The sequence below is a fragment of the Thermobia domestica genome, chromosome 1, assembly GCF_964235325.1.
Source record: "Thermobia domestica chromosome 1, izTheDome1.hap1.1, whole genome shotgun sequence".
Lineage (NCBI taxonomy): Eukaryota > Metazoa > Arthropoda > Insecta > Zygentoma > Lepismatidae > Thermobia > Thermobia domestica.
In genome coordinates this window covers 359,098,689-359,170,777 of record NC_137454.1, presented here as the reverse complement: position 1 = coordinate 359,170,777, position 72,089 = coordinate 359,098,689, and positions in this window count along the sequence as shown.

Here is a 72,089-nt window from a genome sequence, read left to right as displayed (position 1 = left end):
AGCAGATCTCCACTCTTGAAAGATACTTGGAATGTAATACGTAACGAGACCATCTGTTGTCGCTGTACGTCGGCAATCTTACTGTATAATTGCTACACGTCTGGTCTTAGAAAAAAAAAGATGCCACTATAACTTTATCCACGCTCTGTGCTCGTTTAACTTTCGAAGGTAGAGTTTCATTTTGAAAGCAACAAATTGTCAGCTCATTTGCACAGAAAATATTTTCTCCAATTCCAAAATAAATACTGTCAATTAATATCACCTGCTAAGCCAGTAGTTACAAACAAATTCCGATTAGAAACTACTGTCCACAAGATTATATGTCAGCTAACAATTACTTCACACTTTTTCTCACAAGAAATTCATACACAGAAATGATTGGTTAGTTCTGTCTATATTTTCAGTATTTAATAATTACAATCTTACATGGTCTTATCCGGTTACTTTTGTATTTAATATGTACTCAGTAACGGAAGTAAGGAACTTTTATGAACATACGACTTGCCCTTAAGAAGAAAATTATTACACAAGTATTTTACTGTACACATTCATATAAATATATCCATCAGCGATATTTAAAAAAAAACATTTAGAGAAGTTATTTCCCCCTCAGCATTCTTCAAAATTGCAAACAGTAAGTTCTGTATTTCGATATTAGCCTATATTTACTTTTATTACCAATGAACGGTATTCACTGTTTACTGCATACAATTAACGAAAGACCTGTAAGTAGTCTAAATTTAAGTAAGGGGAAGAATTTGGCTAAGTGGTAGAGCGTATATCTCTGGTGTGTGAGATCCTTAGTTCAATTCCCAGCCCAGAAAGTTTGTGGTGGACAACATCATGTTCATAGATTTCTCGCGGTACTACCAAATTATTATTTCACCAAATCTTCTATCATCATTCACTTGCCTTACTTATCCATCTCCTTTAGCCTAACAGGAATAAACGTGGGACGTTGACTGTGATATTTTATTTCGTTTTATATAAATTTGTGTAATCTCTCTGCAACGGACACCTGTCATTTATGGACAAATACGAGGGTAAATTGAAAATATTAGCAATTTTTACATAACTCTTCTTACATTGTTCGTACAGACTGCTGTCCTCGTTTATTTTATTGTTATGTTGTTTTGTCCATGCTATGATCGTTTGATTCTAATTCTTCCATTTGTGTTCCTTTTGATCTAGATATACCGTGACCGCTCCATTTTAGAAATTTGTATCAAAGAGGAACAATGAGCAGCGATCTGTTTTTTGTGGTCGGAAGGCGTACCAGGGATCCATCAAAGGCATTCGGTACAATACGGGAACAGTGTCTTACCATAAGAGGGTGTTTAACAGAACCATATCACATGCACGCTCAATGTTGTGATAATTTGTGGCCATAGATGGTCGTCCGGTTCCTTTCCTTTTGCATAACACTTGATGGACCATTTTTAATTTTTCAATCCATTCGTACACACTCCTTTGCGGCCAGACACTGTTCCCGTATTGTGCCGAATGTCTGGATCACTGCTCGTTGTTTCCATATGGTGCGAACTTCTATTGGAACTCTTATGTCCAGTGGTATTTTGTTTTATTTAACCTCGTAATTTTGTTCCATCACTAACTATTATTCCTAGGTTTTAAACTATTAACATCGGCCACTACGGACTTATAACTCACGAACAATCTGCTACATCATACCGTATTACCCCTTCGTTCCATTAAGAGAAGCAGCAATTGAAATTACTCTATTAGGATATAGCAACTATACTAGATTCAGACTTTTCTGATACTGGCAGGTGACCTGCCCAAGTGATTGGGGAATAATTAATGAAAATTGCCAAAGAACATTCCTCTCTGATAAGCATTGAGTGAACAAAACACTAAAGTTTATCAAAAAGCTTTCTGTATTGCAGAAGCTGATCCAGGGTGTGCGCAATCTGCGCGATCGCCCCCTCAGGAGAGAGAACTTTCTTATTTTATATATAAATAAAATCCATCCCAGAGTTTGGAGCTCTTAAAACTAGCTCTAAATAGCAGTATTACAATCCATTGCTCCCCTTAGAAGTCTGTCCTCTATCTGCATCGTGCAGAAGCGTATAATCCAGAAGTTGTGTAGGCCTATTGCGTTCATGGTAACGAAAACACAATAATTATAACTATGATAAATTACTTTAGACTGCAAATCGCCATTCAGAGACTTTATGAAGTTCACCTTAGTGCAATAGTTTTATAGAAACTAAATATAGGCTATTGATAATACTTTAATACAGTGTTGTTTTTTCTAATAATAGAGGTGCCAGAATGCTGAACCCTAGGTTTACAATGCTCAAAAAGTAGTTAGTATATATTTCCGGCTAATAATAATAAAAATAATAAAAATAGCAATAAATAATGAGCACAATTAACTCCAGTTGTTCAGACTTAAAACGCTACACTTTTGTGTAGAACTGCATTTTTATACGAGATAATATAAGCACGTACCTAATATTTTATTTCGAAAGGGCCAAATGTATTTGGGAAAGAGTTTCACATTCAATTTAAGAATAAATTATATTAAAATTTGTAAAGTTGCCCCTTGAATTAAACTTAATTTGTACAAAAATCAGGATTTCGGGGTGGATGTCTGAACTCCCAAATCCCACCCCATGCGTATGTCCCTATTGAAATATATACGTTATATAGCCTATTCGAGACAACAATAAAAATTACGAGCAAAAAACATTATATATTTTAAAACATTACTCATAGGATAAGAAATGCACTCACAACTTCCTTGGCAATTTTAAAAATGCTACTAAATTTTTGTCGCATCTAGAGATAACTAATCGACGTTTTTCTACATACTACGCACTTATATGTACGCTTAAGAATCAATTAAAATGTTCATAATTCGGAAATAGTCACAACTTTGTTCTCTGCCCCACTACCCAACAAATCTCATGACCAACTGAATTAAAGATTACTTATTTCCTGAAAACCCATCCCATGACGCTTTAGTGTCCAGGAAACCGAAATTGCTTGCAAAATATTCAGTTTCACATTATCTTTTGAGCCGCAGTGGTCGGCACCTCAATCGTTTCTCGCTGTAATTCAGCACAAACTCGAGAGCGCAACGAAGTACTTTGTTCTCAGTGTGAAAAAACACTATGATTTTACACAAAGCTTCGTTCACTAAAATGCTTTTCTCAATGTGTCCGCAAGTAACAAAAATAAGTAAGCGTCATATTGACACAAGTTTTTGCCAATTCAATTACTTTTCCTGTAGCATACAAAGAAACAATAGCACAATAGTTTCGATTACATCTGTGTCGTCCTTCGGTATGCTACTTTTCCCGTAAAAAGTCCAATCTTAAATTGTAAAATTGGTTGGAGAAATGGGTAGTTCGGGCTGCACCCGTCGCCAAACCAAACGACTCGTAGCGGGTTTGTATAGATAACTGAATTGAAATGTTCAGGTATTTGTGCATCTTGAATGCACATTTCCATTTCGTGTATAATTGTTTGTGTGTGAGAGTGAGGGGGAGAGAAAGAGAAGTCCTTTTGCTCAAAGTTCCCTTTTGCCTTATTGCTTTATTTAACTCAAAAATTCAACCCACAATTTTCGATGTCTAATAGCCATTTAATTTTAGCGACAGACACAATTTGCTGGGATTAGCATGTGCGACGTTAGTGTTTTCAGAATAAAAGTCTGGTCGGTTGAGATCCTTTATGGTTTATATGACTGTGCGAAAAAGGAACGATAAAATGGAAGAGCAAGAACGAACCAGCGAGCGAAAGACAGAAAGGGCCATACATTTTTAGTCACAGAATATTATTAACTGGCTTCAAGAAGAAACAAAGTTCCACAGATCTTTCTCGAGAAAGAATAGAGGGGGAAAATGTAGATTCAGATTTTCTATAAATCTATATATCTACTATTTATATTTTTGATTTTTTTTTTGGTCAACCCATTTCTCAGACAGAAAATAAATACTACATCCTCATTAAATATGTGTCGGTAGGGCGTACCGTTGATTACTACCAGAAAAAATCACTGGTTTTATACAAGCTAGATTAAGAGGTGATTATTATATTTGAAGCAGAATCAAATATTAATTATTATTGTTAAATAACTTAAAATAAAATATTGACCTTTAAAAATTAACTATTAAACTTATGCATTCTGTTCCTTTCTAAAGTAATAAATGCTAAAATTGGGTTCAATTCTGTGACTGTTATTACAGCCTGTAATTATAAATGTAAATATGATTTCATACACTGACAAAGAACCTTATCATAACTGCGAAATATCGTACATTGATACGGAAACCTTATGTATACTACAGAAATAGTACGTGGGATACGTAATCCATATGCTACATACGAAATGCTCTTAGATGTCACATCATGCCGTTGCACAATGTCTGACATCTAAGAATCTTCCCCATACTGTATGCATGTTCTTATGTTGAATACGTCAGCTATATATTACATACATCTTTCAGTATGGGAGATGGTGATCATCTATACACAGTTATTTCGATTGTACGAAAAATATGTTTATTCGATACAATTAAACGAGGAGTACTATAGAACATAATTTTCAAAATATACTTTTGCTCTAATTATGTCCACAAACTACAGTATTAGCACATATAACCTGCGTTTTTACGTACGTCATGTAGTTTTCCTCATTGTGAAATTCAGAAATGAAGAATAACGTTCAGCTTTGTATTTATTCACTAGTCGGTTCAAATGTTCCGTTTATTCTGTCTCCTGTATTATAAGACACTCGAAAGAGTTTATCACAGTAACAAAATTTCCCCGGCATTTGCTTCAACTAACAAGTCAGAAGTCGCGTTTTGAGTGAATAAAATGTTTCACATCTGTTGCTTATAACACTAAAAGGTATCCTATATTGGTTCCTGATTTATACATATCACATAACGAAGATGATTCCGCAAAACCACGAACATTGAATGGAAAATCACACACGGAAATAAAAAATACTTTTACAAAAATATTAAAGTTGAGATTTTTTGGTTTAGGAAAAAAGGATGGGGAATGCTTTTGATATTTCAACATATATAGTAACTACAAAAATATAGATGGAACTGTCATGGTAGTGAAAAGATTGAACTAATCGTTAACGATGAAAGCTCCTGTACAAATGAAAAACTTAAGTTAAACAGGTGGGAAAAGATCATTACTGTGAAACGATATTTGTGATTTTCAACAATTAAGATCAGATGTTTGTGGACCAGAAACAGAATTTCACAATTCGATAATAATCTTGAAAACATTAATTTTCAGGAACAATAAAATATATATTTGAATTTTACAGTTATTTAGTATTTGTACTTCTTATAATACTTCATAAACTATTGTAGATAATCAATACACTTCTCCTTGACTCATTTTCTAGATGTGTAGTAATAACCTTTGCATGTTTCCAATAGGAAATTAGCATTTACACGCAAATTGGAAGGTTGTGGTATTGAGGTTTATAAACTCATTTATTAAAAAAGAAAGTAAGAACTAACGATTGCAAAACGCATATATAGAGATTGCTTCAAAACAAAACCGAAAAAATTTGGGAGGTGATTCATGACACATTAGGAGGATGTGTCACGACCATTAGGGAGACCTAGGCGCAGATGGGAGGACAATGTTAAGATGGATCTCTCCGAGATAGGAATACAAAATAGGAACTGGATCCAATTAGGTAGTCAGTGGAGAGCTTTTGTGAACGCGGCATTGTACCTCCGGGTTCCACAGGCCATAGAGTTAGTTAGGTAGTTAGTTAGTTCATGACACATAAAGAAGACGAAAATTATAGACCAATCTGGGTTCAAACATCCCTCTTTCACGAGTAATAAGTTGCTGCAAACATGAAAAATGAAATTTAGATGTCCATATCTCATAAAAAATAGGACCTATCGTAGTCGGGTCAAGATTTCACCTAGGAAATAATTTTTGCAGTATCCAAAAATACATGTTTGAGAATCCTAAGGCACTCTCGCAACAATTTCTGTAGAGACAGTTTGCCAACGGGCATATAATTTGAAGTACTCATTAACTACCACTATAAAAATTATTGCGGAAGTACCGCAGATTTCTGAAACTTGGATAATTGGATACAACACATTCTAGTTACTAAATAAAGTCTTGATCTGACTATAGTAGCTTCCATGTTTTATGTGGTATGGACATTTTCGTCTTATGCTTTGGTGTCAGGAGTCACGTTCCGAAAGTTGTCGGAGTTGTTTGTCTATATATATAAATTATTATATATATTGCGTCAAAAGTATCTTCTAAAAGAATCGGTTGCAGTATTAGCTACGTAGTATGCTTCTCATTAGGAAAAAATAACTATATATTGGCTATATAAGAGATATAGACAACATGCCAGTGGGTACCGCTATAATAGGTGACCTTCAGTAACACACCTGAATTTTCACAGGTTATGTTGAAATTGACGCTTTCGTAGATTACGAATGTAGTCGGTAGATTCCATCACTCGTTGCTATCATACATCACCAACCTCAGATGACCAAAATCTTACAATCTTCGATAAGTTGTGTTCCTGCGTTTCTTTATTGAGCGAAATCCATTGCATCAGGACTTCAGTTTTAGTATATTCTGTTATAGTACGCTAAGTATAACAATGCCCCATCACCGATATATTATTTCCGAAATGCATGGTTACTTAGATATTGGATTGTTAATTGTCGGAAAAATTTAGTCCTTGATTATTTCCATCCGAAACTTTTGTTAACGTTTTATTGTACGATCAGCTTTAAGGTGTTTTCCTAAATTAACGAAGTGCTGTTGCTTTCATTTTCTTTGCCATCAAGACGTTTTTACTCATACAGTTGGTGTGGTCAAATTAGGTAGCTAAAAGTCCCTTGGGAGCTCCTAAAATAAGAGGCATTGAGGCTTGTAGCTTCGTCATTTATTTTTCTTGGTTTCCATTTCGATGGTAGTAAATTTCCGAACAGAACACTTTAATGAAGACGGTTGTAACTTTATTGGGCGTAACTGTATCTTAACGTAATACCTGTCATCCTGTTTTGAACTTCGTATGAGGAGTGAACCAAAAGAACGATCAATTAGAGTTAAATTTCTTCATACTCATATAACATATCTGAACGAAATTTTCTCTCTTTAAATCTTCTGATTTTTCCTTTTATTTTAAGAGTTAACACAGGTAAAAAAACTATTAAAACGTTCATCATGGAGTCGTTCCTGGATGTGCTTGACTGATTCCGGTTTTCTGACATTTCACTCTGCCTAGCGAACAAAAGCCGAGGGAAATACATTCGAAGTGTTTTGAACTGATGTTTAGACTCTAAGTTACGTTTCACGAAACAAAAGAACGGTATATGTCCCACCACGGACACTGTCTTGATGAAAAGTGATCAGTAATTTTTACTAATACACAGTTAAGTTGTAGTTATCGATATGTATACACGACTCCAAAAGTGCATTACCACTTGCTTTCCTCCTTTTCCTGCAATAGCAGGCAACCCAGAAAGCTCGGCGGTCAGGTTGGTTGCGAATTCGAAAGGGGTTGGACCAAACCTGAATTTTGTAACAAATATATTAGTGTGACAAACTCCAAATAAGAGAAAAAAACAAATTGTTAAGAATGACAATTTTATTATCGTGACGGAGTTGGATGACATCAAAAGTGACAAAATGATCTTACTTATGCAGTTCAAACAAAATGAATGACAACATACAGATATCAGAGGAAAGCATTTCACTTTCCCTAAAAAAATAATCTCATAAAAACGAAAAATTTTTATAATGTAAAGTTCTAATATAAAACCCACACAAGAAATTTAAAAAGTTTACACCCGAGAGGCAAGAACAACTGAGCCGCAGTGAATGAAATTGTGCACAGATTTTTAAAACATAAAACAAGGGACACGGGTTTCGTATTTTCTTAAAAAAAACGGTTGGAGGGGCACACACACCCCCAAACACTTGATCACAAAATATCAATAGTGCTAGTACCAGTACGTCAGATGTCTGTAAAGGACAGGAAGAATTGGAACGAAACTTTACGTGTGGGCAACACGCAAAAATAAACAATACGGGCATTTTCATTTTCCAGGAGAAAACGATTTTCGGGGCAAAAACCCCACCTAAAATTTTAAAGTTGAAGCCCGATAAGCAAAAAGAAGTAAACCGAAGTGAATGAAATTGTTCACAGATATTGCAGACGCAAAATAAGGATACGGGTTCCATATTTTCCTGGAAAAAACGATTAGGGTGGGGCACCGACCCCTCCAAACCATTGATCACGAAATATCAAAAGTGCTAGTAACACTATGTCAGATGTGTGTAAAGGACATAAAGGATTGCAAGAAAACTTTTTGTATGGATAATAGCGCAGAAAAAAGGGAATACGGTTTGTTTTCTATTCTGAGGAAAATGGGTTTCAGGGGCAAAAGAACGCGCTCCAAAATTTCAAAATTTGACGCCCGAAAGGTAAGAAGAAGTGAACCAGAGTGAATGAAATTTTGTACAGGTATTGTAGTCACAAAATGAGGGACTACGGGTTTCGTGTTTTCCTGGAAAAGACGGTTCGGTCGGGCTCGGACTCCTCCAAACCTTAGATCACGAAATATCAAAAGTGCTAGTAACAGTATGTCAGATGTGTGTAAAGAACATGACGAATTGCAATGAAACTATGTGCATGGACAATGTGCAAAAATGAAGGTATCCTTTTTATTTATTTTCTGCGTAAAAACGGTTTAAGGGGGCAAAAGTCCCACCTAAAGTTTTGAAATTTGAGGCCCGAAAGGCAAAAAGAAGTGAGCCGAAGTGAATGAAATTGTACACAGACATTGTAGAGATAAAATTAGGGAATACGGGTTTCGTTTTTTCCTGTAAATGGGGTTGGGTGGGGCAGGGTACCCAACAAACTTTTGATCACGAAATATCAAAAGTGCTAGTAACAGTATGTCAGATGTGTGTAAAGGACATAACGAATTGGAACGAAGCTATGCGCATGGACGATTTGCAAAAAACGAAGGTATACGTTTTTTTTTAATTTTCTGCGGAAAAACAGTTTAAGGGGGCAAAAGCCCCCACCGAAATTTTTGAAATTTGAGGCCCGAAAGGCAAAAAGAAGTGAGCCGAAGTGAATGAAATTGTACACAGATATTTTATATATAAAATTAGGGAATACGGGTTTCGTATTTTCCTTTAAAAAAGGGTTAGGTGGGGCAGGGTACCCTCCGAACACTTGATCACGAAATATCAATAGTACTAGTAACAGTACGTCAGATAAGTGTAAAGGACAGGGATAATTGCAACGAAACTTTACGTGTGTGCAACATGCAAAAAGTAAACCAATACGGTCATTTTTATTTTCTAGGAGAAAACGGTTTTACGGGGCAAAAGCCCCCACCGACAATTTTGAAATTTGTGGCCCGAAAGGCAAAAAGAAGTTAGCCAAAGTAAATTAAATTGTACAAAGATATTGTAGACATAAAATTAGGGAATACGGGTTTCGTATTTTCCTTGAAAAGGTGGTTGGGTGGGGCAGGGTACCAACCAAACATTTGATCACGAAATATCAAAAGTGCTAGTAACAGTATGTGAGATGTGTGTAAAGGACATGACGAACTGCAACGAAACTATACGCATGGACGATGTGCAAAAAAAGGAAGGTATATTTATTTTATTCGGAAAAACAGTTTAAGGGGGCATAAGAACCCACCCGAAAATTTTGAAACTTGACTCCCGAAAGGTAAGAAGAAGTGAACCGAAATGAATATAATGTGGCACAGATATTGTAAACATAATATGAGGATATACGGTTATCGTATTGTCTGGAAAAGACGGTTAGGTGGAGCACGGACCCCTCCAAACCGTTGTTCACGGAATGTCAAAAGTGCCAGTGACAGTATGTCAGATGTAGTTAAAGGACAGGAAGAATTTGAACGAAACTTTTTGCATGGACAATACGCAAAAAATAAACAAATACGTTTTTTTCTGCGGAAAAACGGTTTTCAGGGGCAAAAGCCCCCATCCAAAATTTCTAATATTGACGCACGAAAATCAAAATGGGTATACCGAAGTGAATGAAATTGTGCACAGATATTGTACACATGAAATAAGGGAATACGGGTATCATATTTTCATGAAAAAAATGGTTGAATGTCGAACGGACACCTACAAATCTTTGATCACGGAATATCAAAAGAGATAGTAACAGTATGTCAGATGTGTATAAAGGATATGAAGAATTGAAACTAAGCCTTGTGTATGGACAATACGCAAAAAATAAACGAATAATGTTTTTCATTTTCTGCGAAGAAACGGTTTTAGGGGAAAGTTGACGATCGAAAGGCATAAGGAAGTGAGCCGAAGTGAACGAAATTGTAGGCAGACATTGTAGATATAAAATGAGGGAATATGGGTTTCGTATTTTCCTTGAAAAAAGGGTTAGGTGGGGCACCGACCCCTCCGAACATTTGATCACGAAATATCAAAAGTGGTAATAACAGTATTTTAGAAGTGTGTAAGACATGAAGAATTGCAAACAAACTTTGTGTATGGACAATACGAATAAATAAAGGAATAACATTTGTTTTATTTTCTGCGGAAAATGGATTTCAGAGGCAAAAAATAGACTCCAAAATTTTGAAAGTTGACGCCCGAAAGGTAAGAAGTGAACCAAAATGAATGAAATTTTGTGCAGACATATTAGACACAAAATGAGGGAATACGGGTTTCATATTTGCTTGGAAAAGACGGTTAGGTGGGGCACGCATCCCTCCAAATCTTTGATCACGAAAGATCAAAGTGTCAGTAACAGTATGTCAGATGTGTGTAAGAGAGATGAAGAATTGCATCGCAACTTTGTTTATGAACAATAGACAAAAAAATAAATAAACAATTTTTTTATTTTAGAGGGGCCAACGGGTTTTGGGGGGCAAGAGCCCCCGTCCAACATTTTGGAATTTGACCCAAAAAGGCAAGAAGAAGTAAACCGAAGTGAATAAAATGTGCACAAATATTGTAGAGGGAAGATGAGGGATTACGCGTTTCGTATTTTCCTGAAAAAAAAAACTGTTGAGTGGAACGATTTTTTGAGTTTCGTGAGGAGTGAACCGAAGGGAATGAAATTGTATATAGATATTGGATATGTAAAATAAGGCCTTTCGTGTTTTACAAGTGTCGTGTATTCATCCGATTTTTTGAAATTTGGCATATCAACTACAAGCACAAACAGTATAACGTATTTTGTAGTATTTCAGGAGGAATGTTTAACCCTTACAATGTTTTTGCGCATAAAAAACGTGGCAATTTATTTCCAGTTAGCTGTTGATCTGCTAAATTTAAAGCAAAACGAATTGAGACACCTGAGAAAGAAGAAAGCCCTTATTTTACATTGGATCTATATAATATCTACACACAATTTCATTTGCTTCAGTCCTCTCCTTCCAGTGCTATTACGGTAATATTTACTTTGTTGTCGGAGGGGCCTAGGACAAAGCACTGTTCTTCCTCAAATATTAAAACACGTTTCATTTATTGTTTTGCAATTTGTCAATATACAAAGTTTCGTTGCGAGATTCCGACGTATGCTTATTTGCACTTTCGATATTTCGTAATCAACGGGTTACAAGGTCCGTTCCTCACTCAACCTTATTTTTTCAGGAAAATACGAAACCAAATTATCTCATTTTATGTCTACACTATCTGCCCGCAATATCATTCAATTCGGTTCATTCCTTCTTGCCTTTTGGACCTCAAATTTCAAAATTTTGGGTGGGTATTTTGCCCCCTAAAACCGTTTCTCCACAGAAAATAAAAAACCGTATTTCCTTTATTTTTTGCGTATTGTCCCTACACAATGTGTCATTTCAATTCTTCATGTCCTTCAAGCACTTCTGGCATACTATTATTAGCACTTTTGATATTTCACGATCATAGTTTTGGAGCGGTCTGGGTCCCACCTAAACGGTTTTTTTAGGATAATAAGAAACCCGTATTCCCACCGGTGGTGACGAAAAAACATTCGCCTGTAGAGGGATAATTTGCTGAGATTTTTTTTAATTTGGCCAATCAGGACACCTTTGATTGTATATATTCGACGATAACAGCTTTGAATCAGATAAAATGCACTCGCCATGTAATATTATTACAAAATGACGCGTGTCTGTTTGTTTTATTTCATAGTTCTCCCATATTAACTTTCTATTGATCAGCGACAATTTCCATTTAATAGGACTGAATACCGCCGGAATTTTTAAAATGATCCCCCTAGATTCATACGGGAAACTATTTCACTTTTTGAGCCGAAACGAGACTGAATTTCAAGGTTATGATTGCATTGATTCAAATCATTAGTTGCTCCTTTTTCGCAACTACATCAGGGTGACCGAGAAGTCCTTCCCTGTTTACAGAAATTGATAACTTAGGCTAGAAATAAGATAGAAATATGAAACTGGTGTTGAATTGTTTACAAACTATAAAAGTTTTTGTCTGTGTTAGGTTTATTCTGTTTTAGTGCAACTCGTTCAGGTCTTGTTTCCCGACGACGGTAGACGTCGATATGACTTTGCAGTCGAAATGCTATCACGTATTGAGGACCATAATGGTTATCTCAGACGAATTGCCTTTTCCGACGAAGCGACATTCTTTATCAGTAGAGTAGTGAATCGCCAAAATGTACGCATTTGATGTTCAGAACCCCCCAGGGAGGTCAGGGAGTTCACCAGAGGCAGTCCAAAGGTGAATGTTTGGTGCGCGTTATTGCACGATCGAATTATCGGGCCATTCTTCTTCGCTGAGGATACCATCACATCTGCAGTGTACCTGGATATGTTGCAGTTGTATGCTGTTCCTCAGCTGCTTCCGTATTGCCCCGATGTTGGTTTTCAGCAAGACGGTGCACCACCTCATTGGGGTTTGGACGTCCGGGCCTATCTCGATAGGACGTTTCCTGGGCGATGGATTGGTCGTGATGGACCAACAGCTTGACCTCCACACTCTCCTGACATAACCCCATTAGACTTCTTTTTATGGGGTTATGTCAAGGATGAGGTCTACGGAACACGTGTACCAGATCTTGAAACCCTGCAGACACGAATAACCTCAGTCGTTGCATCGATCCCTCCAGTGATGTTGGCTAATGTGTGGATGGAAACTGAATATCGCCTAGATGTGCTACGTGCTCCCAAGGGAAAGTGGAAGTGGAAGTTTACTGATGTGACCAAAACTTTTATAGTTTGTAAACAATTAAACACCAGTTTCATATTTCTATCGTGTTTCTAGCCTGAGTTATGAATTTCTGTAATCAGGGAAGGACTTCTCGGACACCCTGTATATTGCCATCTAGTGGCAAGCAACAGAACTCAGTTATGAGTGGATATTGGTCTCGCGGAGGAATATCAAGCTCGTATGTTTCTGCTACTCTCAAACGCTAAATTCAAAGTTTAATACTTGTGTGGAAAAAAATCATGCCACGAATAAGTTAAAAAGTTCATTAGGTTTTATCAACGAAGAGAAAGAAGGGGATTGAACTTAAAACCTTGGAGAGAAGAACCAACTTTTTTAAGCGAAGATCAACATAAAATATACACTATAATTTTTGACATTATAAAGAAACCTTGAATGTAGGTTGTAAGAATCATTCAGAAATTTCAGCTCGAATTTGTTTAAGGCGGGCTCGCGTGTGGTGTTGTCAATTCTCTTGTACGTGTTTTGAGTGCGGCACAGTCACTATTAGGTCAGCTGAGTAAAAAAAAAGAGAAAAACAGCTCGCACAATCAGCGACTTGTTGTTATTCTCACTATATTTACGTTTTAGTTTCTTACTATATTATTGTTTATAACTAAGCCATGACCTCTGCAGATCACAGTCATCTCCAATAATCAGTGCCAGATCTGGGGAAAAGGGACAAACGCTCCGAGCGGCAATTTAGGGGACGACAAGCTGCAAAAGTAAAAAGTAAAAGCTCCTACAAAGGAAATACAATCACCTATTGAATTCAATTTGGCCTAAACTTCTTTCAAATTTCAATACCAGTATGCTCATATATTTGTAATGTTAATGCATACAACGTACCTTCCTCTGCAATTCAAAATACGTAGGCAGGTCTCCATTGAAAATTAACAAATAATGGACTACATAATGCGAGGCCATGGTGGCCGTCACGTTGGTTAGTCGTGTTGTGTAGCTAATAAAAGATGAATCTTCTCCACTGCCCTGATCCGGCCCTTCAAATTTTTTTCTTCTATCGAAGTCAGGACTGAATATTTGGGAAAAGTCTCAATGTTGACGATTGCTAGTTATAAAAGCGATGCATCCGCCTTTCTGTTGGAAAGGGTGGCGGGGTGTGGAAAGTCCCGCAAAATTCTACGTTGCCCAATGGGAAAATATCTAGATTCTACACTACCAATCTATATATACAAAAATTGAAAATAATTGTTTGTGAGTAAATCTCCTGACCCGCCCAACCGATATCGACCAAATTCTTAACATGGATTAGCTTCAAGGCTGAGCTGGTTTTAGGCTATTCACTTTGATGGTAGAACTGTGGGGAGGAGGAGGGGGTGTAAAAAATAAATAAAACTTAATAACTCCTGTACCACTTGACCGATCTCGATCAAATTTTCAACATAGATGATGTTCAAGCCTGGGATCACTTTTGTGATCTAAATTTGACGCAGCACCGTGAGGGAGGAGAAGGAGTGGGAGACATATACGAGTAAAAATCAATTTATATAAGACTGAAAGCGACTATTTTGTAACTTAATACCTATTGAATTATCTAACCGATCTCAATCAAATTTTCAAGATATATGAGGTTTGGATCTGGAAACATTTTTCTAATTTCACTTTAACGGTAGATCCTAGGGGAGGGGGAGGGGGACGAATAAGTAAAAACTAATAAAACCTAATATCTTTTGAACCACTCAATCAATCTCGATCAAATTTTCAACATATATGAGGGTCGGGCCTTGGGTGTTTTTATCGTTTCATTTTGACGAGCCAATGTAGGAGAGGTGGAGGGAAAAATATATGTAAAAATAAAAATAAAATGACTACCTTTGTGACTGTATCACTCTTGAACCACATGACCGATCTCAATCAAATTTCCAACATACATGAGTTTAGGGACAGGGATTGCTTTAGGTTATTCACTTTGACGATGCAAAGTAGGGAGGGGGAGGAGGAGAAAAATTTGAAAATGATCAAATATGACCGATATTAGAGTTGAATCCATAGTTTTCGGGGTCGATGAGAGAAACAGTGACACTTCTGCTGTTGTTTCAATCCAAGTTCAGCCCTAATAGTTGGGGAGGGGGAGGGTGAAATGGAGGAGAGAGGATAAACATTTAAAATGATCGAAAATGACTAATATTAGTGTCGAATCAATAGTTTTAAGACTAGCAGAGATTAACAGTGACAATTCTGATGCCGTGTGCCGCAGCTCTGAGGAGGGGTAGGGGAGCTATATAATAATAATAATAATAATAATAATAATAATAATAATAATAATAATAATAATAATAATAATCGAAAATGACCAATATTAATGTCTAATTCACAATTTTCGGGATCATTTTGATGAACTGTGACATTTTCGATCCAGTTTAAATGCAAGATCAGCTCCGCCACTTGCGGGAAGAGGAGAAAGAGATATATTAAATGGTCTATAATGGCCACTATCAGTGTCGAATTTAGTTTTCTGGGTCGCTTAGATGAACAGTGGTACTTTCGATCCCGTTTAATTTCAAATTCAATCACACAACTTGGGGGAGGTGGAGAAAGAGATATTGAAAAATCATCGAAAATGACCAGTATTAGTACTAATCCAAATTTCTGTGGTCGTTGAGATGAACAGTGTCACTTTTGATGCCATAGCCCGCAAAATGGGGGAGGAGGAAATATACATATAAATGACCGAAAATGACCATTATTCGTGTCGAATCCGTGATTTTTGGAGTCGCCGAGATGATCAATGATCTTTCCGATGCTGTTTAAATCGATGCCATTAAAAACGAAAACAACATATTTCACGGCTACTAAACACATAAAATACGGAGTTGTGCATTTAAATTTTCATTTCAACTCAGCAAAGCGGGTAATATATGCTAGTAATATTAATAAAGCTCAGGCACTGTCCTTTCTATATTTCAAAACCAGCTACAAATATCTTTCCTAGAATATCTATTACTGGAACTATCGTTATATTTTTGTTTTTCGTCCTTATACAACAAAAAGGTTATAAAGGAAGGTCTTTTAATGTGGATTCGCAGCTTGAATCTGATCGATCGTTCCCAACCTTACTATCTCGCCTCCAGAAAAACTAGATTACAGGGCAGAGTCTAAAACAAGAAATGTATATATCTTTTGCTAGAAAAAAGCTTTAGTTCGCATACTAGTCACAGCACATGTTTAGTGGTTTTTCAACGAATCTGTATGAGACGAGACCTGCAAATGACACAGGACTGAAAGTTGAGCTTACACCAGAAGTCGAATCTGGTATCATTCTAAGACAAAAAATCCTAATGACTGACTACTTTAATGCTCATATTTCATTTTCATGTAAAAATTTAGGGTGTGTCCGGCCCCCTAGACTCCCCGTAGATTCGGGCCTGTGTGACCCCCCAACCTCGAACACAATTTTCTGAAGAAAGCCTCTATTCTTCCTTTTGTCTGTCTAGTTTACTGAAAACATGAAAAGCAAACTAGGTCACAGAGCATAGAGTTGGAAATGATTGACATGTTGCATTGCAGACATATTTCGTACCATTGATGATTTTGGGCGGTTTCCCAGGGACAAAATTCCCCACGGAGTTATATCTCCTATGGTGCTCAATATGCGTTGAGTTGATTTTATCGTCCCTTTCAGCAGCGAGGCTATATGAGGCGGGACCTACTGATTAATCGTGAAATCCGAACCACATGAGCTCTCGGCGGGAATCGAACCCGGGTCAAAAGAACAGTTCCTTTTTGGTGCGTTTCAAGACACTGAGAGTGAAAAGTGATAATGCTCAAATCACATTCTGAATTATTGGAGATATGACTTCTGGGGAAGTGTCGTTGCTCCAGGGAGGCATTACTAACTGATCACTCCCTAAAATCGTCACTGTTTTGCAGGGCCGTAGACAGAAATTTATTTCAGCGATCGAAAGCTTAACAGGAATTTATTTCAGCGATTGAGGGCATATTTTACTAAAATGTCTATCATCCAGGGGCGGATCCAGAATGATTGTTTGTGAGGGGCGGTCGTTTTAAGTCAAATCAAGGTAAGAGCGGATTGCAAAAAAGAAAGAAAGAAAGAAAAGAAAAGAAAGAAAAGAAGAAATAGAAAATGAGAAAGAGCTCTTCTCTATAATTAACATTCTTAAGAAAGTAAGGCCTATCTACTTTAGGTTTTAATTTACGTTTATAATACAAAGATGAAAAATACTTAGGATATGTTTTATTTTTAAAATAAAAAGTATAAAAAGTTCCCTATTCTGGGGGATGCGATCACCCCAAACACACTCCCCTGGATCCGCCCCTGCTATCACCATCTATAAAATTAGATATAATTTACAAAAAAGTAGTGATTTCGTTGGGGCAAAAGCTCTGGATTGCCAAGGCCTGCATTCTGTGTATGCCCCTGCTGCGCTGAATTGTCAAAAGCTCCTCTTCAAATGTAAGACATAAAATGTAAATAATAAACGTGTAACATAGAATACAATATAAATAGAAAATATGTTATAATTAAGAAATAGAAAATAATTATAAAATAAATTTGAAGGACAATTTGAAAAGATCAATAATACTTGAAAGTAAAATATAGTTTTAAAACAATTTTGCATTTATGCAGGGCTATAAAAGAGTGAGGAGTGCCATGTAAATTTAGTAACAAATATAATATTGGAAAATTATTTCGAATTAAACTAGCTGTGATTACATTACTTCAAACTTGAACTTGTGGAATATACAGTATGAGCGTAGCTCAAATAAAATAATCAATAAGAATGGTCTTGATTGGAAGCTCGGACCATCCACGTAAAAGTAACTTACATTAACCATTCACCTAACAGACAATGACGCACATTGCTTGGCACTACTTTATCAGATGGTTCTATCGAATGTAATTTAATTAAAACGATAGTAACAAATTTTAAAGCTTTAAAAAGTGTCCTGAAGAAGAGGAAGTTCATTTTGCACATTGTAACTAAGTTATAAGAGTTTTACGTCCTAACTGAACGGCGCATCTACCGAGTCAACTTTTGGAATATTTCCTTAAGGTAGCTTTCAACGCAGCTAAGGGAAACGTATGTGAACGAGTAATAGAATCCTCCGTAGCAGAATGGAAAAAGTCATGGTTCGATGACCACAAGGTTCGTGGTTCCAAACCCGTCGCCGAAACCAGATTTTTTAAACACTTAATTCCTCAGTTTTGAAGATCTTTCTCTCCTTTCGTAATCATCTGATGCTCTAAAAAGAGTTTTCCACATTAATTCGACAACTGTCTAATATGATCTTCGCAGTTCGAAAACTTCCCTTCTTATCTTTAACAAAATCAGAATTTTCGTCATAATACGAATGCTGTCTGATCATTTTTCCCCAATTCTAAATCTGTGTATACAAATCATCCCTCTCTGTCAAAAAATACGTATTTATGAAGCTCAAGAGAGGGGAAATTACACCCTCTTGTCCTGCCCAAATGACGCCTCTGAAACATTTGCTTGCACTTACTGAAAAGAAATTAAATGAATCATTGAATAAAACTCGCTTATGTCCGTAGATATTTTAAAGATCTTGGCAATTTCCATAGATTTCATAGGGAGCATCTTACTAGCTTGCACTCTTTAAAGAAAGAAAAGAATGAAACTAAAAATATTTATGAAGCTCTGGGAAGATTGTGTGACTTTCCTTTAATTTAGGCTCTTAAAAATATTTCAGAACAAACGAATAGAAAAGACTGTTTTAAAGCTATAACGTTGTAAACTTGATTCCTGTTTCTTTTTCAGCTGAATGGAAAGAGTGTACTACGTCACACACACTGCTTTAGACAAGGAGAGGTGGAGGACGGGGAGGAGTTGGAATAAATACTAGAACCAAATAATCGATTGATACATGTATTGCGGGAATGCATAAGAAAACTGGGCAATAGTTTGTTATTCATTTGGACTTAGAATTTTTGTAACAAATTTTATGCCGCGGACTGTACAATATGTGTGAAGATGGGGTCGTGCGTGTCAACACCGCTCGTGAGTGCATAACTGTATTGATAAGCAGTTTTTTTGTGATCATATAGACATTGTATTTCCAACTATCGATATTACAGTAGACCTTAGAAGTTTTCAATTGGAATTAAAATTAAGCGCTAAAGACAAACTAATGCAAGAAGTACAAAATAAATTGTATCAAAAATATCCAGATCATTTATCTGGTATGTATGTATCCTTTTTCGTAATCCTTTATCTGGTCCCTATCAGCCTCTATCAGCCAATCAGAATCGATGTTCCAAAGCAATCATCAAAGAAGATAACAATAAAAGTAAACGAATTTCAAAAACTCCAGCACCTGAAGTCACGTGAGAACTATCAGCCAATCAGAATAGAAGTATCAACGCACTCTTCAATGAGGATAACCGTAAAAGGGAACGAATTTCAAAAATCCCAGGGCCTAAGATCACACAACCTCCATCAGCCAATCAGAATCAAGGCACCAAATCACACATGACGTCATACCATGTGACCTTGGGGTAATGGCAAAATTTGAATTTCCCGCGTGTGCGGGACACATGATCATGTGACCACTATCAGTCAATCAGAATCGAAAAGAATTGCTGACCCGGCTGTCTATAATCTACCCGGCCTGAACTCGGCTGGACCTTTCTTACTTCGCAAGACTAATTTAACTCCATGAATTTTATGATTTGAATTTATGCATATTCTTGTGTTATGGTTCACAACTTAACTTTAATAAGATAAATTTAGTTTACGATTATTTTTTCATAGTTTTCGTTTAGTGTGTAATTATTAAAGGGCAATCCAAATAAAATCGACCGATTTCCAGGTCAAAGGTTGGTAACCATTTTTTAAAATTTTATCAAAAAAAAATGTTCCAAATCGTGGTTTTGAAAACAGGTATTCATTTATATTTTACCCGGTTGCTTTGTTTGTAGCTTCCATTTTGTAAAGGCACGTGTGCGAAATTTTCACTTTTCAGACGATTCCCTTAAACGCTGTAACTTTTTTTAGGTTTTAACGATATTGAGTTTAAACTAAAACCACACGAGAGATAATGGAATGAGAAAATGGAATGTATTGTATGTTCTGTGCACATCAAGACGTACTTTAGAAAGTTGATAAAAAAGATCTAAATAGTGAGGTTAGAAATTGCCGTTTTGCAATGTACAGTGTGAAACCAAATAAATAGGACTCACCAATTTTTTTGTGTACTTAGAGACAAATAGTAAATAACGTCCCAAACAAGTTTCAGATCTAAGAATCATATACTATATTCTTTAGAAATTTTTAAGCGTTTCGAATTTTCGAAAATCAAGTATTTTCACCGTCAAATTTCCCAGGAAGTACGAAAGTGAAAGAGTACAAAATTTTCACAAAATAGACAATGGTTGTGCAACAATAAGTGGGTAAATTCCATTACTGAGACTTGAGTATTTTCTGAGTTATAAGTTGTTGAAATGATGTGAAATTCGCGATTTTTATAGCTTTACAAGTTTGTGTTGATAATATCTCATGCATACAATTTATTCATGTTTTAACAGAGAAAGTGTAGTAATATAGTAAGATTATTTGGATTTTCTACTTTAGAAAGAAAGATCAATAGCAGGTCATATAATAGATTGATAACCTTCATAACGAGGAACTACATGATTTATACAGTATACGAAACGCCATCAGGGTTCTCAAATTATCGAGACTCAGGTGTGCAGGTCATGTAACCGTGGTGGTAGAATGTAGGAACGCTTTCAAAGTCTTAACAGGAAGACCAATCTTGAAACGACCATTAGGAAGAACTAGGTGCTGATGGGAGGACAATATTAAGGTGGATCTCACAGAAATAGGAAGACTGAGTAGAAGGTACATGCAGTTGGCTAAACATAGAAGTCAGTGGAAAGCTTTTGAAACGCAATGTTGAACTTACTGGACATTGAACCTTCTATAGGCCACAGAGTTAGTTAGTTAGTTTAGTTCGGTTACTTTACGTGGATTTGTAATTTTATCACAAGCATATGTTAGTTGTGATAAATACTCACAATCAGATGAATTTACTGATTGCAGTGCCTTAGTACTTCCAGAATATTTCATGTTGTCATTTGCATTTAATAACACCGTAACCTCTATTAGCGACGAGAAATGGTAAATTGGGAGACAGCAATGAAGAAAATAACGATCTCATTGTTCCCGGTTTCTCTCCCTATGTCTTTGAACTATTTACAAATGACGAAATATGGGTGCCAATCACTATGGTTCTCCGGAAACTCACAAAACACAGAGTTCACAACTCCTATAGATCGTACTTTCATTATCAGTCATAAACGATGTACACAAATCAGTGAATTGCTTACCTCACTGCTATCTTTACAGCAGCCCTATAGATAGGAAAGAAATAACACACGTTTTTCGCTTTTCTGTAAAAGATATGCTTCACAAGTTATGAAGACTTTACCCATTTAATATTACTGTAGTATTATTTTGACTTTTGCTACGAAGTTTATATCCACGCCTCATGACACATCATGATAGTAAGTCCCAGATAAGGAAAAGCTTATAACACAAAAACTAGTTGAGTGACAGTGACGCAATTTTATAAACGTATTGCTACAGAACTATCATCTGTTTCGTGCAAATTTGGATTTTTTTACTTGTGTCCTTACTGAGATATTTGACTGTGAAAATACTCGATTTTCGAAAGTTCGCAATGTTTAAAAATTTCCAAGAATTCAAGTGTATAGTTCTCAATTCTGAAACTAGGTTGCTTATCTCAGATCTGAAGGTACTTATCTTGTAAATGTATGCGACAAATGAAACTTATTATCCATACTTCCTGTTCAGCCTATTCTATCAAGTGATTCTAGACTATTTTCTCCAGAAGATTATAAAACGTTCCAGAAAGATTGTTTCCTCTGTTTGTGAAGCAATCAAGTGTATCACAATCAGTCAGAGAATGAATTCAAGCAATGCCTAACATGCTTATGGTTTAGCTAAGTGTAAGTACGATTAAATTCTGTTGTCTCCCTATTATCTCCACTTCCGGTCACAAACACATTGTCTGGTGGGAACAACATAAACCACCATAATAACTGAACAAACTCGTCTGTATCTGTTAAATATATGAGATGATAGAAGCTCGGACAGATACATGTAATAAATAATTTGATAAATAATTTTTGTATCAGCTTCCTCGTGACAACTTGGAAGTTTGCAACATCATTTCTAACCGAAGATTTTGCCTCGCTCGTCCAACAACTAAATCTTGCTTAATTTGCTGTGCATGCAATAATACTTTATGTGCGAGGTAAGCTTTCAACTCATTCTTAGTCCTATGATAAGACAGTAAAGATCTCAGGATTACCTTCTTTATATCCTTGAACTCTGTAATTGGAAATGCATTGTTTGACTAGCTGTTTTCTTTCTCATTGAAGCTCTTCAGTGAATGTTCCACGATGTGCATATACTACATAGTGACTCCTCGAAACACGTAGTAACCTACTGAACAGAGAACGATCTGACTTTAACTACAATATAGTATCTTCTTAGCTAGTAGTCCGATATTCACGATTCAAAAACTAAATGACGTAGAAGATAACGCGGTCTAATAAATTCGGCAAACGTTTGTACCTAGCACAGAAATTAACAACTGCAGAAATTATTAAATTTGGAACTTTGTATTTCTTATGATGGAGGTTACTCATATTTTTTAAAATAGCAACTATACGGCTGGGATTATCGAAACGGATGTCGTGTAACTGTTTAGATAGTGTTAAATTGTCTTTCGCTTGGTGTATTTTAATTCAGATTAGATAATAAACAACGAAGTTATGACAATTTAAAGATTCACGTGGAGTCGATAGACTTTCCCAAATTTCTAACGAAAGTTTATTTACCGTAATAAAACATCACTGATGGATGCTGCGTTGTACGAAACAAATAACTCTCTAGTGATGTGTTATTCGTAGGTCCCATTTTCACCAGAGCAGAATACAGCCTGACCCAGCCCGTTTAAATGAATCCAATTTGGCTCACATTAATTATGATACATAAAGATAAGTCGTTTTCAAAATATTGGATGAAGTATCTAGATTTATAAACAAGTACGATAAAGTAACAAACTTTTTCTCTTCCCCATACTTCTGACTCATAAAGTAAGTATTGAAAGGAATGAACTCCAAATGATGTTCTGAGAAACATCAAAAGAAAGAAATACATCTTAATTAATTTTATTTAATTTCTGTTTGTTTTTTCTTTGGAAGGAGAGAATGAAGCACTAGAGATTTTTTAATGGGAGAAAAGAATGCTTTTGTACATTTTACTTATCTTCCATGGAGAAAATCCTTCTACATATTAGGCCCTTCCAAAGAATAAGAGACAAATCTCCCCGCCATGCCCTTTTATAATATTGTTATTCTCTTTGCCAGTCTGATCTATAGCTGCTACAGAGAAAGGTCTTGATGTCTTTCTTACCACAAAGTAACACATCTCGAAAACTCAGATTGTGTTTCTTCCAACTTCTTCAAATCTAAAATGTAAACGGGTGCCCAGCGATTACAGTTTGGGTGGTCCGTTGCTGAAAAACATTCTGCCATTAGTTTTAGTGTCTCAGCGTGGAGCATAAAATTTCCTTGACGTATGGATCTGATGTAAATTAGGAGTAAAATCACTACGCAGTAATATATATTCCAAAACTTAAACGTTCGACACGAAGATTCCTTTTCAGTGCACCACTCACGGAAAGATTGCCCTGATGAAGAATGCTGATATTCATCACGGAGCAAATGATATAAAGCTGTCTCAGTAATCTGATGAGCAAAACCTGCTTTTATAATGTGAGCTACTTTCAATAAATTTTCAGCGGTTCCTGGTGTTGCTACATCTGATTTGCATAAAACTAGCATACCCAATCACTTCCATCTAACCATTTGCCTATAAGAGGCAGGAAGGCTTGTTCGATGTGTAACCCTCCCAGCATCATAATTTGATGATCTTTGCCAAATACCTCTGGCCAATTCCAAAGAAATTCTTTGCCCAAGGCAAACAGTGGTTGATCCATTACAAGATTGGAAACTTCTCTTTTGTTGAGTTTGTCTCGAAGATCTCAAACAACATTCATTCCGTGTCGTATCATAGCAACAGTTTTACAGTCCTTCTTAAACAACGGAAGCTGGCAGCATATACTTGGCATTCGTGCAGAGTTTTCATTGTTGGAGGCATGTGTACAGATCAAGTTCAAGTAGTGCCTTTTTTAAACATGCTTCAAGCCAACATTCCTCGTTTTGATTTTCCTCTGCGAAAACTCAACTTCGTGGAAGTTTCTCTACAAACTTCGGGTTCTGTTGAGGGAAAACTTGTGTTGAGGATAAGATCTCTTGGTTCAATCCCCGGAGTATTTACAACAGAAGAAAACATTATATTTTTTTATTTTTATTTATCTGAAGGGTATAAGAGCATTTTGTATTACTTTTCTTTTTTGTGTTATTAAACCCAGCATGAAAGGCAAATGTCCTAGAAGTCCCTCACTTCTTCTTCTTCCGATTATGCAGACGATTGACCAACAGACGAGTCGATGAATCTTGTTTTCTGTGTCTAGCGTCCGCAATCAGCATTGAGGAAAACGTTCTCCTGAGGTATGTGTTTTCCGTATTTACACCTAGAGTAAGAGATTCCTGCCTTCCGCTTTGTCTTCAAGTTTTTGCCGGGTTCGATCCTGATGAGTCTGGTCTTGGAGGACATCGCCTCTGATGAGGTCGCCCTGAACAACGAACTTCGGAGTGACTTCGAAATGATGAGTTTGCCGTGGGTGGCGTCAAGAGAGACGCCTTGACCATATGTGGAAGACCGTATGACAGGAAGGAGGGACCCGGTAAAACAGAAGTGGAATAAAACCATTGGAGAGAGGGCTTTCGTGGAAGAAGTGGCAGGATCGTTGTCGAAGGAGCTTCTTCGTAATTCTCTTGTCATAGCTAGATACGGAATCATGGATTATTCACATCAGATAAAGGTAAAATACCATTATGGCCAAGCAGTATTTTGACACCGGGCTGCATAAGCCCGCCCTTAGAAATTCATCACCTTTGCTCTACCTTTCCTATAAGTTTGCTATGCTATTTTCTAAAAAAGAGTTGGAGTATCATTACAAAACTTATCAATAGATGCTTATCAGTATAAAACTTGGCCATATGCCATATTACCAGTGTATGGTTAGAAAATGCATTTATATTGGAACGAATATTAATCTTATTAGATTTCATTGGTTTACTTTTAATGTACCATCCCGACATTCATTCCGTACCTGGAAAAGTATTGCGCTCCTACAGACAATAACAAACGCATTTTGAGGCAGTGCTACTTAAACTGCATGAAACAGGCTATTGATAACGATTGTCGAACGCTCGCCTTCTCCTGTTTAGGCACTGGAGCGTTCGGTTTTGATAAACTGCAAGCAGCAAAGATAGCAATATCAACTGTCCGTAATATGCTTGAAACAAATTTGTCCGATTTCGAAAAAAATATCTTTTGTCTTTTTGATAAGGAAAACAAGCAAATTTAAGATGAGTACGTTCCCTCATACTTCCGTAATTAGTATAAGGTGTGGTCAGAAAAAAAATCTCTCATTCTATGTTAGTATTTTGGATTTGTATGATTCCAGAGAGAATTTTTTTCTTCTTTTCTCTAAGTAACCATTTTTCGAAATATTTTAGTTATAGTTACGTAAAGCTTCAGTTGTGTGCTTGATATTGGACTTTTTTCTCCTCCCCTCTTGCCTGCAAAGAAAGAAAAGATTATTATGATTTTGACCTATTTTTCTCCTGAGAGATATATTCCATCTTATCTCTATACACTTAAGTTATAATGTTTAGCACGTGCATTTTTTTAATGATAGATTTACTGATTTGACCTCTATTTAACTGTGAATTTCATTTTCTGTAAGGAAGACTAGCTACCTTTCTGAGGAATCCTGAATGTGGCAATTTTTAAGCACTATTTTATGACATATATGCATGCATACAATCTTACCTATATAGTCGATCTTTAAACCTATTTTTCAACATGTTGAATCTTACCGATTTAGACTGTTTTTTCCAAGAATAGACGATAATGTTCCTTGACTAGATATTCATTTTTGACAAAGTTTCAATGTTACTCCGAAATGGTAATATTTACTTTGACATGACATATGAACCTTTTTGCCTATTTTATCTGAGTGATGTAGACTGAGTAAAAGTGTTACAGAATTCACATATAAAGCAATTTACTGGTATAAGTGAGATATAGAGATATCTGTTGCCAGTACAAGGCGAACTTATTATGTAGTAACGTTTAAGTTGCTAATTATCTTAAGATGGTTGTAAATATGTTTTTAATGCACTTATGGTATAAATATAGTGTTTTCTTAATAGTAGTATTATATATATTTGAAAGACAAATATATGGTAGTTATATACATCCCTTAGTTGTTATACATACTATGGTACGTTATATAGTGCATTTTATTATAGTGCATTTGGTCTATGTTACTTTCTTATTTTAATTTGTTCCAGACACTGTAAGTTCTCTTATTAATTTCAGTTGTATCATCTTCCCTAGATGTATTTATATCTAGTGGATTTTATTTTAATGAACTCCATGGACACATTTTGTATCAGCATGCAGTTCCTCTGTTATTCAATGAGTTTTCCTAGACCTAGTTTCCTAGACCTATTCATGCTTCTTCGTTGTTTAACTCTTTACATTGTAATGGCAGTAACTCTTATTCTGTTCAGACATGCAGTTTAGCTTCCAGTTTGGATGCGTTACATACGCACTTAGCCAATAATCTTTTAACGGTTAACGAACCTTATAGAACCAAGATCCACTCTCGAAATACCCGTTCCATTTTTAATGGAATTGGAACCCTATTCAGCTGCTGCTGCGGGCTAGCTACCCATAGCCAGTTATCTGCATACCAACAAGAACAAGACAAAATTCAGTCACTCGTTTGTCAACTTCGTGAACAATTACTTCATAATTCTATTTTTATTCAGAATGCATCTGTAACCATGACCGAGTTTCAATCTCAGATTGGAAAAACTTTCAGAAAATGGAGACCTTTTCAAAATATTATTGGATCAGAAGAAAGTTTTATTCAATTCCGTACAAAATCTGCCTGATAGAAGTCAACTAGAAATTTTCCCGTTACTCGGGGAAATTTACCAACTTTCGCTGCGCATTTTAAAATTGGTGGAAATTCAAAAAAATCAGACCTCCCTGCAGAGTTGTAGAGTGGGTAAGGTAGATCCCTTACAAAGTATTGGAGGATCAATTACGTATTTTAGAAGAGTCAGTAAACCTTTAGAATATGTTATTGGCTATTCCTATATCTAACGTTGATGTTTATTACACATTAAAATTGCTGTCATGTGATATTTTTGATTCCTATATTTTTGCACATGCAAAAGTACCATTGAGAGAGGACGCCTTATTTAAATTATATTCTGTTAAGGTCATTCCTTTTGGCAGTCATAATCAGACTTGATCGATCAGCATATCTCCCAGTTATGTTATTTTTCAATCTCAGCTGTTTGCTTTTCCTATTGTAGGCTCTGATTTGCTGTCCGGTAACCTACAAGTCTCGAACTTGTGTAAAATTCCGTCTCACATTACCGTTTCTTCTCAAATGGCTAGATGCTTATATTCTACATCCACGACATTGTGTCGTCTTGTTCATATGTTAACGATAACGTGCATACTCAACTTTTGGAATTGCAGCCCCATACGTTTGTTTTGACCCCCTCCCCTTACGTTACAATTAGTGTCTGCCACAAACACCTCACTTTTGGACGTCGCTAGCAAAAGCAAATTTGGGTCACTACTTATTTCATTACCGTGTGATATTACACTAAAAGTTTCTGAGCACTTATTCGCTAAACCGATATTTCCTTGTTTTCACAATCGGATTTCATCGCCTGCAGTAGTACATTTATTTCCTGCCTTTGTGACGGCCAATAATTTTGTTCATTTAAATCAAAGATTTAAGTCACAGGAGATTTTTAATAAGTCCAGACTAATTAACCTTGACTGGAGACATACTGTACTTGATCTAAATTTGTCGCCCATTAAGCCTTATACGCCTATCTATTATATACAAAACTTTGTGCCAATATTTTAGTATGCTGGAACATCATTCTAACATTAGCGATTGGCTATTTACTATACCGACATGACTTTTTCCTGTGCGCTTTGCGCATTCGCAAGGCTAATGCTGAGTCCTTTGCCTTAGACCAGGATGTGGTGTGGATTTTGGTACATCCTATCGAAATTCTTCTACTACTGTTAATTTTATTTATACTTTTTAAATTATATAACAGCGTTCTGTCTTTAAACGTAAAGTTAAAGCCCAACGCAGTAAAAATCTACCTTTACCATCGCCTGTAACTTCTTCTGATAGGCAACGACCTGCAGTATCTACTTCGAATCCTGTCTCATACGTTAACGATTACGTGCCGTACTTCTGAACTAAGGATTTTTATTGTTTCGCTTATATGTTCAGTGAGTGTGTATAGTGTGATTTTTGTTTATTTATTACACCATTAGACTTATACATATATTTACTATAGTATTTTGATTTAGTAATTATAGTGTACATGCACTAGCTTTTAAGCCATCTCTTAGTAATTCATGGAATTATAGAAGAGGATTTTAATTCAAGCCATGAAGCATTTACCTTAATTTACAGTGCGCACATGGTACCGCTCATATGTGCTTCTTTCTTCATTTCTTGCGCACTCCCGTGTTCGGAACTTTTCGACGATGGCCTTTGTTGTTAGTTGCAGAAGAAAGACATTGTGAGTTAAGAAGTAACATTAGTCGTACTGCTACTCGTAGTAGAGCAAAAAAAAAATCTGTGGCACTTTTTTCCAAGTAGTAAGATGTTATGTTACTTAGTTCATGACTACTTTTGTTAAGAGTATTTCTTCCATTTGCGAATTAATTTATTTGATTGGACGATTTAATATTTTTTCCTACAGTTAGTAAGGTTACATGTTAGCATTGTGTATAGACACATGCGTTAATTAGCAATTTTTTAGCGTTCCGAACATATTGATAGATATTCATGCAACATGCAATGTAAGTTATGACATGTAAATGAATTAAGGCCATGTAGTACCGTTTTGGTGTGAATCTCAGCACCTGTGAAGAAATAATTATAAAGAATTAGTTAACGTTACGTTCACAATGTGTGCGATATTTACTAGTAAAATTTGCACAAATGCCTGTGCTTATGATTTTTTGTTCTACATATATATGTTATCGGATATTGGAATTTTTGCTATACATTATATACTGGTTATATGGTCCTCGTTAGTTAGACATTTATTCATATTACCTATATTTTCGGTGGAATTTATATTAAATATATATATCTTGTTTGAAAATTTCATCCGTGCTGTCTTTATCAACGCATTCATTCATACTTCACGTTATTTCGGACCCGTTCATTTGCTTTGTGGTTTACTACGTTCTTACATTCAGAGTGAAAGCTTGGACACTGGTACTTAGTGGATTCTTATAACTTCAACTTTGACGCTTGTTAAGACGATTTCTGTAATAGCACGCATCAATGTATCATCTCTCAAGTTCAACTGATAATCGTTATATTTTACATTTTCTCCTTTAGCCGATATCTCCACATTTCCGACATTAGGGCGCGTTTTGGTTAGTATCAGTTTTGGGGTTGTGCCTATCGTTTCTCAATCTATGTCCTCTGCAAGAGGCGATTCCTAGCCGCCTAAAGCTAGTATGCCCTTTTTTAGGCTTCTTCGGACGTCACAGATCTAAATAATCTTGTGACTTTCTTTTCCGGAGAGCAGTTTGAGAAACTCTTCTCCCCGCGCGTTTTCCTCCAATTTCTGCTATCTCCTTTGTTTGGCTTAGCCTAGTCGTTTACGAATTGAGTTTTATTTATTCTTCCCTTTAGAGATTTTTAAAATTATTTGGTCTTCAAATTTTGTTATAACCTATTGACATCAGTTAAACCTTGATCAATGAGGAACGACTCCTACTCCCACTTCTGTATTCGTAAGTGCAAGAGTCAATTTTCCTTCCATATTCTCCCCCTTTTTTCTATTCCCATCTAATTTTTTATCCAAACATTCCAGCACCTTATTAGTTTTACTGAGTTTATACCTTATGTTCCTTTTAAGAGCGAAAATTATGTTATTTTTCTTCCTCGCATCCCGTTCCACTTGTAGACATGCCTACCTTCTGAACGTGCTTGCTATATTTTATAGATTTATGTGATTATCTTGCTATAGCAATTAAGTTCATTTTTACCACATATATATTATATGATATTTTACGTATTTTGATACGCTTTTATCTTATTTATATTCCATTTTTAGTGTTATATTTTTATGTGGTTCGAATTACGTATGTACTGACGTTATGAAATTTTTAACTTATATTTTGTTCATTTTACTCTTATGTTTTCATTTTTAAATGCACTATCATACTCTTATAACTGAGAAGGTAACTAATTTACATTATTGCAATTAAAATTTACTAATTCAATTGCATATTTTATGTCATAAATGCAAGTCATTTACGTCCTTTTTCCCTTTCTCTTCTTTTTCACGCCGAAAACTGTCACTAGTGCGTGGCATGTAGTGACCTTCAAGGATGTCCTCATACGCCAACATGTTTCTCATTCTTGCCACGAGGGAAGCACAGGCTTACTGGCTTCTCACCTTCCTAATTACTTGCTCCCATCTGCACACAACCACGGAGGTCAATTCGCCGGATTCATTCTTCAACAATCATTGCCTTTGTTTTATCTCCCCCTTTAAGAGAAATTGAGTTTGTTTCTCTTTTTAAATTATTTTCTTAGTCCTTTTCAGATTTCAAGGTTCGACCGATTCATTGAAAAAAGTCTTTTCTATGATGGTTCTGTGTTTTCCTGGAAGGGGGAATGTTGAGGATCCGGTCTCTTCGTTCGATCCCCGGAGGATTAACAACAGAAGAAAACATTATTTTTCTTTTATTTTTATGTAGTCTGAAGGCTCGAAGAGCATTTGTACTACTTTTCTTTTTTGTGTTATTAAACTCAGCAATAAAGGCAAATGTCCTAGAAGTCCCTCACCTCTTCCTCTTCCGCTTATGCAGCCGATTGACCAACAGACGAGTAGCTGAATCTTGTTTTCTGTGTCTAGCTTCCGCAATCAGCATTGAGGAAAACGTTCTCCTGAGGTATGTGTTTTCCGTATTTACACCTAGAGTCAGAGATTCCTGCCTTCCGCTTTGTCTTCAAGTTTTTGCCGGATTCGATGCTGATGAGTCTGGTCTTGGAGGACATCGCCTCTGATGAGGTCGGCCTGAACAACGAACTTCGGAGTGACGTCGAAATGATGAGCTTGACGTGGGTGGTGTCAAGAGAGACGCCTTGACCATATATCATACGACAGGAAGGAGGGACGCGGAAAAACAGAACTGAAAAAAAAAACATTGGATACAGTGGTCTCGTGGAAGACGTTTCCGGATCGTTGTCGAAGGAGCTTCTCCGTAATTCTCTTGCCATAGCTAGATACGGAATCATGGATTATTCACATCAGATAAAGGTAAAATACCATTATGGCCAAGCAGTATTCGAACACCAGGCTGCATAAGCCCACCCTTAGAAATTCATCACCTTTGCTCTACCTTTCCTATAAGTTTGCCATGCTATTTTCTAAAAGAGAGTCTGAGTATCATTTCAAAACTTATCAATATATGCTTATTAGTATAAAACTTGGCCATATGCCATATTACCAGTGTAGGGTTAGAAAATGCATTTATATTGGAACGAATATTAATCTTATTAGATTTCATTGGTTTACTTTTAATGTATGATCCCGACATTCATTCCATACCTGGATAAGTCAGAATTCCAGTTACGTTTCACTTGTTCCTTATTAGCAATATAAGCAGTAGGCACTAGAGCAGAATTATTGCGGAGAGCAGGAACAGTTCTCATTTTTATATTCACATTATCCAATGAGAGAGTCACGTCGAATGCCAGGGTTATCCTTAGAATAATGCTGGAAAATCGGAATGATCGTACTGTGAAAAGAAATCTTTGATGTTGTGCTAGATGGCTTGCAGTCAATATTATCTAATGCTGGGAAGGTTAAAATGCCTCGACGAAGAGTGGAAGGACACACTATTTCGTCACTTTGATTTATCAAGCACTGAGAAACACTTGAAGGTATTTCCTGTACACGTGTATACGATATACAAATACCTAGTGATAAAATTCATTTATGAGCGTTTTTTTACGAGTTTCTGAGAAACACTCAGTCTAACATAGAAAGGAAAGAAGTTGCTCTCGATTGCGTTTATGTCTTGCTGCTTCTGTTTCAATATCACCTACTTTCTGATGGAAGTTATAAAACACTTGACTAATAGTTGAAGTTGCTGTACTTGCGTTGCTATCAGGGGTAACATATGAACCATAAAGTACATATTAACACAGCGAGCAGCTAGAGGTGAAGGAGGAACAGAATCTTCCTGGCAGTGATTCTAAATTTTCTTGCAAAATGACTCTTGTGGTTTGCTATATCCTTTCGAAGCATCTTAACAAGACGATTTAGTGCAATAGCATCTTCATCAATGTCTTTTTACAGCTCACTTATTATGTCAGATTATTCTGAAAGTAAAACATATTTCTCTGCCGGACAGATGAGCCGTTAGCTCTGGCCTGTGACGAAGAATCCTTTCACGAAATCGTGTACTATGAACTTCTATTTCTTGTGATTCAGGCTTCCTCATAATCGTTATTAACCGTGTTATAAAAGCTAGATAAAACCTAGATAAAACCTAGATGAAAATTTCCGTGTTACTTTTTCCTCTTGACCAAGCAAATCCTCGGCAATACAAATTCCTATAATTCTTTCATCGCCTAACTTCCTAGTGCACTCTAAGACACGAATAGAAGTTCTCTTTGTGGCAACTAAACAATTTTCTCGCTGGTTTAGCTCTACGGGCCCAGAAAAAAAACAGATTTAATCTTTCAGTCATTTATTTTGGGACTTATGTGTTCTTTTCTTTAAGGGAGATGACTCTCCTCCTTCTGTTCTTCGTTGATGATAACATCTTGTGCTCAAGTATGATTCATTTGTCCTTACTGCAATGTTTATAAATTTAAAAGTTTTTATGTCAAGATATACATCCTGGGTCGATTTTAAGAATAAAAGATTGGTTAGTGTATCTATTGCTATCGATAAACAAGATGGTGTAACATTAGAAGAGCTTGAACCAGAATAGGAATAGTTTCATTTACTTACAAGAAAAGAAACTGTAGAATTACCATTTCGATTAGTAGAAGAAGATGTTTAGAAAAAAGTATCTCTTGTATATAATTTAGCTTCCGCCTAGAATTTCTTTATAGAGGTAGGTTAATGCATATAGAATCAAGTCTCAATTTATGTATTATAGACACATTTTAAAATAACGTTCTAGTTGAAAATTTTCCATTATACTTTAATATAAATTATCAGTTAGCAATTAGACCATCCAAAGATTCTGATCTGAAACATGGCAAATTGTTACTACTTATTATGTATATAGATAGAGGAGATGAAGATGAAAACAAATAAAGTGATGATAAAAATGTTAGAAGTGGAGCAATAGATAGTGATGAATTTTAAATTTCTATGTAATAAACAGGATGTGTTGTTTTAAATTTAAGAAATCAACACATACGAAGATAGATACCACTAGAATAGAAAAAGCAAAGAATGGAAGATATATTAAGAAAGGTATTTGTTCTGTATATCGTGTTATTAAATCTCAATTCATTAAAAGAAAGATTGACTAGAAGAAGGTAAAGGTATTAGAGAATACATTATAAAAGTTCACAAAACTTTGTTAAAGAACTATCCCAGGCTAAGCGTTATTCTTAAAGGTATAGATGATTTATAGCAGGTAGATCTTGTGAAAATGGATGGTGGTGTGTTAAAAGATATCTCCAAGTTAAACAAAGGCTATAAGTATTTGCTAATGATTATTAATGTCTTTTCGATATATGCGTTTGCTGTCCCTGTTAAAGAAAAGAGCGGAAAATAATTATGGGAAATGAGGAAAATAAGATTATTCATTGCTCAACCTATAGTGGTATAAAAGTTTCTGTTGTTGAGAGATTAAATAGAACTCCCAAACAAAACATGTGAAAGAAATTTACAACACAAGGAGATAGAGATTTTACCAACGCTAGTTAACGAGTATAATAATTGAGTTCATAGAACAATTCGTTTAATGCCTGTAGAAGTTAATAAAAAGAATGAGCAAACAATATTGAATAAACTATATAAGAATGAATATTAGCATGTTAAGGCGAAGCATAAGATTGGTATTATGTTCGTATAAGTAAATCGAAAGGGTTATTTGACAAAAGGATATACACCTAATTGGTGATATGTTTTATGGAATAATAGCCATAAAAGCTTGGCTCGTAAGGATCAAAGTTTGAATGAGATATGTTACAAACAGATTAAAAATAATTTTTTGTATGGAAAATTTGGTGATTTAAAATTGATTAGAGATAACAATACTGGATACTTCAATGCTACTAAGTTATGTCAAGATGGAGGCAAAGAAATTAAACATTGGATGGAAGATAAACAATCCAAAGAACTCACAACTTATATTTACAGAGCTGGAATTCCGGCTGATGAAATTATCAAAAAAGTAACAGTTGGCAAGTGAGAAATATGTAATGAAATTAGAGGATCATATGTAAGAAAATAATTAATTCTCGATATATATCGATGGATTTCTCCTGAATTTTACCATACATGTAATGAAATTATTATTAACTACTTCATCCAAAACTTTAGACAATACCATGATGATATTGAAGAATTACAAACAAGATTAGACGAAGTTGAACAGGCAATTTAAAGATTAAGGCTTCTAAACGATTGCTTAAAAGAAATAGCAGCACCTTATACAGAAAAAATTCAAATGATAATTGTTTAATCATATACAAGTAGAACAAAATATACGATCCTTTCCCTTATGCTATCAAATGTCACAAGAAAAGTTAAAATAAACCTCTCAATGAAGCAGAAGAAAAATATCCAGATCATGTGATAATATACGGAAAGTTTAGAGATCGTAATAGTATCAAAATATTCAACTTAATGTAACAGGAACTAGATATTCGTAAACATGAGGGTTATGAGTTTTGGATATCCCTACCAGAAGAAGATTTGGTTAGAGAAATTGATTGTTTATATGATCGATTAACATCTGATCTCATGAAGAAACTTTTAATATAACTTTTATGATTATTATTTCATAAAAGCTTGACAAATTTAAAACTAAAACAAGTTACTCAACTTTCAATCTTGACTGTTGCTAGTTCTAATGTACTATCCTAACTCCATTCTTCTGGTCTGTCTTCAGCGTAATCATAATTAATTGGATTATCAAAATCAAAATATTCTTTAGGATATTCATTCTTGTTGTTATTGATGTTATGTCTAATATCAATTCTACACAAAGGACAAGTGTTATTATCTCTTAACCTAGTAAGCATACACTCAACAAACAATACATGCTTACACGTTGTTTTACAAAATTGAGTTTTTATTTCCTTCCATGTTGGGCATTTTCTTTAGTTCTCTATTAAGCGTATAGCTGTTGAGAGTAGTATTAGGTTTGTTTTTGAGGGAATCATGTACATGCTTATTTACTCTTAAGAATTCAACCATATTGATCTTGTCCCTGATTTTTATTAGAAAGTTTTCAGAGAACTTCCTATTACAACAGGAGTGTATTATCCTGTTTAATTCTAAACGCTCGTTTTCAAACTCAAGTATAAATTTTCCACTTTTATCTTGTAAACTGACTTTTGACCAATAAGTTTTATTGTGATATTTACTTACGCGTGCTTCATCTAGCAGTGGTGTAATAGCTTGCCAATCGATAAATGAATCAAATTCTCTCAAGAAGGCTCTTGGTTCTTCTCCTGTAATGTTACAACTATTAGAAACTATATACCAACAGAGTTTGTCTTTAAAGCTTTTAGTAACTTAAATTTTAGTAAATCTGGTTTGTAAGAGAGTGTGTCCCAATGTAAACATTCTTTGAATTGTGTACAATCTTCAATAGCTTTTTTTCTGTGAATACGTTCTCAAGTTATTTTCTCCACTGAACACGAACCAGTCAACCTCCTCTATAAACTAATTAAGAAAATATTCAATGATTTGTTGAGCGTATTCATACGTGTAGTCTCTCAAAATGAATAAATTGTGTTGTATACTGTTTATGCTTTAGTACGAATTCTGGTTTCAGATGACGATAATACCGTAAACCATAAATTCGTTTACACAATTTGTCCCACAATCTCTGTCAATATACTTATTAACAATGTTTTCGTATTTGAGTAAGTATTTCCTGTTTGATAATCTAACCCGATCGATGTGTTCTTCATAACCTTCAATAAAAGAAAATGATAGTTTTTGGTTTGATGTAACTGACAACTAATGTATATTGTTTTCGAAGGTATGTAAAAAGTCATCGGATAAGTTCTTTATTTCTGAAATTTGTTTCAACTCTTTGAAGTTTCGACTATTAAGTACATTTATAATTAGTTTCCTACAAATCGGATTTTGAAAGAAGTTTACAATACGTTCTAAACTTAATTTTTGAATCATGTGTTTTATAAGTTCATCTTTATTCATTATTGTTCTTTCTTGTTTATTTGGTTGTTGTGAATTTGTGCCAGTTGTTGTTAAAGACTAATTTTGTTGCTCGTTGATTAAGGTTATTATTTCTGCTTTCCGAAGGTTTGAATAACCATGTATTCAGCTCTCTCTACTGTATTGTTTAATTTGAAAAATACTTTCGTTCTGCATTACCTCGTTTATAATAATAAAAATAATATTCATTTTTAAAGATTTTTATATAGTAAATATAAGAAAGCATTGAGATTTGATACACAATAATTTTAACCTTATTCATCAAGGCCTTAAACTCCTAACAGCACTTGGTTGTAACGTAACGACCCTTTCCTCCTAGTCACGCCACACGAATCCGAAACGAGAGTCTTAACTAAAACAAAATGTAATTCAACAATCGATTTAAATTCGAGTAGCAAACCCGAAAGAAGGGTCTCGGCCGAACAGACACATAAACCCAAACCAGCTGCACCAGACGGGACGGATTGATATTCCTTGTGAATATTTTAATGGCGAACACAAATAAAATAGGATATACAGATAATCATAAATAATGGAACAACCAGATTTCAAATTTTCAATAACAAATTCTATTTCAAAGCGTTGGTTGTGCATATATACTAATACGTTAGATTAATATAAATGCACAAAGCAATAATAACAACAAAAGTAAAATTTAAAAAAAAATATGTAAATATATATATATATATATATATATATATATATATATATATATATATACCGCGTAGTAATACGTAAGAGATCCAATTCAATATATATATATATATATATATATATATATATATATATATATATATATAATTTGATCCAAGTGCATAAACTATTAATTTAATAGCACTAACTAATAATAATCTCGGTATCTCAATTTGAATCTAAATTCGCTTGAATAATACAAAGTCGAAAAATGAATTTATCCAAAGTAATTGAAAATTTAATAATAATAATAATATAAATCTCAAGCTAATCAGTCTCGACAATCTGCTTTCCATTCAAATATACTATTCAAAGAATTTCTTTCATAAATATTAAGCGAAAGTTCAATATTAACTAGAAAATCTATCATTCAATAACTTTTGTCACCGACTGTACAATAATTATTAACTGGTGACATCAAGAAATACCACAATTAATCAATAAAATTCTTTCGAATCAAATTCTTATTTATATTACAATACTTTTTCTAAAATTGAACCTAGTCCTATTTGTATTGATCGTGACTGTACATACTCGAAATTAATATTTGATAATTACGTAATATTTTAATTCCACAATTGCTAATCTCTATGATGTTCAAAATATCACACAATTTACCTTCAGGATTGAATTCTCTTTGGAAAATTTTACTCTTAAGTGTTCGATATAGAATCTCAATGGAAATCATTCATCAATAGTGAATGTAATATGCACATATAAACGAGTCAAAATTACGCTGTAAAGACATAAACATATCCACAAGGAAAAATTTCGAACTTTTTAATATTCTTTAGAATTATACGGATCTATACTCCCGGATTATCATTCCACCAATTTCTAAATTACAATCTGCGGAGGATTCAACTAGAATATATAACAGATCCCTACTGTGGCAATTTAATACAAATGTAAATAGCGTTCTAACCAAAGCGGAAACGACCATAACCACAACCAAACTGGAATTGTTAACAAAGTGACCAATATACTACTTAAATCAAAAATTCACTCACCCAAATTTTCCGTCTTCTTTTCACCTTGTCTCGTGGTGTTGCAGTAATGGAATTGGCTTCGTTGACTGACCGAGATGAAACTCGAAGCGAATAAACATATTGGTCAAACGGCACTTTTGTCATGAACCTTTTTCAAAGACTCTCGCCAAAAATATTCAAACTAAACTTAGTTTCGGCGTACAAACGGTTACTTGCAATAGCAGTGGAGCTTATTAAGGGAGAAGCTTCCTGCATTACAAAACCAGAGCAAGTAACTATTGTTTCTCAGTTCTTTTCTTTTCGCAGATTATTGTCCCACAAAAAAATGCAGAATTTGTCCTTTGTGACAAATATGCTCCACAAACAAACCAGACAACTAAGGTTATAGTAATCAAAACGATTACACTGGTTATTAGAACAAACTTGCAACATATAAACGGGCACAAGTTGACCTACTTTGGTCCCCCGCTAACTTCCTGCCTCGGCTCCAATACTCCTGCAATTTCTCTTCTTAAAAAGAAAAGAAGCATAACAGAAATACTAGCTTCTGAGAAACTGTGATTATATTCATATCACTAAGCACTTTTTTCCACACTTTTCACTCCTTTAGCCGTTATGCCCAATACATTCATTGCCCCAGTTCAACTTCACTGTTAAACTCAGACACAAACAACGACACCATGCAAAGACTGGTACACGTTTCGTTCCACAACCGTCACCACACATACAATCATGAATTAACGATCCATGCTGGCTGACAAACTACAGCTATGAATTCACGTTCCATCCAGGCTGAAATACTACGAGAGTTCACGATCTGTCCCGGCCAAAATACAACAAGAGTTCACGAACTGTCCCAGCCAAAATACAAGAAGAGAGTATGCGGGCAGAAGGCAATCGCATACCGCGAAGCTATGAAACATCACGTGACGCGCTAGCAAATATGAATGATTTCCACATCAACTCTAATATTCGCGCACTCGTACTCTTTCCTTTTTACTTAAAAAAACTAACAGAAAAAGATATTAAGAGTAAATGTATATACAGGTTAAATTTAACTTGTTTTAAACAATCTTATAACATAATATAATTATATTCCCTTGTTTTCTATTTCTTTTTACAATCCTTTGCTTCTCATTAGTCGTCATCAACATGGGACGAGTCCATTGAGTCGCGAGCCGGGGGGTGTCCTCAAGGCGACTCGTTACAACAGTACTTGAAAAATTAATATTATTAAAAGAAAAGGAAATGTTATTAAAAGGAAAAGAGAATGCAGCAATAGTAAGATATACGTCAGAATCAAATTGGGATAGTAATAGTGAAGGTGGTGATGTTCAGATAGATCCTTAAAATGAATTAGTTTTATTATATCAATAATAACTTGATGGGTAATCCACGAAAACCCCGTCCTAATACAATATACTAATAATCATTAAGAATTCCTACGTCACATGAGAATTGGCTGTTGTGTTTGATAACCAAAATTATTTATTGTATTTTTATATAATAAAAACGAGAGAATAATAATGAATAATTTAATTAATCATACAGTAGTTGAACTGAAAGACATGTAAAATAGGGATAAAAGGTTATACTCGATTAAGAAAAGCAGAACTGATTGATCGTTAGTAAAGAACATGAAGATGAACAAAACAGATTAAAATTGGGCGAGCATTTCCGTTTCAAGAAGACATCTTTGGAAAACCAACACCTAAGTGATTAAGTAGGAAGAGAGTTTTAAGACTATTTCCGATTAAAGAAGATGTATTTGAAGAACCGATAATCAAAGTTGAATCAATACGAGTCGATATAAAACGTCAAAATAATACATCTAAATCAAGAGTAGAAAGATGGAGATTCGCAACACAATATAAACCGGAAGATCCATTGGAACATTATATTAAAACAACATCTAAAGCTATATTAAACCGGATACATATCAGCTTACAAAAACATGGCCCATTGAAAATTAATCTATGTTTAAGTTCTAAATATAAGAAAGGAAAATAAATTCAAGAGTCTTATTTTAATACTAAAAACCGAGAAATATACAAGTCAACCAATTTAAAAGAAGCACTAACTAATATGAAGCAAGTATTAAGAAGAAGAATGGATGTGTTTCAAGCTAGAGGTTTTAGCTGGGCTCTTATAAACATTAACTTTTCGAACTTGCAATCGTTAAATACGTACCATATTGATAATCATCGTGCATGTAATTACCTAAACAAATTAAAAAAAGGAAGTAATTAATGTAAAGAATGAGATGAAAAACTCCTTTTATACAGAGTTTTATATAAAAAAAATTCACATCCTGAACGAGTACCAAGAAATAATGAACTATTGGTAAACAGAGAATCTATACTAAAAGATATTCATTTACCTGTAAAACTAACCGATATTCAAGTTGAAAAATGACTTAATGTTTCTTTAAATGTCTATGCGTATGATAAAGACTATTCAATCTATATATTACATCACAAACAAAACAAAAAATAAAAACATATACATTTATTACATATAAAGCAACCTGTTGAAGAAACAAAAGTTAAAACACATTATTGTTGGATTAGAGACTTGAGTAGATTAGTTAGTTCTAAAATAGCAAAAAGGGAGCTCGAAAATATTAAAGTGATCAATGTTTATTATACTTTTCTCACAAAGTTCATTAGATAAACATGAACATGATTGATCATCGAATGAAGTAGTAAAAATAATAAAACCTGAAGAAAACACATATATTAAATTTAAGAACTCTCAATATAAAATGAGAATACCCTTTGTAATCTATGCTGATTTTGGATGGTTATTACATAAGGTTATGGGATGTGAAGAATGTTACCCATAAAATAAGCCATACACATAAAATATCAACGACACAAACCTTCTGGATTTTGTTATTACATTGTAAAAAGTAGTGGAACTAAAACCTAACCTATTTTGTTTAGGGGTAAAAATGCAGCTAAAAAGTTCATAAATAAATTGCAGAAAGAAGCAAATTAATATTAGAAATGTATAAGCAAAATAATGAATTGCCTTTAAGAAAGAAAAAGAAAAGAGAGTTTAATAAATTCGAATTTTTTATTATTGTAAAGAAAAATAGAATGAAAAGAATTATAAAGTTAAACATGATTATCATGTATCAGAGGAGTTTATTGCTCCTTTATGTAATAATTGCAATTTAAAAGTTAAAGTTCCAAAGCTTCTACCAGTCATTACATATAATTTAACAGGATACGACTTAAATTTATTCATTAAAGAGCTTCGATGTAATAAAGAAACAATTGAATTTATACCTAACAACGAACACCGCTACATTTCATTCTGTAAAAATGTTGAAACTGTCAAATTAAAATTCTTAGATTAGTTTAGATTCAGGGCGTGTAGTTTATACAAATTATCATCAAACCTAATAAGAGAGCAAATGATACACACAAGAATTCTACCCGAATGAAGAACAATTTAAACTTGTAACAAGAAAAGGGGTTTACCCATATAATTATGTTAAACGATTGCAATAGGCTTAGAGAAAGGAAACTTGAACTGGAAAAAGCATTCTTCAACAAGCTTATGAACACACATGTAAATGATGAGGATTATGGGCATGGAAAGAAAGTATGCGAAAGATTTAACATTCAGAATTTCGGATAATACTATGATTTATATTTAAAAACAGATGTATTATTCTTAGCAGATATATTCGAGAATTTTATGGAAACATGTCTTAAAGCTTATGGTCTTTATCCTGCTTGGTATATGACAGCACCAGGTTTAGCTTTGGCTGCAATGTTAAAGATGAGAAGTATAGAATTAGAATTTTTTAACAGATTGCGATATGATATTCATGATAGAGAAATGTATAAGAGGTGGAATTCGACAATGTAGTAAAAGATACGTAAATGCAAATAACAAATTTATCAAAAAATTAATGAAAATAAAAAAGATTCTTACTAAATATACTTGGATGCTAACAAAGTGTATGGATGGGCAATGAGCCAATACTTACCATTTAAGGGATTTAATTGGCTAAGTGAAGAAGAAATAAAACAAACAGATTTTGCAAATGTTCCAGATATTTGTGAAAAAGCTACATTTTAGAAGTTGATCTTGAATTTATGAAATAATTGCATGACTATCACATACTATCGTTTAGCTCCTCAAAACATGTGTCCACCTTGTTCAAAACAATCAAAACTATTGATAACATTATACAATAAATAAAAAATATGTAATTCACTGTCGAATCTTAAAACATTGTTTATCACTTGGAATAAAACTTAAGAAAATTCATACAGAAATAGAATTTGAACAAACAGACTTGTTAAAGAATTATATAGATTTAAACACACAGATGAGAACTAAAGCTACAAATGATTTTGAGAAATATTTTTATAAGCTAATGAACAAATCAGTTTTTGGAAAAACTATGTAAAATATTAGAAAGATAGATAACTTTAAACTAGCAAGTGATGAGAAGAAATTTGAGAAGCTTGTAACAAAACCAAACTATAAAAGCTCTACAATCTTTACGGAAAATTTAGTAGCTGTTCACTTGAATAAAGGTAAAGTGCAATTTAACAAACGGATTCTTGTGGGTATGGGAATTTTAAATTTGTCAAAACATTTAATGTACGATTTTAATTATAATGTGATGAAACCTAAATATCAAGACAATTTTTTTACACAGATACAGATAGTTGCATTCAAACCCGAGTTAAATTCAAACTAAAAATATATACGAAGACTTTAAAAGTTTTATTAATTATTTCAATACAAGTGATTACCCAAAAATAACAAATACGAGATACCACAAATAAATAAGAAAGTACCGTCTAAGATGAAAGATGAACTTGGAGGAATTTGTTGGTTTAAGATCAAAAATATATTCAATGAAATTCGAAAAAGATAAATCTTGTATAAAAACAAAAAAGAGTTACGAAAAATGTTATAAGTAATGAATTTTCATTTAACGATTGTAAAGACTGTTGTTTAACCAAACAGAATATTATAAAAAGATTAATTTAACCAGAAGTTATAAGCACGATTTGTACAGTGTAGAAGTAAATAAGTTAGCTTTAGTTGTGTAGATGAAAAGAGATGTCTTCTAAAAGATGGAATACACACTCTGCCATGGGGACATTATAAGATAGAAGAGTTGTAGATATAGTTTTTATGATTTTAAGTGTCATATATGCCTATGCGTAGAGCACCGCACCCCTTGGATGTGTAAAGGGGAGATAATAAAGTTCCTTCTGTAAATACTTTGCGCTACCCTTCTGTGCTGGTATTAAAAAGTTAAACCCGGTACAAACGACGGTATTTGCTGACCAAAGATATATCCGAAATGGATTGGTCTGGCCCGGAAGTTTTATAATATCCTCTATAAATGCTTTGTGCTGTTCTTCTGTGCAGGCCAAATATAAGTCCTAAGTGGGTTGGCTGGAATTTTAGCCCAAAACTGACCAATATACAATACTTCTTGGATTTCCACACTCACACCAGTCAAATGCCGGGTTGGTACCCAACTAACACGTCCCACACGGCATCCTTCCCTCCCTTTCCCAGGATAGGTTGCCCGCCGAGGAAGGTCATCCCTCAAACGTGAAGGGATGAATGGCCTTACATGCTGAGAGAACAGAAATCGAAATCCTTAAATCACTATTCCTTTTTCTTTATGATATCAAGCATAATTTCGAAAACTATATAAAAGAACCAGACATACTACAAGAAGCAAAGTTATTGGAAGCATAAATATGGTAAATGTTTATATGCCTTTTAATTTCTCCATAGACAATGCGTTTTAAAACGAACTTTTTTTGCTAGGAACTGTGTTGTGTTAATATTAGTACTAGTAATTAAATAAAATAATACTTAAACAGATGTAAATATGAACTAATAATGTTCTATCTATTACAGTCCATTAATGATTGGAATTTAACCTCAATAATGCTGTTCTGGAGGTAATCATGTTAAAATGTAGTAAAACTGTATTTTTGGAAACATCATTTCACGGTTTAGGACAAGCAGGAAGGGAAGACAGATCTTTAGGAGAAAGGTAATTTCAATAAATAATAATGTTTGAATAATTTATACTTTTGTTTTGGAAATTATTTATATTGTAAATTGCTTGTGGTTACTCATTAATAGAAGTAACATCAAGGGATTTACAAGGAGCCTCTACATTTTGCTGTATATACAATGTAAGTTTTTTATCGTGAGTCTACAAACTATCAGGAGAAATAAGCATTAGATAATTGTTAGACATATAATGTTAATATATTGGGAGCGAAAATTAACGTGTGATATAATTATACCTATTGCCGAATGGGGGAATGGAGAGGGGAAACTGGAAATTTTGAAAGTAGTGAAAATTATCTTCACTAAGGGTTATTCAATTGGACGAAATCGAGTTTATTTGCACAAAAAATATTCTATGTATAATACAAACCATTGGTATTGACCGTTCCTTTTTCCCGTGATAAATTGCAAGGAAGTTTGCTCTCCGTTCACAATAAATTCAGACAAATTCAAAGTGGCGATGAAATTGAGTGGAGTCCGCTTTGGTAATTGTAGTTAGGTACCGAGATTTTTATCAGCTTCAGACAACTGGAGAAAGATAATTTAAATACATGAAACAAAAAAAAAAACAATAATGTAAACGTGGCAAATCATCCACTTGGTTTACCCAAATTGTAAACTATAATACACTTGAAATCTGGTAAACCAATTAAAAAGACTGGTAAACAAAGATCTCTATTAGCAATTATGTTAACATCTTTATAAATAAAAGACTTCACTATGCAACATAAAAAATATTCGATATTCACTAAAATACTGAAGACTATTGATAATGGAGATATCAATGGTCTCTAAAATGGATAATGGAGAAGAACAGATGAATAAGTCTTTCATAGCGAAGTATGATTAACATCAGACGCTGCACTAAACGCACTGTATGATTTGAATTATATAAATCCAAGTCATCAGGATAAAGAGCAATCTTCCAAGCTATCTATCAAGTGTCGTGAGAATGTTTATACATAAGATTCCACTGTTTATCGCAAATTTATTTTGCGACGCGTGGTATTTCTCAGGAATATACGCAACTGATGGATCATGGGAGGCTGCATTTGTACTCACTTTTCTGTACATTTAGTCTAATATTAAGGGCAATTTCATAAATTCTAATATTTTTTTATTGTATTCCATTTGGACATCCAAGAAACGCTTCGCATTCCATGCGAAATAACGTACGTCTCTGGACGCTCATTTATGAAGAAACCTTACTTAAATTAATTGTCATGGAATATAGCGCCAAATATCATGAAACGAGAAAATCTACAAGAAAAGATGATATTCTTGATTGAAGTTAATTTCAGTTTGACGTCCAACGATTATTCCCTTAATGTAAAATGTCTAAAATTTCGGAATTTGCTCCCACTTCATCCCAGACGCTCCAATGCGTCCTAATTTGATGTTAAGTAGATTTAATTGTTTAAAATATTACCTTTCTATTGTTATAATAATTTTTCTTCTGATGCTTGTTTATCCATATAGTTTGCGGTTACGTAATGAAAAGAAAATGAAACATCACTTTGGGTACATCGAACTCGTGCATACTATAATGATGCTTTACTTTCTTCATTTAAAGATAGCATCCGACGTCCTGTCGACTTTCTTTCATTTTGTAATCGTTCATCAATATTGCAGGGTGTCACTGGTTCGATCCCAGCTCTTGCCATGTGAACTTTAGGGTTGACAAATACCGGATTTCCTCGGGGTTATTCCGTTTCATTCCACTTTCTTCATTCCATCATTTCACATCATCACCGCCTATTTTATCCTACCCGTCATAACCGTGGGACGAAAAGCTCAAAGATTTCATTTTTTATAAAGGTCGTAATTTCCCATCAATATCAATCAGTCAGAACATTAAGACTATTTACCCAATATTCGGTATGTCTCCCTTACACGGTTAAGAACAGATTGTGTTAAGATTCGTGAATATGGGAATCCAGCACATTTTTAAATGGAACTGTCATCCTCGAACAAATCCGTCATACTCCTGGCCTTGTGACATAGCTCATTATCTTGTTGAAAATGCTACTGTTATTGGAAAACATTCATTGTGGAGGGGTGTACATGGTGTGCAACCAGTGAAGGATATGCTTCGGCACGCATGATGCCTTACACGAGCTCCAGTAGAACCATTGATGCTCATGTGAACGTTCTCCAGAGCATAGTTGAGCCGCAGCCAGCTTGTCTCCGTCAACTAGTGTAGGTATCAAGCAGCTGTTAACTTGGAAGGTAATGGATTCTTATCGATATGATGAAGGATGTATCAGGATTCTTCAGACAATGCAAAGGTCTGACATTGCGCCAAGGTCCAGTAGCGATGGTAAAGTGCTCATTTCAATGATAGTTGCTGATGTCGTCATGTTAACTTTGGCACATGCAGGGTTGTCGGATAATGAGGGGTATAGTTAGAACTTTTCGGTACAATATGTATTCCGTCATACTTGTACTCCGTGCAGCATTAAAGTCTGATGTTACTTCCGGCTATCCTGTTTTACCAGTCTGCTTAGCATACGATTTCCAACATCTGTAATGAAGGGAGCTTCTTAATCCCTCGGCGTTTGGACATCGTTTCACCTTGGTTTCTTCATTTGTTGAAGACACTCAACGCAGCACTCCTCGAACAACCGACAAGTCGTGAAGTTTGCGAAATGCGGTGGCGATTAAAATCTACAATTAGTCAAACTCAGATATATCGTGCGTGTTTCCCGTTCTACACATGGCAAGCACTCTCAGTGATACCGTACGTGCCCCTGACTACTAGTCGTTCCTCATCATGGGACACTGCCATCACCTGGACGGGTTTATATCAATAGTATGTAGCCGGTTATAATGTGTTGGTTGATTTATGCTATTTGGGTGATTCTTAAAGCATATTTTCACATGATTCATTATGTAGTGTGCATAGGTTGACGTTTCATTTTGGTGGACTACATTCTTGTTCCGTATGTAGGAAAATAAAGATTATATTTTTTGGGCATTTTATAATAGGTATTCCCTTCAAGCGGTGATAAGAGTGCAATACAAATGGAGTCGGTAGTTCTCCTAAGGACCTACTCAGTGACACAAAGGATGCCAATGACCAAGCCTCACAATGGAACATGAAGACAGGTGGATTGTTCTATAGCTCTGGCAGATTAAACAACAATATTTTTCACAATGGGTCTAGTACTAATTGGTAATACACTGCGCCGAATCTTCCAAGGAATCGGTCTATATCTTAAAGAATCGAACATATTTCCAGGGTACCCATTTATTGCCGCTACCGCTCACATAATAGTATAGATATATGAGATTGCAATGTTTTTACGAATAAGGTGCATGGAGATAACGACTGGTTTTCTGTTCTCAGAGAATACCTTTTTTGTTTCTAGCATTTTGATGGCGAGATCCATATCTGACTAGATATGGCCAAAACGTTCTTGTTTCCGCAGCACCGGTTACGCAAGAAACCGGTTCTACGAGATATCTTTTCAGAACAATTTCAAAAACCAGGTTTCGGAAGAGGATCTCAATAACTGGTTTCAGATCTGAACCTCCACCGAAAGACCCTTGAAACATGAAACAAAGTTGATTTTCCAAACACTAGAAAGAAGTCCAGGCTATTTACGTTCCCCGCCAAGACTAGCTTCTGCCAGGAGAAACCAATTGGTCCACCAGTAGGTGTTTAGCCAAATGAGTTTGCCAGTTGGTTTAGCCAATGAGTTTGCCAGAGACCCAGTTTATTTAGTCAAACGAAAAAGCGGTCTCTCGCTGCCGCTTCCACCACTTCATCTAGCACACTTTCCACAGCCGCCAGCACCACGGATATAGAAGTTGCACCTTGTCACATAACCTGAAATCTATAACACAGGACGTTGAACGAAAATGTTTACATTGAATTACACCTCAAATAATAGAATAGATTATGTTCTTATGCAGCCTAACGAATAATTCAACATTACAAATGGCCTAACTAACTAACTCCATGGCCTATGGAAGCCGGAGGTTCAATGCCGCGTTCACAAAACTGTGCACTTACTTCTATCCTTAGCTAACTGCATCCAGTTTCTTCTTTGTATTCCTATCTCTGCGAGATCCATCTTAATATTGTCCTCCCATCTACGCCTAGGTCTCCCTAATGGTCGTTTTCCGATTGGTCTTCCAGTCAAGACTTTGAAAGCGTCTCTACTTTCTTCCATTCTAGCTACATGACCCGCCCATCTAAGCCTCCTAGACTTGACGACCCTAACAATGTTGGGAGAACCATATAAATTATGTAGTTCCTTGTTATAAAGTTTCCGCCATTCCCCATTCCCGTTCCTCTTGGGTCCGAATATTCGTCTCAGGATCTTGTTCTCAAATACTTTCAGTCTATGTTCTTCCCTCAGAGTAAGTAACCATGTTTCGCAGCCATACAGAACTACAGGCATGATTATCGTTTTCTATATTTTAAGTTTCAAATTTCTCGACAGAATTCGCGACGACAAGAGATTTTGAACCGAATAGTAACACTAATTCCATGCTTTTAGTCGATATTTAATTTCTTCATGAATATGACATTCGTCTGTTAATATCGATCCTAAATACTTGAAAGGATCCACATTTTCAAAAGTATTATTTAATATTTTAACGCATCCACAATTTGACGTATTACGGTCTCGACTATTTTTCTTATGGCGTATTCCAGCACAAAGTTAAATAATAATGGCGACAACGCATCTCCTAGTTTAAGGCCTTTTTCTACATGAAACTCGTGGACAAAAATTGTCCTTCTAGGACTATAGTTTGGGATACATTTAAAGATATCCTAATTAATGTAATTAGCTTTCTCGGTATTCCAAGTTCTGTGATAACGTTATAAAATGTTTCCCTCCTAAGCGAGTCATACGCCTTTCTAAAATCTATAAATAATTGATGTACCATGGTATTGTATTCCCACTTTTTTTCGAGGATTTTTGAATGGTAAATATTTGGTCCATAGCTGATCGATTTCGTCTAAATCCGCACATATAATCTCCAATAATTTCATCTGTGTATGGAGTTAATCTTGCTAATAGAATATTTGATTGGATTTTGTTGGATGTTGACAGAAGAGAAATGACTCGAACATTATTACAGTCAGTTTCGTCGCCTTTCTTATGAAGTGGAAAAATGGTTATTTTTTTCCACTCTTGTGGCAGTTCTTCCATGTTCCAGATAAGGTGAATGAGTTTGTGTATCTTGTTCCACAATTTTTCGCCTCCAGCTAAAATTAACTCAGCTGGAATTTCATCTACACTCGGATATTTGTGTTTCTTTAATTTCTTTATACCGGTTTTTACTTCTCTTCGGTTGGGTTCTGGTTTATACGGTTCTGTGATGTGTCTCTCCCTTTCTCCACGTACATTAGTTTTTGGCTGCGTGTTAAGCAAATCGTCAAAGAAATCTTTCCATCTATTTAAGATGCTATACATATCAGTGAGAACTCTTCTGTCAGATTTCTTTAATTTACAAGCACAGATTCATAGCCTTTCATAAAATCGCGTATCCCCTTAAAATGTCCCGAATATTTTTATTTTTATTATTATATTCAATGTTCTTAATTTTAACTTAAAAACATTGAGTGTGTTTTTCTAAAAGTTTTGGAAGTTTCCCGCCTGATATCTGCTAAATTTTTGGTTAGTTATTTCATTCGGATTTTGTAGCCAACGTAATTTTACCTTTTTTTTCTTCCCTGCTAAATTAAGGCATTCCTGGTCAAAGAATGCTTTGTTCCTACGTATTTCCGCGTGTCCCAATTTTCTTTATTGCTGAACTTTTAATGCTATTTCTAATGTCAATCCAAGTATCCTCAACACTAGTGCACTCCGAGTCTTCTAAAACCGAGAAAATATTCAAAACTTCAATCTAATATTCCTCTCTTACCTAGCTCTCTTCTAATTTCTTTAAATTAAATCTCTCCGTTTTCGGACATTGAATATTACTTTTATTGAACGATAATCTGTCTCGTATTATCGGTACTAGCAGGTAGTGATCAGTTTCACAATTAGCTATTCTAAACAACCGGACATCAATTATGCTTGATTGCCTTCTTCTATCTACTAAAACGTGATCAATTTGATTATGTTTTTTATCCGTCTGGTGATGTCCAAGTGCATTTATGAGCGTCGCCATGTGGGAATTTTGTACTCTTCACGATTAGCTTTTGGATATTGCAAAGATCACGAGTCTAACACCGTTATCATTACTTTCCTTATGCAGACTTTCGTTCCCTATATTCGGCTTGAAAATATCCTCTCGTCCTACCTTCGCATTGAAATCCCCTAATAGAATTTGCATATGGTATCGCGGGAGTTGGTCAAATATCCGTTCCACTTCTTCGTAAAAACACTTTTATATCGTCAATTTTATTTTCAGTTGGAGCATGTACATTTAGAACAGTAATATGACACCACCGTCCCTTCAGAGTAATAAAAGAAAGTCTGTCAGTATCAAATTCAACCCGTTTAATTGCTGGTAATATTCGTTTGTGAACTAAAAGTCCTGTTCCTAACTGGTGATTTTTATTTCCTTCCCCGTAAAAGAACATATAATTTTCGGAATTCAAAGATCCATTTCCTTCCCACCTAACTTCCTGAACTCCTACTAGGCTACGTCCATCCTGTATTTCTCAAACTTACTCGTTACGGATTTTAACGCGCTTGCCCTATAAACACTTCCATTATTCCATGTTCCACATCTCACGTCCATTTTCTTTTGCTGAGGATGTGTCAAGTTATCAGTCCTTGTGCGAGGCTTTTGTGAATGTTTCTGAAAAAGTGCCTTTTTTTACAGGATGAGGTTGTTAGCCTTACCGAAACCCCCATGTTGGAGAATCTCTCCTAGTCGTCTGTTCGCGACTACTTATTCAGAATATTCGTAGCTAACCTCACCATCTAGAGGCCTTTTCCACGTTACACGGTGTCCTCTAGATATAGAGGTTACAAATAGCCAAATAGCCCATTACAAATACCCATGGGAAAATATATTGATAAACCTTAAATTTTTGCAGGATGTCTCTCTCCCGAAAAGGGTGGTGCTGAACTCAGAAATGTCAAATGAAAAGAAGGTTCAACTGAAAACTGGAAAATGTCACTAAGACTCAACAATGTACCAACAACTTGACTTCAAATATTATTCTCAGTGATATTGTTTCAAAATGCTGGGAGTATTTAGGTCACAGAAAATCCGTAATATAAATCATCTTTTATATTGAAATTTTCATGCAGCCTCTTATTTATTAGGCCTGTTTAAAATTGTCAAAATCAGTGTTGAGTAACAGCACACAAGGTTGGCATTATAAATAAATTCTCTCAGAATGGTGTTTACATTATAAAGAAATTCGCTCAGAGTCAGGGGTACACACTAAAATTAAAATAGTTTTTTTTTAATTTACTATGGTTGAACTGGAAAGGAAATGTTTCAAATAAAAGTTGTTTATATTGTCGAGTTTTGTTCATTTGTGGCGTTTTGAGTCAAAATCTTGACGCACCTTTCAATTTCAAATTTCACAAAATCCCTCCGGCATCGGTTTTTGTGGATTATCCTGCAAGTATTTAAATCCTACTACTAAATTTCCCCCATGGTTATTCCGTGTGTACGATTATTCGTGAGGCTGAAATTCAAACGGTTTTCCCTGTGTTCCAAGTGTAAACGTTTTTGGGGAATATGATACAGAAAATGTTAATCACTTTTGGCATGATATGCCTTATACGAGGGATCGCACCCGTACTCAGACATTTTCTTCAGGGGTCTTCAGGGGATTTGGAAAAGAGGCATCGTATAGGAAAGTATGGATTGCCACATCACTAACAGACTAGTATTATATACAAAATACTATCCTTGTTTTTGACTGACACTATATCAGGATTTGGTATAATTAAGCCTACATATTAAACGAAAAGGTTCAGTTAATACATAACAGTGCATGACTCACACTGTACTGTCCTGAACATAAAAATAAACTTTCAGAACCCACCGTCAGTAATAATGGACTGATGAATGTACTAAGATCATTACTTGACGAATTTTGATTAAATTTAGCAAGTATGAACGAATTATTACATTAACTGTTTTCAGAAAGACTTGCTTAAAGATATGTCCTGAAATAAGCAGAATACTTTTTCTATTCTTACGTTTACTCAATACTACTTGTACTATTATAAAAAATCTCAGCGGAAAATACGACTATCTTTAATACAAAAAACTTAACCATACTAACTAAGCCACTTGGCTTATATAATTTTCTCTTCATATCTACAAATCTTGCCCCTTTTTCTCAATTTTTCCTAAACCACAGATTATAGTCCTTTCTGTTTTTCTTTTTTGTTATCTGCACATTGACTTATGCAAAGGTATACACAGTTTTCCCAGAACTCTACAGCCATGTATATTTTTCAAGTTATTTAAAGGCGCTTCTTCCGTAACCAGGAAATAGATACCTAGAACCCATTCGGAGATGTGATAAACATTCTTAAAAGTTCGTATACTGCTAAAAATTTTGTAAGTGCGAGAACTTGTAGTAATGAAAACTATCAACACTTAAGCTTTAATGTCAAAAAAGAAAGAAAACTACTTTAAGGAAATGCTCACAACTATTCCACACCAAAAGCATAACAATACCTATTCATGTTTTCATATCTCCGTTACGGTTCAAAAAACTCATTTCAAATTGTTATAATCGGGGTTAGTTTACCAGGTAGCATTAACACATATACGTAGATGAACTTTGATGCCGTATGTCTTCGTTAAATGTGTACATTTGAGTTCGAGGTTTGGACAGTTAGATACTTTACTGAACTTAGTTTCCGACACCCAGCAATATGTGCGATATTAAATATTTTCTATTTATATGAATAATTGTAATATATAGTTACCTGACAAAGGAGTACTAAAAATCCTTAATGTTGGATATGTAACATTGTTACATTGGTTGAACTGAACAGTGCTTAATTTTGATATTTGTTCATCGTTTATAACTAATTAAGATAGGGTATCTCAACCGTCCATATTTCGAAGGTAGCAACTGGGATGAACGAGGGTATGCATATGTACATTCACTTAGTGTCTGATACTTTCATGGAAATACGAGGCATTCTGCATAAGTGCAAGCAAAGTTAGAACGAATTGAAATTATATTTTCCCTAGATGCTTTATTCAAAAATGCATAGATTACTATCTATCTATTGGGTTAGTTTTTCCAATAGTAAAAAATATTATAATTCTGCACAGTGCATTTTCAAAATTGAAATTGTTTTGTGAAACGATAAAGATTGATAAAGTTTCGAAAAGTCTTAGAACGGTGTGTTTTTTCTCGAATATTTAGAATAATCATTATTTTCCTTTGGTTCTAAATATAACGCTATAATAATAGTAAATGTTAGTAGAAATGATAATATGATCATGCAAACATTAATTTTGTCAGTCTTACAGACTTTACCTAGGCTTGTCACACATCCTTAGTGAATCGAAATAACAAATTGCCGTTTAAGACGATCTTCGAAATAAGTCATTTATAAAACTTCTAATTGTCTATGCTTTATAAATCTTTCTATTAATCCAAAATTTCTCATATTACAGTTATCGTATTCAACACAAAATTAAAATGGAATTATCTTTTTCGAAAACATGCATTTGCGTTTCTACTATTGTATAGACCTCCAAAATGTACTGGTTCGTGGTAACACAACGTTTCCAGAATGCAACATTAAGTTCTACATTTTTTTCTAGGCTTTTATAATCAGTCCATTCGGCAGATAACTTAGAAGACAAAGCCAGATTAATTTCTGCTTCCGACTTAGAAGCATTTGCTTATCTGAAAGTTCTGACCTCGCCCACACTCGGCCTTCACCTAAGTAATGAATGCTTCCGAATAGCCATTGCATTACGTCTAGGGCAAATATATGTGAAGACTACAACTGTCAAGCATGTAAGAGCGAAATAAATAAAGAAGGCTTACATGGCACTAATCTCAGCCGGCATACATGCAATAAGAGAACCCATTGGATGTAGCAGAACAGATGGAATGACTCTGTTACATGACTCTGTGGAAGAGAGGTAAAACGCTAATTTGGGACTTTACATGTTCAGATACGTTCGCTCTTTCAAATCTCTCATTTCCTTCGATTCAGGCGGGAAATATAGCAAGCCGAAATGAAAAAGAATAAAAGGAGAAAATACGGTAATCTTGCGGAGAAACATCATTTTGTAACTATCGCTATTCAATCCAGTGGTGCATGGGGCAGAGAAGGTATTAACTTTATAAAAGAAATAGGCAGACAGAACACGCAGTTATCTGGCAATGGCAAAGCGGGAACCTTCCTCATACAAAGAATAATTATGGCAGTTCTAGAGGCAATGTCGCCTTAATACAGGATACCATACCCAAAGGCAGATAACTGGAACAAGTGTTCCTACTGTAAGAATATATTTATTCCATTATGATTTTATTTAATGTTACCATTTCATGTTTACTTACTTTCTTCCTTGTTTTTGCCTGTTAAAATTTTATAGGGAAAAATTCAGTTCAGTTCGCCAATACATCAATTTATAGTATTTTTTTTGGAAAAAGAAACTATTAAAATTTGTATTGCACGCGAATTTACACAATTTTATAATTTTAAGTTTTTAATAGGTACTGAGATGTAAATCAGTAGATTGAAATATTTAGTAACTTGACATATTGCATTTCGGATATTCAAAACATGCTGAGATGACAGCATCGTTAATCTGGTGGTATTGTCAAGTATACCAAACTACAAGATTTTTAGTAATTGTTTCATGCTTTTTTTAACTTTTACTAACAATAAATTTCGAAGCTACAGGGAGAAGTTATATATATATATATTCTAATATAGTATATATATGTTTATAGCAATACGATAAATTACATTAATAAACAATATATTTGTTTCGTCTAATTTTCAGATTGCTGTTCATTTTGCTATTTGTGGTTGGTATTGCTATAACATCCTACCTGATTTATATGTCATGGAGAAAATTCCAAGAAAATCCAGTGGTGTTAACTATTGAGAGAAGTTATAACGAATGGAGAATTCCTATGCCTGCTATTTCTCTTTGCCCAACTAATGTACTAACCCGAAAAACTAAACACGTCATGAATTCGTAAGTTGCTAGCAAGAGAGTTTTCGTTATCGCGTTTCGTTTATAAAAAAATAGTATATTGACTACAGCATCAATTAAGACTTAAATATATATTTATTCTTAATAACTTTCGTCGTGGTTCTATAGGTACTAATGAAAATCAAGTTACTTCGCTTCGTTACTTCTTAAAAGCGATATAATTGAATATATTATTTCTTATAATTGACATATATATATATATATATATATATATATATATATATATATATATATATATATATATATATGAGTGCGTGTGTGTGTGCTTGTGTGTGTGCGTAAGTTTTGCAACAATCCTGTGTTTTATCAATGGTTGTGCGTGAATAGTTTTCATAACAGTGGTACTTGGAATCTTTTGCTTTAAGAGGAATTTTTATAGCTTCTACCTACGTCCAAACACTTTCGCGAACTCTTCACTAATGGTTATACGGCGTCAGAGGGAATAGTACAATTTGCTAACTTCAGCAAAAGGTCACTACCTTGATAACATATATGTTAAACACAAAACCCTGCTTTTTATGTATACTTCAATCTCTGAGAAATGTTAGGTCGGTCCAGGATTAATAAAATATTGAAATATATGTTTTTATAATTGTCATTATAAATAATAATAATAATAATAATAATAATAATAATAATAATAATAATAATAATAATAATAATAGTAGTAGTAGTAGTAGATTGATTTATAGTTCCTAAATGCTTATTCCTCCTAAAATGTTCATGGAAAGGAAACGTTTGTGGCTGGTTGTGGACTTGGGGAGAAACACGCTATTGATATGTGGTCTGGGTGTTAATTCTCAGGTGGTAACACATATTATGCTCATTTTGTAGTTACATCGAGTTATTGATAACAACACCATATACCACTGCACCTCTTGTATTTTTCTTTTTTCGATGAACCAGTACGTTCGTTTCTTTCTAAGATGGTGCGTGAATGATCACTTACTTCAGTCTGTAAATCTGGTACATGTTAATCAAATAATAGTTAATAGTGTTCCTGCGGTTAATCAAATAATAGTTTAACCTAGCCCTTTTCATGACTAGAAACACCGTCAATATTACTAACAATTCGCTTCCTACTCCAAGCAAACGCATTTCTCAAAGATAAAATCAAATTCTTTCAGAATGGTAACTTTGTGTTAAAGAGTGCAGAGAGTATATTAAAAACATTTACGTACGAAATGGTAATATGGGTCGTCAGACATTCAAATTCTGCCAAAATTCACGAAGTAAACTTGATGTAGACAAAGAACATACACAAAATTCTTTTCGAAATTTGCATGAATACCAAACGTCACGAAAATATAGGATTAGTATATTTAGTATTAAACATCAGGATTTTATTGATTATGTTCCGCGTCACCCTTGTAGCCATGAGATAATTAAGAAAATATTCCTCTAGATTCCACACATCTGAAAAAAATTGTGAGTGCCAGAAGAGAACTACTATTAACGATGCCAATAATATTCCTTCAAGGTTGAACGATAAAATTCAAGAAACTTTACACACACACACACACACACACACACACACATATATATATATATATATATATATATATATATATATATATGCAAATTTACTGTTTTAATGATAAGGCAGAAACATACTTACTACAAACTGATATCAATGCTGATCCTTAGAGAGGAAGAACGACACGAGATTGTAAGAAGTTTGTTTTATATATAGATTCATAGCCTTAATTACACGTTTCATCATGACGTAATAACCTCTTTACCAAAAACGAAATTTAAGCACTTTTACGATTTCCGGTTTCGACACTAATCTGCAAATAGGAAAAAAAAAGTAATAGGTAACACTGACAATGATTTTAGGTATTTAACACTATAAAGAATATGTAGCATTATTTCTTCATTTCATCTGAATGTTTTAGATGTATATTATCAATTCCAGTATCAGTATCGATTTGCAAACACCGATGATAATACAGTGCTCTGCATTTCGGAAAATGTTCCGATGATTTTGGTTTAAGTTTCCTTACAATTTTGGGACGCTGATTACAAATATAACATCAATTCTCCCCCATGACGTCACGTTTCCCTGCAAATAGGGTGGTATGTTTGTATCAATATATACAAACTACATTATAATGTAGAATAAATAATATTTTTCTCCTGTACATGCAGTGGTTTCAAAATGACAGAAGTAACTAAATATACAGAAATAAAAAATAGTTTACACAAATACGGGGTTTTCGACGTTCTATAATAATAAGTGCGTATGTACATGCAATATTTACGGACCTTATTTACGGCACTATCTAAATGTGTCATGATTGCTAACTTTATATACAGGGAGGGAGTAAACTTTTTGAACGCTCCAAAAATGATTGATGTTCCACATTTATCAAACCAGTTGAAAGATTTTCGGGATCACCGTGGTTTCCTAACCCAATGTTCACCCCTTGCACGATTGGTCCATTCGCAGAGATAACAAAGATGTTTGGTGTAGTTTGATTGAATTAAGAAGCCATCAGTGTTCTTAGTATTTCACACAATCTAGCAAACACGTTTTCACATGTCTCTTTCATACGAAAATGTGCAACAGGTATAGATCCAAAGATACTTATGGTTTATCGCTGTCATTGGTATAAACTCATCTCTTTCTGAATGTGAGACTGTGAGTAATGATACAGCGTTGCCGCTTCAGGAACTCACCTTACACAAAATAACACATTACTACTGCTAATAGTTTTATCATCCCCTTATCTTATCTTACTGTAAAGAAATCAAGAGATCGTAGGATTCTCCTAGAGAAACACTAATGTCAATCTTCTAGCAATGACGGGAAGATGTTCATTTTTTCTGGTAGGTTTTCCACTAAACCTTGAATTCTGAATATGTGAAAGTCTCAAAAATCCTGACTTGATATAAAAGAACTGTTTATAAATTTGAAACCAGTGCAAAAATCCAATTCAGAAAATATTATTTCTTTGAAAACATCAAAATGCATGGAGAGTGGTGTAATAAAAGGCGAGGAACATCTTTAACCCGTTTTTCCCGGTGTTCCAATAATGCAACAATTTTAAAGACGACGTAAATACCTGCCCAGCTGGCTAGATTGTATCGCAATTAGTTGGAACGTGCTAACTGCGTTCACAAGGGATGGAATGATAAGGTGATGCACTTGATTCCTGCTCTATTAGCTTTTGCACCTCACGGTGGTGACGTTATTGTCAAAGAAATTTTTACATACATCATGGAGGAAAGAATGTAAGAAAATATTCTTTTATTTTTATGATTGTGTCCGTTTATTGCCTCAGATACCTTGATTAATAGTTGTTTCAAGTCATATTAAAGATTTGTAAAGAAAGTAATATATATAACTTGTACAGTGTAATCTAAAGTACGATGTTCCAATAATGGAACACCAGGAACGAATGGGTCCATTATTTTCGTTAATGTAAAATTTCATTTCTGTCTCACAACTTGGAATGTATTTCTCACAACTCACAACGCTATTTTATTAAAATATAAATGATTTTTGCTTTCCATACGATTTCTCTGCTGATAGACCACGGCGCAGGCAATCATATCGTTCTAAAAGTACCAAAAATAGCTCATAATATTATTTGGTTGTAATTTTATACTATTTCCCCTATATATACCTTATAAATTATTATAAATTATTATATTATATTATAATTATTATATTATATTATATTATAATTAAATTATTATAAATTATATCTTATAAATTATTTTCTGAAAAGGTATGGGTCATTGATGTATGCTGGATGTATAATTCTTCACTTAACTAGTTAGTATCACGAATGTATTTGGTGCACTAAGTTCGAGGTTCAATTCCCTTTGAAGTAGGGTTGTGCATTCTAGAGAGATACCTGATGGTTTTATGATTTTTTTAATTTATCAAAAAAAAAAAAAAAAAAAAAACACTTCCCTTCAACCCTAGACTTAGATCTTAACATGGGATTTGAATCGCATATCATCTTGCCGGGAATCGAATTTCGGTCTTTTTCACAAACTGTGAGAACTTAACAATGTGGTCATAAGATATTATTATTATTATTATTATTATTATTATTATTATTATTATTATTATTATTATTATTATTATTATTATTATTATTATTATTATTATTGTTGTTGTTGTTGTTGCTGTTGTTTTAGCCGATTATTATTGTGTAACAGAAACAGAAACAAACACATCATTAGATTATCTCGGCTTCACAAGAAGTATAGTCGAAATATATTTGCAGAAATATAGTTCTCCACCATCTTCATGCGGAACTGCGGAAACAAGCAAGGAAATTCTGTCACGCACTCGTAGAGGTCTAAGACATGACATTTCTGATCACTAGATAGCTTCTGCTTCACATGTTACCACAATCAAATTTAATTTTAGTTCTTGAATTGGTCAAGTCTGTCGGGAAGAAAATGAAATGTTATTTCCTAAATATCAATCTATATTGATTTTGCATATATCTGGAAATTTAACGTGTTAATATTTTATTCCTATATTTCTCTGTAAGAACTATAGGATACATAGTTTAGAATCATTAAAGAATATTTATATTCATATTCTGCAGTAAACGTTTTTTTTTTACTGTTCGTCCTGTATTTCATACTATAATATTCGTACGAAGTATATTAAGGAAAATAAAAATATGAAAATTGATTGGTTGTTTTATAACGATATTTCTTTCTAGAAAAAGTAGAAGTATAGAAGGGTGTTCTATTTGTAGGATAAGTAACATATATAACACACATTACTATCACGTTCGTTAATAATGTCAGAGTTAAGGGAAAAATCTTACTGGTACCGTTCGTTCCTAGAGTTCCAATATTGGAATATGCCCAAACAGCCGAATTAATTAAGAAAAGTGCCAGAATTTAATATTAATCGAACAAATAGAAGCCTCCCACTGAGAAAAACACAAATTTTCAAAAAAGAATCGAAAGTAAAAAATCGGGCAAAAACGGGTTAAACGTACATCAAAATAAAATATTTAATTTCAATTTTTATTCTATTACTTTAATCTTATGACGCCAACCTTGGATACGTGCGGACCCCAGGCTTTATTATATTCATATGTTTTCTGTTTGTTTCATATTCTTATCCACGACTCAGGAAATCTCTTTATAAAATGTTTGAATTCACTTATAACAATTTGCTTGTACGCTTTTGTATTTAGAAATTATAAGAACATTTAAGAACTAAAACATATTTAGCATACCTGGGGTCCGTACGGACACCATGGTTTTTTGTGCTTCTATATGCGCAGAGAGATAAATAAAGCTTGCTAATTGGTAATTCCTAACAACGACAACATAAATAAAAGTAAATATTTATTCCTTTGACTAGTGAGTTTTGTTGTTTTAAAAATTGTCAGAAGAATGGCAGCACTATCTTTGTGTTATTATTCTATTACAATTTGGATACCTTACTGTATGTTACTATACACATATTTTTGAAACAAATAAATTCTCTGTAACAAAAAGTGTACTTCCTGTATAATATTTGTGAGGAAATTAAGCAATTTGATTTATATTTGAAAGTTACCGGAGTATATTACTACTCACATATACATACAATTATGCGTTTCAGGTCAAAAATACGTTGAGAAAGTTTTGTTATTTAATTGCAGTGTCTTGTCTATGCTTGCCTATAGAAAGCGTTGTGTGGATGTTAGAAGTAAAAGTAACTAATATTGAAACAAGTGAGGTTGAATCGGACGACAGCCATTACGAGTATGAACGTGAAATGTCTGTTTAAGGGAAAGGAGACTAAACTAACGGTAGCTCCAATGAACGTGACGTGGACCTGTTTTCTGATTGTGACCCTCCGCAGCGTTCTAGCCGAATTTTAAACATCTCAACAGAGAACGGATCAAAGACTGCAGAATTTACAGCTCCACATGGAAGAAAATAAAGTGCACAGGACCCGGCAGAACAATAGACGTTGGCAGAAAATGTGGTCAAGCAATTCAAACCAGCTGAATTAGGTATTCAGAATGAACTACGTGCCTTACAAATTTTCAAACTCCAGAATCAGCAACTCTAATTGTCCAGGAAACAGAAGCTCGAATCTATGGTGAAAAAGTAAACTAGTAAAACTCAGAAAACGACGAATCTGAAATATATGCGTTCATATACTTCATTATTTTGGACCTATTGCCAAAATCTTTAGAAGGCTTGAATGAATTCTGCCCAAGTGAAAATGGACGTCCAATATTCAAAGCAACGACATCGCTGAATCGCTTCAACTGTCTCCTTAGCTTTTGGTGATTTCATAATATTCAAACTAGAAACAAACAGAAACAGGCATTCCGTAAACTCTGGGAAATATTTATTCTGAATTTCCATGACTTGTACAGATCTGGAAATTTGTAGGTTATGGGTCAGTAACTGGTACCTACATGTGGATTTTTTGTTTGCTTTCAAAGTATGCCCGGAAAATACGGTATAAAAATTTACTGAGTGTCCAAACATCATAATCATTTAGAGACAAAATATATGTTTGTCAGCACGTAGGGCATGAACGAGGCAATGAAAAGTCCTGGTGAAGTGACTTGTAAAGCCATGGTTAAATAAGGGAGAAAATACAACTATGGAGACTTATTTCACAAGCACTGGGCTCGCCGAGAGCTTCATCCTCAGATGTCAAAAGTTGTTGGTAGAATGGGAAAGTGCAAAAGGGATACCCATAGGGAAATGTTTGAAAGCCATGAGCGATCAGAAAATACGTGGAAATAAAGAAAATGCAGTATATAGAAAATTTCAGTAGAATGTGTCGTAGTACACAAATGTTGCACAATATCTATCTATCTATCTATCTATCTATCTATCTATCTATCTATCTATCTATCTATCTATCTATCTATCTATCTATCTATCTATCTTTATCTATAATATATCTATATCTAGAATATATATATGCTGTGTTTATTTTTACTATATTATAGTATAGTATAGTATAGTATTTAACAATATAATAAAATTATACCTAACTAAAAGTGCTTACTAACAACGTTATTGGTTGGTGTCGAAGACGAAACTCTGCCGAAACACAGATGACTTCAAAGTAGAAAATAAAGGTTTTGTCGTTTTTCCGAGAAAAGAGTTTCAGGGGGCATTGGCTAGCTTCGAAATGACAAAGGACCCGCACAATCTTTACGGAAAATAAATTCCGGTAGAATTGTTTAAAATCGTGATATCTTGTCGATATTGTGTATCTGAGAAAAATATACAACCAAAAGTCACTTACCGTTGGCCACTACATGGTCACTGTTTGGAAAATAGTCGAAGATGACGATATTCTGACCGAAACCGTGAAAAGTTGTAGATATATTGATCCTGAGAAAAAATCTTAAAGAACAAAACCACAAATCACTGACAGTATGGCCACTACAGGGCAACTTTTTTAAAGCATCCGAAGATATTGATCTTCTGGATTTCGATGATAATGATTGAAGCTGTGATATGTTGTTGATATTGTGATAGTGAAAAAAGTCTCATTATGCACAGTCACAAATCACTGACTGTTTGGCCACTACAGGGTCACATTTTTGTAAAAAGCAGAAGGTGAGACTGCTGTATTCTGGATTTCGGTAAAAATGAATGAAACCGTGATGAGTTGTAGATATTGTGTTCCTGAGAAAACGTTTCAATTTGTTCAACCATCCATCACTGACCGTTTGGCCACTATAGGGCCACTTTTTTACAGGACGGATAGGGATTTCAAGAAAATCGTAGACCTTTACGTCTAGAGCCCTAGTACCCCTTCTGATTGTCACAGGGACATGAACTATATCCAGTTTTCCATGTCATGGAATGCAGAGTTCAGCGTGGTAACTTTTGTACCCCTCGTACTAAACTTGTAGAAGAAGAAGAAGACGAAATTTTGAAGAAAATGAGATATTTTGTTTTAGTAAATTTGTCAAAAGGTGGCAACACTATTTCGTGTCGTACGCAGGACAAGTATTTTCACGTGTACCCCAGTCATTGGGTACAATCATGCAAAAAGTGAATTGCGAAAGTTCAATACCAAGTGAGAAAAAATTCGAATATGTTTTCTATAAGAAACACCCTATACATATCTTTCGAAATATTTTTATCTACCCTGACGTTCCTAATTGGCACAGATATATAGGCGAAAACTCATTTTCAAGCTTGTTAAACACAGATCTCAACGACGTAACTTATTTGTCCCTCGTGCCCAACTCGTAAAGGAAGTTGAAAAAGAAAATTAAAAAAATGAAATAAAAATACATTTTCCCGAAGTTGGCAACACAGTTTTGTCGCTCGGAAGAATATCCTTACAAAGGGTATCATTAGTTAGGATGTATATTTATCGTTATTGATACCACCTTTATGCTTATAGTTTTTTTTGGAGGGACAGTCTCCCTGCCCCAAATGCAGAGAAGAGGGGAAACTTGTACATCCAACTTCTCCCTGTACCGTTCCGCTGCTGTACTCTCAATGTAGACGAAATGTACACCTTTGCAACGCATGATCCTTCTTAAAGAGACAGACATCTAAGTCATGTCTTTAGCTTAGTTAGGAGCGATGTGATTTAGGTTTAAACTGCTGGCTCAACTCTTAAGTCGTTCGTCCTGTAAAAGTCAAATGATAAGAAGGTAACGGTATTTTGGAGTTCGGTTTAATTGCTTGAAACTCTTATATGTTGCTGACCGTTTGGCCACTACGAGGCCACCTTTTTTGGAAACAGTAGAAGATAACTGTATTCAGAATTTCGGTGGAATTGTTGAAGCCGTACTATGTTTTTAATATTGGTTCCTGAGAAAGTTCCAATGGCACAACCACCCATCACTCAACGTCTGACTACTTATAGACCACGTTTTTTGACAACAGCAGAAGGTAGGTTTGGATTTCGGTGGAGTGGGTTGAAACCGTGATATATTGTAGGCATTGTGACCCTCAGGGAACATTTCAATGGACACAATCACAAATCACTGACCATTTGGCAACTGCAGAACCACATTTCTTAAAACAAGATAAGGAAATATATTCTGGAATATTGCTGGAATTGTATGAAGCCACCAAAAGTCCTATCCAACAACCCGGAAAAGGGATGGGGAGAGTAGCGTGTAATATCATTTCAGCATATACAACATCCGGATGTTCATCTTGAGGGACAAATAAAAACCCTGGAAAGCACTGGACAGTTTTTCTCAGGATCATGACATCTACAGCGTATCAGTTTCACTAATTTTCACCGTAATTAAAAATATCGATATCCCCGGCTGTTTCAAAAATATGGACCTGTAGTGGCCATACGGTCAACAATTGATAGATTTGTTCAATACGACTTTCTCTCACGATGAGAAGATATACAACATATCACAAATTTACTCATTCTTACAGAATCCAGAACATCGTTATGTTTTCAAGAAAGTAACCCTGTGGTGACCAAACGATTAGTGACCGCGTTGCGTCCGTTAAGATTTTTTCTCAGGATGTAATATCTACAATATATCACTGTTTCAGTAATTTTTACCGAAATCCAGAATACCGTTACCTCCCTGTTTTGAAAAATGTGGCTAAACGTCAGTGATTGGTGGCATTGCCAATTGATATTTTTCTCAGGATCATAATATCTACAACATATCACAATTTCAGTAATTTTCCTTAGAATCGAGGATATCACTATCTTCGGCTGCTATCAAAAAAGTGGACCTTTAAGGACCAAACGGTCAGTGATTGGTGGCTATGTCCCTTAAGAATATTTTCAGGATCAAATATCTACAATATATCACGGTTTCAATCATTTTTACTGCAATTCAGGATATCAGTATCCTCGGTTGTTTATAAAAAAGCGGCCTTGTAGTGGCCAAACGGTCAGTGATTTTTGGTTGTGACCATTGAAACTTTTACTCAGGTACACAATATCCATAACATATCACGATTTTGAGAAATTACATCGAAATCTAATTTCCGTAAAGATTGTGCGGGTCTTTTGTCATTTCGAAGGAAGTCATTTCCCCCTTATATTGTTTTCTCGCAAAAACGACAAAACCCGTATTTCCTACTTTGAAGTCATGTCTGCATCGGCAGAGTTTCGATTCTTTAATGTGGTCCTTTTAATCAAAAGGGCCCATTTTAAAAAAAAAGGATTTTTGCCCCTCATCACCTATTTTCGGGAAGGAACAAAAAATACGTGCCGATTTGTTTTCGGTTTACTATAGCCAATATATGTGACAAGTTTGAAGAAAATCGGATGAGTGTAAACCGTTGTGAAACTACCTCCTTTACATTTTCATTTTGTGAACGTAACCTGTTTTTGCATCAAAGTCTTCATATGTTTCTGAATATGAAAGCAATCTTACTTTTCCAACATGTGGTTACTTTATATTTTTAACACCGTGTTTTTTTCTGAAGTATAAGAATTTGACAATATAATGGTCGCGTGATGCATTTATCTAAATTATAATACTATTATTAAAGATTTTACTGGTTTTTAATTGCTTAGATTTAGAGTGTTCATATGGATTAAGACAACAAAAATAATGCTAAAGATAATTTAGAAATAATCTATGCTAAAGATAATTTTGATGAATTAAAATCATATTCGTAGCTTGCATTAATCATCTATTATTATTCAGCTGTTTAATATTAACAGCTTAATGAATTATGGCTTAATATTAAACCGAAAACAGTTTATAATAGTCCAAGTTCGTAATTATACTTCCAAAAAAAATTAATATTTTACGAATACGTTTCGTTAGTTTTCATTAGACTCAATGCAGTTTATTCATTACGATAACAATGGATACATAACATTTTGAATATTTTTCTGAAGACGTGGCGAAACAGAGGAGTTAAGGGAGAGTATAACAATTTGAAATTTTAATTTACTTAGTGGTTCTGTTTGCTTTTCAATCCTCTACATGCAAATTAGTTCCTTGTGCGACTTATAGCATCAGAGCCTATTATATCCATTTTAAAAAATTCTGATAATCACCCATAATAGAAATTTGCTTGAAGTTTTCTATTATCAAATGTACATATATGCATGTTTAACATTTAAGAAAACTGTTTGTTTCACCTAAGATTGTGGTGGGTCCCTTCACTTATGTTCCTTGGATGTAAAGAAGATAACGTTAACAACTATACTAATTCGTTCAATAATAGTTTAATTTATTAATTATTTCAGCATTCAATTATCTGTGTACAAGATTTATGTTTCCTTTCAAAATTATAAAATTCCATATTTAAAACGATGGTGTAAGATTATATTGGAAGGCATGAGTAATAACGAGTTTCTTTTATTTCCGGATAATTAAGTTAAATCTTACTAAAAACAAGAATATTTACAATATTGAGTTTTATCGAGACTAGTGGTAGAAATATCTATTGTCGAAATGTTTTGACGTGAATAATGTTCTGCGAAGTGAATAGTTCAGTGGCTACATGGTTCTCTTACATCTGTCTTCTTATATTAACATGTAAATTGAAGGTAACTTCGTGAAATAACCCTGAGAAAAATTGTGACATTCATTCACATGTATGCCTTATAAATAGACGTAATCATAGAAGAAATATATGTAAGATGGAATGTGACATATAAATATGCTTTGCTGCGAAAAAATGGATGTAATTTTGTTACATTTAAACACCAAGTAGTAAAGTTTAAGTGTAACAATCTAGACTTAAGACGTACCACAATCTAAGACTATTTTATCACGCCGTTGCATTTACGGTGCCGTATAAAATTTTATAAATTACATGTCCTTACGTTGAAATGTCCGTGAAAACGCGAAAGAAGTCGATCAAATCCGAACAGGAAACATTTGTAATTTGTCAATTTAATTTATATATACTTTGGACAATTTATAACATTCTGTATTGTGTATAAAGATAATTTTCTATGATATAATATCGGTATTAAGTGTCAATGGACTCTGCCAGACTCTACGGGCATTACAAGAAGAAGATGCAATCAGGTTAATTGTGAGATTGCGTTTATTATATTGGTACCATAGAAGAAGATAAACTTTAGTATCAGCATTGACCATCCTCCTATGAAACCTGTTATATTAAATAAAGGTATGTGAAAATAACGTTTAACAGTAGTTAGTGAATAATGGTGAAATGGATGTAGCAATTATCTTTGGAATCTCTCCCAGAAGTTAATCACTATGTTCAGTACATTATTTTGGGATGCACATTTTGGGTAAACTTTACAATACACACTCCAGCTGAGCGCCGATAAGTAGGGTACGTTAAAAGCATATAAAAGAGTAAGGCAGTTAAGAGTAAGATAGAAATAGGATCATGTTAGCTTAAGGTTAGGAAAGTTTAGATCCATTTTCATAAAATTAATAGACTGTAATGTCATGATTCTGAGTGAGTATACCAGCTGGAGCGAGCATTGTAAAGTTAACCCACACGCTTTAATTCGATCAGACGGTTGTACAAAATATAAAATACAATGTGAAACATTTTTCGTGCAGAAATAGAGTATGAACATAAATACTATCAGTGCACAGCATATTGAAATGAATTTTGAGTAATAGTAAAAGTATTGTATATGTAAGTGTGTTCTTCCATTATCCTCGTTTATGCGTATATCCCCGTCGGTGATGCGCATGATCCCTACGGACACTGTCCTCGCTATCGCTCGGGCCTCCCTGCTGCTCTCCAGTTCTGACTCGGTTAGATAACATTCGTGTGTTTTAGTGGCCACATAGCGTATATTCGTACGTGTTTTATGCACTGTAGCTTTATGTCATACGTCCACACTTTATTTATACTGAGCCATTCTGAAGTGTATCTGCAAGTAGTAATGGAGCTCCTAAAAGAAATACAAAACTTTAACCTAACCTGAAAAGGTAAGAGATGAGTCTAAATTTGATAGAACCGCCTGCTCGAGTAATCCCCCCCCAAAAAAACACATTTTTACACTTTTTACATAGATGCCATTCTTGAATTATTAAAAAATGCAGCAAAATAACTTTGTTAGCCGTGAACGTAGCACACAAGAACGTTTTTCTTGCCTTCTAAGGGCAAGGTTCTAGATTACAGCTCCCCTCGCTTCCCATTGAGCTGCAATAAAGACAGAAAACAACCCGCGCAGGTTTACTTTTGGCGTACTACATTGTAGAAGATTTACAGGTAAAACGTAATACATTGTATGAAAAGACATATTTATAAAGAACATATTTCTGCAATCGATAGAATTAAATGCAAAATGGCACTAGTAAATCTGTTTTTTTTTAGGTTTACTAGTGTAGGGTTACAAGTGCTTTATGACAGATAAGAAAGTGAGTACATATGAAAGACGATTATATTAGATACGTTTTTCTACCCAGTATTTCTGCACAGTGTACAGAAGCAGTATTTTAAGTTACAAGTGGAGCGTTACCAGTATGAACTATGACAAGTGCTATTGCAACTCTTATCATTGCTAATACATAGTAAGACTTGGCCCACAACCTCGCCCTGCCCTGACACGGTTAGAAGGTATTGGTGTTTTTAGTGGTCAGCTAGTACATGATGGTTTCTTTTTAGACTGTAGTTTTTATGCTATACAGCCTAACAACGTATAGGCCTATATACCGAAATCGTAAATGAATCGACAATTACTTCTGATTGCCGCCTCACTTGGCATAGATATAATTCAAGGCGGTCACAAGAAATAATTGTTAAAACATTACAATTCTTTTGCAGTTTGCTTCTAAATGTGTTTTTCGGATGTGTAGGATGTGTTAAAAATTACCGCGAAAAACACAAATCAACATGGGCTAGTTGGCCACTAAAAAGTACGAATACTATACAACCAATCACGTAGGCCAATTTGGCGGGCGCACGTGGGGGTGCGTCCAAAGGTAATAGGCAAATCACCTATGCTAGGTACGCAAATAGTCAAAAGTATTTTATTTTGGCAGTGTTTTTTTCTCTTTTTTTACAGGTGAAAGAGGCTAATGAGAAATGAGTTTTATATTTTCTTTGCCTTCCGAAACACCACCCAATACTAGCATCCACGTCGCCAATTTATTTGTCAAGCAAAACGTGAAGAAGGCGTTTTTCGGTATGCTGCAGTTTTGTAAATTAGCATTACATGCTTGTAAACTTATGTTGATAGAGGGGTGGCGGGGCTTGTTAGTTAGAGCATTCACCTCAGGTGCATGGGGTCCACGGTTCGATCCCCTCTCATGTCATTTGGGCCTTCTGGTGGATAAATACTTTGGGCGTGGGTTTTCTTACGTTTCTGCCGTTTCCTCCCATTTTCTTCATTTCACCAATCGGGTAGTCACCATGTCACTAGGTGTTAATTTTTTAATATTCACAAAGATCCATACCCCCTCTTGGGGCCTGATGCCAAAACCCCCTGTTCGTTTGCTCTGTTATTATTGGCTTTGTGGGTAACAGCGCTAATTTCATGAAAGCTAATTCACCGCAAAAGTTAATGCCTTTCAAGAAAGAACATGGACGGCAATATTTCAGACGTTGTTCAATAGTCAAATTTTAGATGTTTTCCTCAGTCCTACCAGGTTAATGTTGGGATGGCATCTAATAATAATTCCGTGATCAATTTCTTCTTAATTTTTGTTCAGCCTTTCCTGCCCTTCAGTCATAGTGGCAACTTAATGGAACTTTAGTTTTAAAAGAAAACTACTTTGTAATGTTGTAAATGTTTTTGAAAAAAGCGCCAAAGTTAAATTTCTGGGTCATTTTACGATCACACGCACTAAACTCCAGCAAATGGTGGATAAGACTTGAGACTAATAACAAATTCATTGCGAGTCCAGCTCACTCACAAGTGAGTGGCATCGCCAGAAACTTCGGAAATGTCCCGAGCAACCATTTTTGTATGAAGATGGGAGGATCAGCCTCTAAACGAAGTCGTAAAGACCTAAGTTTGTGATACCATTTCAGCATTAGCCTATTGGGCTGATAAAATACTGCCCTATCGTTTTTTTTAAAGTGTAACTTCAAAACCTGAGTTATACCTTGTACTTCCTAAGTGTGTTAATTTTAAATTTGAGAAGTCTGTACACACTCTCTGTACTGATGTTTCTTTTCCTTTTTTCTTTTTTGACATATACAGCTAGAAGATTGACACTAATGTAGAACGGACGATGGAAAAGAGTATCTACTGGGAACTGACGTCCCCACATAGAAGAGCAAGATGCAAACTGTGTGGAATAAAGTGTACACGTCGAAAGTAACGAGGTATTTGGCAGTTGATGACCGAGGAAATTTATCGGTGTGTTCATTGTGCTTTTGGTATTTTCAGTTCTGATAAATTGTCACGCTATGTAAAAAGGCAGGAAGGGCCATTGCGGTGTGAGTGTAGTCCTTGTAAATCTAAGTTCAAATTTCGTTTCTCGTTATGCAGATACATAAATATTGTATTTGTGAGTCTACACGCGTTCACAGTAATACTAGTGGAATCTAACATAGATCTCGTGATACTAACGTCAATTGCATAAATGCAGAAATGAGTTCGACAAAGGGTTTAGAGGTTTAAACTCAGTTCGAAAATTGTGAACTTGTATTTAGAAGGAAACCATATGTGCACAAGAAAGGCCGTGACGAAAGTTGTAAACAGTTTTCAAGATATTTTGCAAGTTTGTAAAAGTGTCCTTTTTTATAAAAATAAGAACTTGACATAAAAGTTCACTTATGCAAAGTCTCAACTTGTGTATTATTTTTATGTTTACCCGATTAACATGTTTCATTGTTCCTAACAGTAAATGATATCATTTTTAAAACTGCATTTAACAAGAAACAAAATTTAACATAGTATGGTCAAAACAGCGCTTGAAAGCTTGCATACGGATAGATGCTTAAATTGCAGTTTTAGAAAAGAAACAGTGCTCATACGAAACTACACGGTAAAACGTTTGTAAATTCTAAACGCTCATGTAAACAGTCATATTGTGTAGTTGTTAATATGACCGCAATATTCACCAACTCACTGATGGACATGCTATCTACTTTAATGCTTATTTAGCAGATTCCGATTGTCCCTTTTTCCTCTATAGCTTATATTTCTGAGAAGCAAATAGTATTATGTGTTTAGTAGTTGTTCATACGTTGTCTACCTGTGTAAAAATGGCCAATACAGTTTGAATCTGATCTTGTAAGATGTTACAATGTTGTGGGAAGAAAAGTTGTGGTTTTTACAGTTTCTTAAATTTATTTTTAAATCCTTTTAGTAGTTGTGTATCTGACCAGAATAAGGTATAATGCAAGGAAGGTATCGGCCAGGATCTTTAAGGTCCATCCTCTTATTTGCCTGGTTAAACTGAGGGATACACTGCAAA